The sequence below is a fragment of the Cupressus sempervirens genome, chromosome 6 (genome assembly GCF_028749045.1).
Source record: "Cupressus sempervirens isolate cs-2001-9-10 chromosome 6, ASM2874904v1, whole genome shotgun sequence".
NCBI classification, from domain to species: Eukaryota; Viridiplantae; Streptophyta; class Pinopsida; order Cupressales; family Cupressaceae; genus Cupressus; species Cupressus sempervirens.
In genome coordinates, this window is record NC_143123.1 from 327,447 (window position 1) to 399,535 (window position 72,089).

Sequence of the window (72,089 nt, forward strand, 5' to 3'; positions counted from 1 at the left end):
AAGTTGTAGAAGTGCATTGGAGTATTGCAACAACTAGTTCAGCTATAAAGGATATTGAGGAGATACTGGACAACCATGTTGAAAAATTTCAAGGGACATAAACTATGAAGAGCACCTGGTCAAATGGAAAGGGATGCAAGTAGAAGATTCATCATGGATAGCAAGGGAGGAGGTTAACCATCTTGGTTTTCCTCTGAACACTTGAGACTTGACAAGGTTACTTCTCAAATTACCTTGGGTGTTTGATGTAGGAGCATCTTGGGTGTAAGCGAAATCTTGCATCACCTAAAAATATTTCCTTTTTGTTTCTTGAATAAATGTTGTCTTAGTGCAAAGTTATTTTTTCTTGAGGCTTGCTACTTAGTAAGTTATTCATATGATCTCAAAATGCCCTAATTTTAAAGGGTGATGTTCATCTTAGATATATTAGCCTACCAATTGAGGCTCAATGTCATATCATGAGTATTCATGGATTTATTGCAGATTTTTGGTGTTTTCTTTTGGTATAAAAACTTTAGGCTCACCATTGAAGACCTTGGAGGCCCCAAATGGGCTCTAAAATGGGATAACTAGAGCTTGCGTAAGTTAGGACCTGTAGATCAGAAGCTAAGGATTCCAAAAGTGCTTATAATAGCCAATTAGAGCAATGGTTCACAAGTTATGGTTTTTTGAAATTAGGCCGACCAAAATATCCAAAATAAGTGTAAAAGGTGTATCAAGAAAAATCTATATGTAAATTTTGAGTTAGTCGATCTCATGGGTTAGGTTTTGATTTCTAGAAACTTCTTGGGTGGTGTAAAAATGCCTATTTAATGAATGCCTATACATTGTCTAGGAAAACTCTAGGTAATAGCTCACAACTTTGTGTTGCAAACTATTGTAAGGAAGGTACCTATGTGGGTTTTCATATTGCATTACAAAATGTTGTAATTCCACATTTGCGATGATAATAAGAAGCCCATATTTGTTTTTGTAAATTGTTGTTATTTCTTTGTTTTTGTTACGTGTTTGTGGTATTAAGGGGAGCACCCTTCATCGGGAAGTGTCTATATGTGTAGTCTCATAGGTGGTGTCTCTACATGAGGTCTCAGGGGTTAATATGATCACAGGTGAGTAGTCTCCTCTCTTAATATAGGATCCTTGGTTGCATCATCCATTGTAGGTGTCTCCTTCTGTCTCTCCTAGAGGATCATCCTCCTCCATTGCCTCCATTGGTAATAGTTCTCCATAATCCTCTTCTCCATCATCATCACCATCAACCTTATCCTCAGTTGTTCCTCACTTGGCTCTATAAAAAGGGTCCAGGCCTTTGACATGATAGTTCATTGGAAAGATAGGTCTGACTCCCTAGATATTGTGATATCTGAGGTAGTCTCTTGAGATGCTTTCATCCTCTACAGTAGCATGCATTAAGATATTCACTTCTCCCTCTATATATGTTTCCTCTATATCATCCACTATGGGTTGTGGTATGGCCCCAAGTCTCTATATGGTTTTTTCATGGGAATGTAGAGGCAACTATGGGGGAACATCATGCTAAAGACCAAACTATTGCAGTAACCTATCAAAGTAGCATGGAAAAACTTTGCATCCCTTTTTGATCTCTTGAAATATCCTCTTCTACATTTATTCTAGCATCACATACGATCCTCTCTACGCTAACATGCATCGATATGACCTTCATACTACTATTGTACTCAATATTCAATCTAGCATAATCCTCTAGTATAGTGTGTCTCCAAACATCTATATCTCACCTAGTGGCATGTGTACACTTAAGGTGCCACTTTATCTATCTCCACTATACATACCACCGGTCTAGTGAATGTAATGTGCTCAAAATATAGACCTGTAAGAGTGTGCATACCATTAGACTTTTTCTTTGATATCTTAGATATTTATTGAGCTCTTGGTATAGATGGACAAACATACTTTTAAGTATACTGCTCAGTCTCTCTCCATCCTTTGCACTATATGTGTCAACAATGCAAAAAATGTTGATGCCCTTTCTGTCAAGCCTCACTACATTAGCAATCATGCATAACATGATCTTCCTGGCCAAGTGCATGTAGCCATGTATTATGTTTTCTAGGTTGATCTGATCTCTCTATGCATGAGCATGCCCTCCTCAACCTATGCAATGTCTTTGGTCACTATCTATATCCTCCACACTTTTGCCTTCCAATGATCTCACTATCAACCATTAGATCAATAATCATGAGACCCAGTAGACATTTTCAAGGTTCACTTCCATCTATCCTAATGGTAGATGAAAGACACATGTGTTGTTATGCTACCTCTCCGTCAATTATGAAAGCATCATTCTATGATACCAAAGATGTGGCTAGTGGAAAACCTAATGTAGTCATACATCCTTTATGAGTTGGATATCTAGTGGCTGAAGCATGAGATATTGATCATTAATATATATATCATCACCCTTTTCCCATGGTGCTCTTGGAGTATTGGTGGATCCTACAATCACATATCAATGTATTTCATTAGTACACAATTGCAGGATCTCCCCACTCCACTCTCCTTTGTAGGATCTCCATCCTCATTGCTGCTAATGACTCCTTCCTCAATACCTTCTACTCTCCTTCTTCCTCCTTATTGACAAAAATGCACCAAAAGGTAAATGAGTACTTCATAGTCTATTTTTGAGGTTGCTTTTTGAGATTAATATTAACTTTCGTATCCATGCATTAATACTGATATGTACTCATTTCATCACAACTTGAGCTATGAATCTCTTATTTTCATGATCTCATAAGCATTGGAAACACAATTTAGTGACTTAGCTCTCAAAGTAACTTTTGAAATGTTTTGAAAGCCATTTCTTATCACTATACATTAACTATTCTCAATGGTAAACATGATTCCCTATTTCACCTCCCTAAATAAAATTCAAAATAGGAAGGCTTATAGCTACTCATAGACTTCACAACCATTCTTAGTAAGTCTTATGTTATTTATAATTATGGCTCACATATGTTTTTGTAGGATGTGGTTACTAATATTTTCTTGCAAGATCTATGCATTGTCGATATTCTTCTTTTCGTAAGCATATAGTGTCATATATTGCTAATGTGGGAGCTTAGTATACCATCCTAAATTTGAAGAACGTTAATTTAGTGATTATTTAGCTCCTCTTTAGTGTGTTTTCATTGTACACTTGCACTTTGCATACACTTAGTTCAATCCCCCTCTCTCTTTCCCATGTGTTCAATTAGGGTAGGATCTAACCCATCCTCCTTGATTTCCCTATCTTTCTTATGCACAAATCGAGGTAGGACCTGACTCCTATGTATCCTCATCCCCTTTTCTCACTTTAACCTTATTTGCATGCTTGAATCACTACTTAATGCTTATTTGTCCAACAAATGTTGACTAAACTGCACATTTGTGATCTCGAAGAATTTCCTATGACTGTTACCTTTCGGGATTGTGGTTGAGTCCGACCTCAATTCAAGATATTAATTTCATGGAGTCCAAGGCCTATTTCAAAAAAAAAATTTGATTTTTCTTAGGGTGGTTAGGCATAAACCTACTTCTTAACTTTTTCCTTTAAAAAAAAAATACTACTATATTAAAATTTTAAAATTTCAATTAAGTAGATTTATATTAAAATAAAACTATTTATGAGAAACTACATTCTATTTTTTACAAAATTTGTTGTTACATATTTTTGAAATAAAATTGATAATCTCTTCAATTTTTTTTGCCAAGTTTCCTAACCCTATTTATCTAAATATTTATTGTGTTTTTAAGGGCTTAGTTTGGCCCACCATGATCTTACACGTTAAAATAAGGGATAGGGTTCCAAAAAAGGTACCTAGGTTTAGTTATGGTTAGGATCAAATATTAATCGTGATTTATTTGATAAGAGGTAAATTAGGATTAACCATAATAATATTTGACAGTGACCATAAAGGACCTAAACAAAGCTTTTGACATATTATAAGTTATGAATTAATCATAACCCTATTTTTAAATTTAAACCCATCCTTATCTATAAATCTTGATCTATTTCTAACCCTGACCTTAACCATAACACAAAACATGACTCTACCCTAAACCTTACTCTAACTCCAAATCTATCTTTGACCCTAATCCCAACCCAAAACTTGAATTGTTGTATAAGATTAATTCTACTATTGATTCTAATTCTATCACTTATCCTAATTATACCTCAACCCTAAAACTATCCCTAACCTTAACCCCAACTAGGACTCTTAACCCTCACAATGTGTCTAATTATAACCTTAATCATGATAATAAACCTCAACATTAAACCTAACCCTAAACATAACCTTAACCATAATCTTAATCCTAATTAAAACTGTAACAATAATTTTATCCAAGTGTAACCTTAACCTTAATTAAAAAATCTAAATTTATTCCCAATACTAATAAATAACCCAACTTTAACCTCCAATCTTTATTCTATATCTAACCCCACCCCTAATCTAGATTCTCTCCTAAGTGATCCTAACTGTGATCATAATGATAAGCCCAACTCTTATCAAGATTTTAATTTATTTTATCCCTAACCTTAACTTCAATTTATTCTTGTATTTTATCTAAAAAATATAATACTAAAAATTATCATTTAATTTATTAAATATATGTCTAAAATATATAAAGTATTACATAGATTAAATTACAATATATAAAATATGTCTAAAGACATCCTTGTTAAAACGTTACACTCTAAGAAATGGACAAAAGTAGGCACCTTAACAAGAATATTTCATAAAAACATCATATATAATACATATAAACTAGTATTTATTAAAATATATTAGTGAATGTTATTTTGAATAAATAGTTTTAAAATGAATATATTTAAAAATAAGAAGTTTTCTAGATTCGATTGTGTGTTTTTTTTTACCATCAATGTTTTAGATCATATTACATGATCCATCATTAGGATCAGAAAGAGTAGGATAGTAAAAAACACACACAATTGAATCCAGAAAACTTCTTATTTACAAATGGATTGTGGAAATCCGATGATGTTAAATGAACATATTTTATTTAATATAAATGATAAAACATAATACATACATGAAAATAAATCTATCTTATGTAGATACTATAGTTAAAAAGATAGTAGAATTCATATTGACAGATGAAAAATTGTTACAATTAAAAGATGAGCATAACATTCTACAATCACTTAAATTTATTGCCTATAATATTTTTCTCCTAGCACAATTTTCTCTTTTAGCACTTACACACAATCGGAATCAAAATACTTTACATAAACTCATACATCTCACTTAAATATCATTTAACTAAAAATCAAATAAAGATTCAAATGTAAAATATAAAAATTTACTCCTAATATTTTTGTCATAATGACCCAATTTTACTATGAATTTTTATTATTATATTTTATTGTAAACTCTCTCTCTTTTATATTGGCCAAATTAACATTTAATAGTCAAGTACATATATAAATAATCTTTATTTATTTTCTTTAATCTTAACCGTTCTAATGAAATTTAATTACTAGCACTTGCACCATGTAAAGTGCAAGGGAATATCCAATAGACAACTTTGTAAATGTCAAATTTGGTAATTTTTAAGTTTGTAAATTTTTTTAATCCTTTGGAAATCTTTAGATGATTCAAATAAATAATGTTAATTTTTAATTCTAAAATAATTATCTTGTGTGATCCAAATCTAAACATTGATTCATTGGTCAAAATCTTTCTTGGAGATTTTTTTTATTGATTAGAATTGATTTACTTGTTATTTTTATTTTATGTTGTACCACTTAGAAGGAATTTTTCTTATATAATTAGAATGATTTTTTATTTTGCAATTAATTTGTAACTTACAAATATTTGATTAAGTATCATTTATGTTTGTGATATTTGTTTTGTATACACGTGAGATTAATAAATATTAATTTAGTATGAATGCATTTGTATTAGTATTTTGAATGCAATTTTAAAAGTATGCAATTATCAAGCTCCAAATTCATAGATTAAGAGGTAGAGTGCATATGTCATTCAATCAGAGGAGTTGAATTGGGCATTCATTCTAGTGTGTGTATGTGATTTAATCATCCCCCTTTCGAGAGAGCATATTATGAAATCCATTGTCATAGTAAGCTACATAGTTTGGTCATTCTTAATATCAGATCAAGTAGTGCCTTGTTGTCATAAAGGCATTCATTGGCTCGAGTATGACATTGTCCTAGTTTCCGCAAGGCATTGCTCTACTAGTAGTAAGGCCCCTATAGTTCTGGTAGAGTTACCTTCATTACCTAGTTTTTTCAACCTTTTCGTTTTTAGATAGTTGTCTTGTAGAAATGTAGACATTAAATTGAAAACTATTGTTTTGTGAAGGAATAACCTTTTGATTTGTCACTTAGTATGATTTTGTAGATCAATGACACACTAACTCTTGTAAGTATTTGTTGTGTATTCCCCTAAAGATGCATCGAACAAAGCCCATTCAATTTGATGTAACACATAATTAGCCTACTAAATTGATGTAAGAGTTTGTTAACAATGCCAAACTAAGTCCTATGTCATAAATAATGTCAGAAAGGGTACCTTTTTGGTGTGCAGAATTTGGAGGAGGATTAATTGTAGACATTGTAGAGATAATCCAATGCCCAATTTGAGTATGAAGGCATGGATTTGTGGGTTGTTTCCTTTTTTTTGTAAGTTGTGTCCAAGTTCACCTACATTCAAAACAAATCAATTTAATTATAATTTATTTTTTGAAAAATTTGTAGTAGTCATTTAAGTGCAAAGGACACATACCTTTCTTTTCAAAGACACAAATTGGATCTCCACTATTTCCTTTATTGTTTTTTCACTTTAGTTTGTAAAAGATTTAAATTAGTAGTCGATTAGAAGTATTAACTATTATTTAATAAAAAAGCCAAAATTATACAAGATTGTGAGTATGAATACTACAACAATAGTTTTACATACTTGGTTTACCTTTTTATGGCACTCTTGTCGCTTTCAATGTGTTGCATTTGGAACAAGTGGAATGTTTTAAACATGGTACCATCTTGTTTGGTATCACATTTTTCTAAAGAATACCTTTTTTGCACAAGGGGTTATTGCATTCCTTTTGTCCATTGCCTCACAATTTGTTTTCTCCTGATGATCATTCTAACAAATTTGAACTATTGTATTTGTATATTTTGAGGAGAGATTTATGCGGAGGGGTAATATACCAATTTTTTTCGAGACACCAAGTGTACCTTGTATTTCTCTTTTTCTTGCTTTGTATAGTGGTGAAATGAGAATTTTGGTTAGTTAAGATTGTGTATTGACTTGGTGTGGAGGAGCTTGTAGTTAGTATATTATTAGAAGTAGTCACTATTATGTCATAAAGAATAATATGAAACAATCTTGTCAACACATGTATTGCAGAAGTAATTTTGCATTCACGACTTACCTTTTTTTGAGGGTATTTTTAGGCAAGGTTTTATCTCTGTAGACATGTTGTTTCGAGCATTTACCAGTTTGAAATCTTGTTGAGAAGAGTGTGATGCTTTTATCTGAATGGATTCTATGAATTTTCTTGGAAAGATGAGAAGGTGGTCCCTTGTCATCTGACTTATCCCATATTGTGTATTGTAGATTGGATTAATATAAGAATTTCCTAGCGGAAAGTAGATGTAAGCAATTATCAAACTACTATGAATTGTCTCTCTTATTTTATTTTTATTTCATTTCTTTGCTCATTTTACTTACTACTAACATTAAACATTGCAAAGTGCATATGAAGGTAATTTGTGATGTTGAGAGAAATCCTTAATTTTAGATAATGTGTGGATTCCAAGTTTTCTTTTTTTGTGGATTCAATTATTTTCCCCCCATCTTGGAGGGTAAGATGGATTGTAATTATTACTTCAGATCATTTTTTTAAAGTCACCACATGGCAGGGGGATATAATTTAATTTTTTAACGTGTTAGAGGAAAAAATTAAATTTTACATGATAGGGGAAAATAATTAATTTTTAAAGTCTCTTAGGAGAGATCTCATAAAGACAAATAAGGAAATATGAAACATATTGAAGGGTAAGATCATTTAAAAAAAAAAGTTACCACATGAGGAAAGTATTTTCCTTCAATTTAATTACATTAATGATCATATTGTACTTTGGTAAATTATAAGGAAAAAAAAACCTAAAATGTTGGTACATAAACAATACCATTTTATCAACCCTTACACTTTTGTTTTATCCAATTTTACATGGTGGGGGAAATAATTTAATTTTTTAAGGTGCCAGGGGAAAATAACTAAATTTTACACGGCAGAGGAAAATAATTATTAATTTTTTTAGTGTCTTAGGAGAGATCTCAAAAAGAAAAAAAATTAATTTTTTAGAAGACAACAAATAAGGAAATATGAAAAAATACTACATATATGCTCAGTTATGGTATGGACCAAGTTTGGGGGCCAAATTTTTACACCTGATGTGACGTTTTTGTTGATTTATTAATTAATTTAGAAATCAGAGAAGCAGAAAGTTTTAAATTAATTAATTGATTTATTAATTAATTTAGAAATCAGAGAAGCAGGGTTCTGAAAGTTTTAAATTAATTAATAAATAAAAAAATACTCCCGTCAGGTGCATTCCTTCGGCTATTTAGTCACGGGCAAGTTTGTGTGCCGGGTAATAGGCTGCTATTAAGGAACCTGTCTTTCGGGGGCTTTTAAAAGCTTTGACGAAATTTAAAACAGTCCAACACGAGAATAATAATAAGCGTTCACGGCCAAAATGATGGAGAAAATGCTGCGTAGAGACAAGATTTAAAGGTAAACCGCTTAATACGATGAACAGGGTAGCGGCACAGAAGCAGAAATTTGTCTCCGCCAGCAATACGTTCAACATATTCTCCAAGTAAGTATTCAGAATGAGCGGGACTAGATGCGTGAGCAGACCTTTGCTCAAAACTCCTTCTGCAGCCTTCACATAGCCAAATACTCGTAGTTTGCATTGTTGTTAGTAGCATTTGGTACTTGTCAACAATTAGATACAACTATACTATAATTACAATTAGAATTTGGTGAAAGAGTTGTTCAAATGTATCATTATTATGAAATAAATCTTGTATTCATCGGCAAATTGAAAGATATAAAAATCTTATGCTGTCAGCTGAAACTTATAACATTTAGGTAATTAATTGGCCAGTTCTTCCCATCTACTCAAGCTACTGCCTGACATTGACTTGCACTCTTTCTGCAATTTGCTAGTACGAGACTTACGCTCCCATACTGCATATTTATATAAATTCTGTTGAACAGATTCCATTACTGTCTCAAATTTCTTCGAAATGCAACTTTTTTGTTTTCTTTAGGCAATTGAAAAAACTGTTGAACTACCAATTAATAGGGAATGCATCGATTTGAATTTTAAAGAGAAGAAGAAATAGTGCCAGGTATCCTGATGAAGAAGATGCTGCAAATACTACAAGATCTCCAACTTCTGTGATAGATTATTCTCATGTAGTGACTTCTTATTCTTCAAAGGAGAGTTATCATGAAAAAATATGGAAAACCTGTGAGAGGGAATTTTCGTCCTATAAACGATTTAGGTTCAGTTATCCTCTGACTGAAGTAAATAGAAAGCTACAAAAAGGCCTAAGAACGTGCCAGCAAAAGTAGAGTAAGGCGTTTTCCCTAAAGCTCTGCACATAGTTGTTTTCTTTGACTTTTTGGTTGCTTTGGTTTCTGTTATTATAAACACCATTGCACTTAGGATGGCCATTAAGTAAAGATTCCCCATCATCATTTACGCCAACAGTGAGTTGGCCTCAAACTTTCTCAAATGAGTCCAATACTAATTTGGATAAGCTTCAAGCCAAGTTGTAGAAATTTTCCAGAAATATAGGGAAATGACTAGAGAGGGCTCTAGATTTAGCAGATGAGAAGCTGGCTGGAGAGTTGGAGAAATTAAACTTTGAAATAGAGGTGGCCATCATGGATGAGCAACTGCAAGATGTGGAAGAGTCTATAGAAATAGTTGAAGAAAAGGGTATCCTTGAGGTAACACCGGTCATGGATCTCATCACCAGTGCTTTGAAAGAAAAGGATGAAGTTGGGGACAGGAAGGCTGTGATTAGCGTGGATGGTACCAGCGCTGCAACAAGGAGGATGGTGAATGCAGAGATTGAAAAGAGTTGCGCTGATGGAGTTGCAGGAGTGGATTGTGCGATAGCTAGCATTAGAGGTAAGATTTTAGGTCATTCTGAATGGACCAGGGAATTATATCAGAGTGACCCTTTCTTGGAGGCAAGCTTTCAACACCACTGACTCTAGGACTTACATTTTAGCTGAAGCAATCAGAGTGGAGTATGTTTCAAAGGTAGCTTTTTATTTCTTTTCTCAAACGACATAATATTCTCAGGAGCTGAAGTTTTTCCTCCTAGCAAAGTTTAATATTATAACAAGATCCTGAAATATTTAATCATTTATTTTGCAAAGTTATCTAACTTTATATTTTGTTTATCTGGTTTATCTTACAGTAAATTCATCTTTCTGTTTGGGTATTGCTATTAGGTTAAAGAGATACCCATTTCTTCAAATCCATCATCTGCTTGTAAGCCAGTTCAGCTCACTAGAGTTTGAAGCACCCTGTACTACCATATGATCACATTCAGAGAGACAAGTGTAAATAAGGGCTTGGTTTACAAGCTCCATTAGTCATGTGATATAGTGCTAAAAACTTAAGGTTCTGAATAATGAATGGGTCCCTTTGGTTTGGGCTCAGTTTTTGTCAGGTTTTGTGTCTGGTCCTGATGAACAGTGTTGTTCCCTTCTTCCTGTTCTGTCCCTTGGAGGGATGCTGAAATTATATTACAAGGATTAACGCATAGTTCCCATACTTAGACTAGGCGAGGCCATCTTCACTCGCGACTCGGTAAGGACTCACATATGACTCGCCAATGACTCAGCAAAGAAAAAAATCCTTGAAATTTAGAGATTTTAAGGATTTAAAACTTGTTTCATGCACCCATAAAGAGTGCATTATTTTCTTGAATTTTTAGGATGCCATAATCAATATTGATAAGATCAAATAAGACATCTTTTAGGGTTGTAGGAAGAGGTAAGTTGAAAAAAGCTTTAGTTTTTCTTTTTTCTTTTTCATTTTCAACATTGGCTGCCACCAGTCGAGTCAGGAGGCTCAGACTTGGTGAGTCAGCCACCTGAATCACTGACTTGGTAAGTCAGGCGAGTTACTCGGCCGGTCTGAGTCTTTCATTTGACGTGTCAAGTATGACTCAACTATTGATTCAGATCACTTGCCAAACTCGTGGTGAGTCTGGGTGTTGGCCTTAGCAAGTCAACTAGGCATGATGTCTAATGAAAGGTGATGACTAAAGCTTAGCACCACAAAAGTTCTAAGTGTTGTCATTGATTGGCAACCAGTAAAGGAAGATGGGTTCAAGCACGAACCACCATTGGTAGAAACTCACACCAGTTAGGATAAAGGATGCGACTATGAGGAGTCATGACAAGTAAAAGAAGCTTAGTGAATAGTTAGCCGCGCATCGAGCATGAAAGGTCACCAATGATGTGACATGATGAAAGGATAGTCAGGAAGAGTGATGCAACATGCATCCTGGTTGAAGCAGCTGAAGGATGCATGGACAAAAGCTAGATATAGGCTTGCAAGAAGACAAACAGGCCTACGAAAGCTAGGCACCTACTCATAAGTGTCACGGGTATTTTGTGACCAGCTCATGTACACAATTCAAATTTGAATATGAGTGGGAATTTGAAGTTTGTTTTGGTGCTCGAGATTTAGGAAGTAAAGAGAGACTTCTTACATATTATTCGTGATGATTGAAGTGGATGTTGCAATCTGCAGAGAAGAGGCGAGAGAGAGCCAAACAACAAACAAGCTGTCGAGCATAGTAAGGAAAAGGTGAACCAATTTAGTTCACAGGGTAAGCCAAAGAAAGGAAGAAGATCAGAAAATCTTCAAGAAGTTATCAAGGAGATCTAAGGCAAGATAGTGTTGTTTTTAGATCATTCATTTAGATTGCTTTCTCACCATTGCATCTATTTGTAAGCTCTTAACCAGACAAGCTTCAGTGGTAAGATTTTGGAAATCCTCTCACAAGGTACCTCCTAGGAGTGTTTGTAAATCCTCTTACCAAGTAGCTTTCTCAAGCTTTTGTAATCCTCACAGGTTGTGAACATTCCTAATAGAATGTGTTCTCAAAAGGGACGATTGTAGACTTTAACAGGGAAACATTTATATGCATTAAGAGGCTAGTGGGTATATTACTTCCACCGTGGTTTTCATCCTCTCACCGAGGGTTTCCACATACAAAACTCATGTGTTATTGATGTATGTATTTGTGTGTGAGTTTGCATGCGTTTTACAGTGTTACTTTCATTGTTTTACACTTAGATCATTGGTGTTAAAGTTTATTCAGTTTGGAGTTCAGCTAACTGGTTCGAAAGCTAGTACTGATTCACCCCCCACTGCCTCCCCACCCCCTGTAGACACCTAAATCTGATTATATCACTTAAGTAATCCTATTTAGTCATCTCCTAAGGCATCATTAATTAAGTATTTAATATTTAATTAATCTGTTGTCATCCCCTAGTTAATTAGTTAATTTAATTAACTATAGTCCAATTGATAAAATTAAAAGATCACCCAAAATCAATTTATCAATTAAATCCCTCTTCCCCTATTAAATTGAATAAATCTTCAAATCTATTCAATTTAATTCCATATCCCCATTTTATTAAATAAATCATTTAATAAAATATCTAAAATCCTAAGAGCCTCCCTAAACCCTATCCTAACTCTGAATCCAACCCATTCACACATACTAACCTCACTTAGCCACCTAACTAACCCCCATCAAATCTAAGCCACTTACCCCCTAACCCCCCTCTAATCCAAGCCTAATCCTCTTCTAATCATGTGCACAATCATAAACATGGGTTAAGACTTGCTAACCCAAGCCAAAGTCAACAATCTCATTCTCCCCCCAACCATCTCTATTTATGACCCAACCATCCCCATTTATGGCTCAACCTCCCTCATTACTCCTTCGACCAACCCATATCCTACCCTCTCACATCCAATCACCCTGTGACATGTGTCACCTCCTAATTGGCTTCAAACAAGCACAATCCATGTGCTCCCCTTTGAGTGCATCCTAGCCCTCCGTCACCATCTTGCCATCCTTGCATCTTGACCGTCCATACCTATACCCCTTGGCCTATAAATAGAAGCCTCTCCCTTCACAAACATCATCCACTTTTGAAGCAAACTTATAATGCTATTTTGAGAACCTAAAAACTACCAAAATACTATTATAATGCTGAAATACCTCCATGAATCCATTGTTGAAACTTTGCTTCATCCACTCCATCCATCGATCTAAAACTTGAGCGTACATGTGAGCATACATATCTTAATCAGGGACAAATCCTTCGTATCATGTGTTATGCCATTAGGAGCTTACCATTCTTGGTTTGCTTTCCTTTTGTGGTGATAACCCTTGGTCCTATCTTAAGTGTTAGCTTGCTTAGTATTGTTAATGCTTTCATTTAATAGTTAGTATTCATATTACAACAATAAATTAGGTGATACACCCCCCACCTCTCCTCTCAGTACCGGTCATGGACAACACTGGGAACTTTGGCCTCTTATCTTTTTTTAATCTACTCTTCTCATTTATCTTTTCTGCTGAAGTACTCTCTTAGATATTCTGCATATTTTCCTCTTGAATTAGGCATTCTATTCTAGAAGCAGTCTTACAAGTGTTGATTCCTAATGAATCTTCTTTACAAGAGCATAGTGTCGTATATGATTTAATAAGTGCACCAAAACAATCCAATGTTTATGGGTCAACATAAAAAATGAAAACCAGAAATCTTCATGGACTTGACTTGGAGAGTTGACTAAATGGAAACACTATAGAGAAGAAGATAAATAGGGGGAAATTACATATATTGTCAAACCATGGAAGCCAAGCTCATACACGAGTCCAGATGGAAACTGTTTGAAATCCGCCATCACATCATTCTGGTTTACTTTATGTCGTGTTTCTTGACCTGATGCAAGCATCTGTATTTAGTGAGAAAGTTCATGGTACCTCCTCTTTGCTTCCTTTGAGGATGTTTGCAGGCTTGGTCTCCCTAACATGGATGATCAGTCCAGCATTTTCTGGAACAGAATTCCCTCCATTGTTATTATTACGCTTATGCATAAAATATACTTGTGGTATAAAGGAATAGCATAACATGATACTTACATTCTAGCTATTACCTCTGTGCATTCATTGAAAATACACTATTCACTCTCACCATCAGTATAACTCAAACACTAATGGAAGCAAGGGTAAATAAAATTTGGTTATGAAATAAAAAAATTGAATAACAGAGATTCTATGATTTCTGTTATGTCTATACATCCACTTAGATCATGATTTTCACTATCATCATCCTTGCCTAAACACTCTAGAGGGCTCTATAGGATACCAATAAATGCATCGCATAACCCAGAACCTGCACTATTATTACTGCTACCAAGGATTCACCCAAAATCATTTTTTTAACTATCAAGACACAATCCCAAACACTAATAATTCCATTTTATTGGACAAATGACTGGAGTAAAACACGTTCTGTATATTACTGCTACGACAGGGTCATATTTTATAATCATTGTCCACACTGAAAACACAACTTGAGCTTTATGATTTTTTTGGCGTGATACATAACTCATATTTGCATTTTTATCTATATGAGTGAACAGATTATCATCAACTCACCCATTATTGTTTACCGTATAAATGGGCAACAAAATACATTGTGATTACCAGTAATTTTACACATAACAATATTCACATGCCTTAATGGCATAAATAAATGATATAATCCAGAAAAAGCACTTATCTTCATGTGTAGTAAGTAAATGATATAGTCCAGAAAAAAGCACTTATCTTCATGTGAAGTATGGGAGAAAATGTAAAGAATCACAAGCATGCTAAGAATATGGGAGGAGTGAGATGCACTGCCTGTTCTGTACTGCCAGTGCAACTGGGATTTTTTATCAAATTCCTCTTCTGCCTCCACTTTGAGCCATTGTCTCTCTTCTGCATGTATTTGTAAACCTAATTTACAGAGTCCAGACCCAGAACTATACCAGTCTAGATAGAAAGGGACTTTTATCTTGATGAATATTCAGGTTTAGGGGTATCGACAAGAACACATACAAATTCTTGCAATAAACATTGAAAACAAATACCATGTGGCTTGGGAATTGGTTTTGAACACAACAAATTCAATCAAAACATATTCTACAAGATAATGGCATTCCAGACTGGTTTCTTAATCAGAGAAGCCCAAGATTTTGAAGGTGAGATAGACATTAGCGACACAAAAAAGAAAAAGCGATTACCTAACACTATAGAAATATCTTCCAAATTCAAATCATATTGGGAAACAAAGAGGGAATATTAGCTTGTTAAAATAGATTAATATGGATTAACAACTTCAAAATCTATCGATCTGTATATTCTTGGCTATCAGAAAATGGCAAAGGATGCTCCACCTTTGATGCAGGAGCACCCATGGGACAAAGTTTTGAAGGAGTATATTTCCTTTAGTTTTAATTCAATAAGGTCTATTGGACCATTTATGTGTCACATGTAATCAAATTAAGTCATGTTGTGAGGCTAATAAGCCAATTTTAAATTGTAAAGTCAATTGGATCCTATTGTTCAACAATGATTAAAAGTTGATCGATGTAAAATGATTAAATTAATCCTATTTGATTTGTATTAGGGTCATTTATCATGTTTAAGGTCATATTGTCAAGATAAATGAGAAGTTGTCAATATGTAATAAAATTATAAGATATTGTCATAAAAACGTTGACATTATGTAAAATTGATGTAGAAAGGAACGTGAATGGTCTTGAGGGGTAGATAGCAATTTAAAGAACTTGGAAAGGCATTAAAATACAATGGAGTGGCTGTGATTTACAAAATGTAATGATTGGAGAAATTTGGAGGGGAATAGAAATGAAAAGAAGTTTGTTTTTGTAAGTTTGAAGCTAATTTTTTCCAGAAATGCGACTGTTGTTTTTATTGGTACAACTCATATGAAAAGATACAAACTCACAACTTATATTTTTGGAAAGGTCTTTGAGTTAGATTTAATTTGGTTTTGGTTTGGTTTAATTCCATTGTGGTTTGAAGAAGTTATGGTCGTTTTAGTACAGACTGGTCTGAATCTGGTTTTTGTGTTAGTAGTTTTGGAAAATGTGTAATACCTTTTATTCTACTCATTGGATTGGGCTATAGCATTGCGAAAATGTGTTCAACTCATTCATCTTCACTCCCATAAGCGGAATTTGTTTTAACTATTGATTTGTAAAAGTTATGAGTGATTCTTTAAAAATTTTTGATTCTGTTCTAGATTATTAATTTAGCAAATATAGTTTATTTTGTGAATTCAATTGCCTACTTGCTTCAGATTGGTATCAGAGCTAGAAGATCTTGAGTGTGTGGATAGAGTGTCAAAAGAGGCAATCCACACCAAGAAGTTTGTGGTTGTGTAGGTTGAAAAGATAACTTGGTGTGTATGCCAAAAGCCTAAGGAGATCATAGTAGAGAAACCTAGGTAAGGCAAAAAGGATGGAGATGTCCTATAAAGAGGAAAAGTTATGGGTTGCATGGAAAGCTTATCATGATTGACAAAAGAAGAATAAACAAGAAGAGGAAAGGAAGAGAAAAGAGGAATAAAGAAGAAAGAGAAGAGAGGAAGGAAAAAAGGGAAGAAGAAGAAGAAAAGCAATGTAATGGAGTTAGAAGGGATTAAAAAAGAGTCGGAAAGAATCATAGATGACTACATAGAATGGGTCAGCCAATCATGGTATCTAAAAATTAGAACAAAGATAAAATGGCCTATAAGGAAGATTATTGAAAGAAGGAAACACCAGGCAAAGGTGAAGCATGATTCTATTGTGCAAGTTGAACAAGAAGATGGACAAGCTGAATTTCTGATTGAAGAACCAATTCAAGAACATGATGTTAAAACTCATAATGAGACTTATGATCAAGATATGGATGTGATGGTTGTTGATAAAACTATGAGCGACGATTACACTAAGAGTGTCATGGAAGGATGACACTATAATGCAAGGAGCACCTTGGTTTCATTTAAATTTTTTTTTTTTTAATGTTAAAGCTCAAATATGATTCCAGTTATAAAATGTTTGTAAAACTCTTGTAAATGAAAATGCAATTGTACAATATTGTAAAATGGCAATTTTGCAGTGTTGCACCACATGGATATTATTAGCAGTCATGGTACTTGAAGGGTCATATATTGAATTGTCATGAAGTTGAAGAGTCAATCCATGTAATGTTTTATAAAAGGATGCAAATCGTTTGTGAAAGTAGACAGCAGAGAATAAAAAGGAATGTGAAATTTGAATCCTCTGGCTGTCCTGCAGGGTGGTCAGTATTTCAATTTGGAAAAGTTGGTTTTGTCGAATGGAAGAAATATGATTTTATTTGGTTTTAAATCTGCATTGTTTCCCTTTTGTTCCTGTACTAATTTCAGTTTGTTATCAGGTTTTCATTGAGTTGGAATTGCATTAATCAAATCCTTATTCTCAAATCTGATGCATAAACAATGTCATCGTTCTCACCATATTATGGGCTGCAAATTATAGTCTATGATATCATTAGAATATTAATTTAGCAAATATTGTTTATTTTGTGAATTCAATTGCCTACTTGCTTCAGATTGGTATCAGAGCTAGAAGATCTTGAGTCTGTGGATAGACTGCCAAAAGAGGCAATCCACACCAAGAAGTTTGTGGTTGTGTAGGTTGAAAAGATAACTTGGTGAGTGTATGCCAAAAGCCTAAGGAGATCATAGTAGAGAAACCTAGGTAAGGCAAAAAGGATGGAGAGGTCCTATAAAGAGGAAAAGTTATGGGTTGCATGGAAAGCTGATCATCATTGACAAAAGAAGAATAAACAAGAAGAGGAAAGGAAGAGAAAAGAGGAATAAAGAAGAAAGAGAAGAGAGGAAAGGAAAAAAGGGAAGAAGAAGAAGAAAGCAATATGTAATGGAGTTAGAGGGGATTAAAAAAGAGTCGGAAAGAATCATACATGACTACATGGAATGGGTCAGCCAATCATGGTATCTAAAAATTAGAACAAAGATCAAATGGCCTATAAGGAAGATTATTGAAAGAAGGAAACAAAAGGCAAAGGGGAAGCATGAATCTATTGTGCAAGTTGAACAAGAGGATGGATAAGCTGAATTTCTGTTTGAAGAACCAATTCAAGAACATGATATTAAAACTCATAATGAGATTTATGGTCAAGATATGGATGTGATGGTTGTTGATAAAACTATGAGCAACGATTACACTAAGAGTGTCATGGAAGGATGACACTATGGTGCAAGGAGCACCTTGGTTTCATTTAAATCTTTTATTTATGTTAAGGCTCAAATATGATTCCAGTTGTAAAATGTTTGTAAAACTCTTGTAAATGAAAATGCAATTGTACAATATTGCAAAATGGCAATTTTGCAGTGTTGCACCACATGGATATTATTAGCAGTCATGGTACTTGAAGGGTCATATATTGAATTGTCATGAAGTCGAAGAGTCAATCCATGTAATGTTTTATAAAAGGATGCAAATCGTTTGTGAAAGTAGACAGCAGAGAATAAAAAGGAATGTGAAATTTGAATCCTCTGGCTGTCCTGCAGGGTGGTCAGTATTTCAATTTGGAAAAGTCGGTTTTGTCGAATGGAAGAAATCTGATTTTATTTGGTTTTAAATCTGCATTGTTTCCCTTTTGTTCCCTTTTGTTCCTGTACTAATTTCAGTTTGTTATCAGGTTTTCATTGAGTTGGAATTGCACTAATCAAATCCTTATTCTCAAATCTGATGCATAAACAATGTCATCGTTATCACCATATTATGGGCTGCAAATTATAGTCTATGATATCATTAGAATATGAACCGATTCAAATCTGATTATCTCATATATGTGAATTGGTTATGTGAGAACAGATTTTGCTTATATATTGGGCATAGAAAATTAAAGGTCATCGATGCAAAAATTAGTTCTCATACTTATTATGGCAAGGTTTATATTTCATTTGAAATACAAATGATAGATATTTCTGCCCTATTTATATGTATTGAAATTTACTTGCTATCGGTTTGAATTTGGTTTGAGGAAAAATCTGATTTTGTCCGGCCTTTGAAATGTTTCATAGAATCAATTCCATATTCCCCAAATTCCATATTAATGCAGATTTCATTTTTTTCATAACATAATGTGGTGTGGGTTTATGGCATCGATTTGGACATGAGCACTTGGGTTGATTTAAGATTAGAAAATTCTGATTTTGATAATGTCTTTGGAAACCGATTCAAGATTGTGGGTGAGGAATAATGGTAAGAACTATAATAGCCGACTCAAGAGGGTTTATCATGCCATGGAACTGGGCATTGATTTTTATGCAAACTGGGCAAAGATGACTGTATTGATTCCAATGAATCGGTTATGTACTTCAAAGATTCAAAAGAATGTGAATCGGTAGTATGTATTCACTTTTGTTTGGTAACAGTTTTGTCATTTCTTGGATGGAAATTGTCTTTGATGGTGTCAGCTTTATTAAATTATAATCTGCAACTTATATTCTTGGTATCGGGTATGTAATCCAAGTCACAAGATAATTCCGGACTATTGGTTGTGGTCATTTATTGACTGTGGTTATTGAGGATCTATTGAGTTGTGTTTGGAATCAATTCATATAGGAAAAAATCGGGCCTGCTCTTTGAAACACCAAACAGTGTTAGTAAAGAATGTTCCTGTAGCAATTTGTAATTGGGTAAATTAGTCTCATGATATTGATTTGGATTAAGCAATTGGATATTTGCTTCTTGTCAGTAACAATTTTGTGGTGCTTGGAGTATGCATATTTGATTTATTCTCTCAGATTTGCAGTTGTAGTTTTGGTCTCACTCTTATTTGCATCGAATTGGTATCAGAGCAGGAAGATCTTGAGAGTGTGAGGGATGGAAACTCACACAAGGACCTAGCCTTGTCATTTGGTTATTAGATTCTTGTTATGAAATCTTCTGGTTGCAGGTGCATGTTCACTCGCTGCAAGAGGTGGACATGGAGGTCTACCAAAAAGATCATAGGAGATGGTCGAATATGTTGTCAACAGACTGGGGAGAGAGGCGAGAGGGGATTCCTAGGTGAGGGGCAAAGTTGTTGTGATGTGTGATGTTGCATTTGGAGTGGACTCGTGGATTGCTATAGTGCCTGGGGGACAGCCAACATTAACTCCATTGATGGGAGTCACCAAAAGATTGGGTAGAAGATTGGATGCACATCGTGAGAGAAGCAGAGATGAAGATGAAGAGAAGTTCAAGAGGTAGAGACACAGTATAGCTTGTTTTCTTGCAGGCCATTCCAGTTCATTTCCATGGGACATGGAATTTTTTTGAAAGTCGGGAGTATGGTGCAAGGAGATCCTTGGTTTCATTTAAATTGTTCATTTATATTAAAGCCCAAATATGATTCTAGTAATGAAATGTTTGTAAAACTTTATTAAATGAAAATGTAATTGTGCAATATTGCAAAATGGTAGTTTTGCAATGTTGCACCACATGGATATTATGAACAATCATGGTATTTGAAGGGTCATATATTGAAGAGTCAATCCATGTAATATTTTATAAAAGGATGTGAATCTCCTGTGAAAGTAGACATCAAAGGATAGAAAGAATGTGAAATTTGAATCCTTTGGCTGTCCTGCAGGGTGGTCAATATTTCAATTTTGAAAAGTCAGTTTTGTCGAATGGAAGAAACCTGATTTTATTTAGTTTTAAATCTGCATTGGTACCCTTTTGTTCTTGTATTAATTTTAGTTTGTTATCGAGTTGTCATTGAGTTAAAATTGCATTAGTCAATTCCTTATTCTCAAATTGGATGCATAAACAATGCCATCGTTCTCACCATATTATGGGCTGCAAATTATAATCTATTAGAATATGAACCGATTCAAATCTAATTATTTCATATATGTGGATCGGTTATGTGACAACAGATTTTTCTCAAGAATATTGGGCATAGAAAATTCAAGGTCATCAATTCAAAAATCAGTTTCATGCTTATTATGGCAAGGTTTTTATTTCATTTGAAATACAAATGATAGATATTGCTGCCCTATTTATATGCATTGAAATTTACTTGCTATTGATTTGAACTTGGTTTGAAGAAATATCTGATTTTGTTTGGGCTTTGAAATGTTTCCTTGAAACAATTCCATATTCCCCAAATTCCATATTAATGCAGATTTGCTTTTTTTGCTCATAACATAATGTGGTGGGGGTTTATGGCATCGATTTGGATATGAGCACTTGAGCTGATTTGGGATTAGAAAATTCTGATTCTGATAATGTCTTTGGAAACTGATTCAAGATTGTGGGTGAAGAATAATGGTAAGAACTATAATAGCCGACTCAAGAGGGTTTATCATGCCATGGAATTGGGCATCGATTTTTATACAAATTGGGTAAAGATGACTGTATTGATTTCAATGAATTGGTGTTACATCCCTATTTTTGCTTAAATATAAAATACTCTTTATAGCCATTGAGAACTTCATGTGAAGTGAGTTGATTTGGTTAAACTAGTTAATCATTATGGTTCATGTGAAATGAAAATGCTGGTTATTTGTTATGAATTCATGGAACTTGGAATAATGGTTAATGGTTATGATGTTATGTAAATTGGAAATGGATGGCTAATATATATACTTGCTATAGTAATTTCTGATTTGATTAAATGATGAGAATTATGATATTAACATGACAAATTTCTTTTGTAGGAATGTGATGAAGGGGGGGAAGCATTGCTAGAAAAGGAAAGGGTATGAGGGCACCACCTACCATTGAGCTAACAGGTATGGGTCCTAAACCACCTTGGTCAAGGGTAAAACCGGACTAGCCAAGTAAGAGGATACCAAGTGATCACCATGAGCTAAATTGGTCTACGCATTTAATAAGATGATAAAATGATTCAATGGAACAAAATTGTTACTTAAATATATTGGAAAGAACTTAGAGCTTTGTGTGATACCTGACATGCCTTGATATAACGATACCATGGTACCTACATTTACTTGTACATGTATATACATATATATGTATATATGCGTAAATTCAAATGACATACATGAGTTTTATACACCCACTTAAAAGAAGATGTATACCCAAGATATGTATGCTTAGAATATCACGTATATATACACACACATGCAAGTATAGGTAGATACAGGATGGTATCCTTATACTAACACTTTGAGAGTAAAGTTATTATTTCTAACCTTGGTTATGCCTTAATAATATTATTTCATGTCATCGGCCCTCTTTATTTTTCCAAGCAGCCTATTTTCATTTTCTTTCTTTTTGAAATAGCCACATGTATTATTGGCCTTTTTAGAGGCTCTTGAACGTAACTCATCTTTAGCCACATTTCTTCATCTTTCTCGTAATCGAGCATGCATTTGAGCTGCAAGCCAAAATCTATATTGGCGATTTCATTATTACTAGCAACATTATGCACATCCGTGTTTTTCTTTAGTGGCGGTTTTCATCTACGTTTCCATATTGCCATCTTTGAGATAGTACTCATACCGTTGTATTCAAAATTGCATCCATATTGCCGTTAAGCCATTTGAGTATTGCATAAAATTTGTCGTGATCACCTTGAGTATTGCATTCATATTTCCGTGGTTCATAATTGGATTTATGATCCTCTTGTTGATATACCTATCAAATGTTTTCCATCCATAGCCCCATTGTTCCTCTCTGTAGTTGCTTTCATATCACCTGAGGTTAATAGACTAGAACCAAGGAGCCGTACAGGCATTTCTAACAATTAAAAGTGATCACACCTGCTAGTAGTCTAGGTCGTGCCTTCTTCTAAATATTTTGTGTTTAAAATATGATTGTTGATTCTGAGATTAAGTAAATAGAATAGGCAATTGATAATATCATGTTATGGAGTCAGTTGGACAAGAGTCCAAAATAATATGATAAGTTTGCAAGTTGATTTCCTTATGTGCAAGAAACGTGTTCTGTTTTATTTAATTACGGTACAGAAATGAGTTTTACTTCCAGAAGTTGAATTAAAAAGGAAGAGTACAGTTCACTAATAATCTCATATAGAGGCATTATCCATACGTTATATTAGATAAGGAGGGCATCCTCATTGAAATAAAGATAAGATATATGAAAATATCTCTGTACATTTGTTATGAGCTAGAGTTTAGTGGACAGCCACACCGAGATTCATCTAGGATGACCAATAAGGTCTAGATGAAGGGTGTAGGCTGAAATCAAATGATTATGTGAATAACACCTGCAAGGAAATGGAAGATAATCAATAACACACTAAGCTTAAAATGAGAATGAACAAATGAACAAACCAAGTTAGCTCATGGTGACCAAAATGGTATAATCTTGTTTAGTCAAGCAGTGGTTGATCAAGCACATAGTGTCCATGTAAATCCTTGGCTAGGGTAGGTTTAGTAGCGAGCTTGTTGTTGTGAACACTAGAGGTTAGGGTTGCTATCAGTTGGATAGATGGGCTGATGGGAAGCACTCCATAGCCTAGCTGGTTGCATAGCTGACACTCTAATGCTCAATGGTAGGACAAGAGTCTCGCATGCCTAATCTCAGGTAGGGAGGGCCTTTCTCGGTTGAGATTGTGTGGGGATACTTAAAAGTGCGTGGTTGGGAGGTTAAGCCCTTGACAATGCTTCTCCTCTCCACTAGATGCCAAGACTTGCAAAAGACAGAGATATGATCTGCATTCAAGTTATCTTCTTTTAATGGGTACTTTACTTTTATGTATTTACGTTTTTAGTTGAAGATATGTTGGTTAATATTGTTAAATCACTTACTCTCTTTCAATGGACTAGAATTCAATTAATTTGTTATAATCATTAATCCCTTTCATTTGAATATGTAGAGTAGTACTTATAATTGTTTTTCATGTGAATAGGAAAGGTATTGTTTATTTTGTTTAGAACTAATTGTTTTATTAGTAATTGGAAAAATTAGCTTGTTACAAATGGTATCATAGCTCTGGGTTTGACACTAAAATTTGGGCTCATCATTGTCTTGTTTAGAAAACTGAAAATGTAATGTTAAAAAGGGAAACAAGATGCACACCCAAATTACTCCTTGCAAGAAACCTCGTCATCGAATATTCTTTTTTATGATTGAAAACATGCCAAAATTTGAATACTTCTATTGTACAGTACCTAAGAACGATGAAACTCTAGCCCATGCTTTGCTTCGGATCAAGAAGGAATGGGTCAGGTGGACTTCTTCTAGGAAGACAGTTATGCACAACAAACTTATTCAAACATGGAATGTTAAACAACAAATCCACTTTTGATCTATCATGTACCTTGTATAGGGCAAGAAAAGCCCAAGGAAGGAAACAGATAGGATACCTAGGAATAGGGTGTTCGTTTTCCTTAAGAAAATCTTGATGAAGTATCTCTATGTACCCTCAGAAAAGGGAAATTTTTTTCCAAATAAATATGGTTGTAGTGGCAACAAATCTCTATTTTGTTATTTGAAGAATAATGAGATCAAATGGCATTTTGTATTTAAATTATTTTGAGCAAACAATTGTATCTTCTCTCTTCTTGAGCATATGTATGAAAACATAATATTGATAGAGGAACCAATCGTATATTTTAGAAAACAAATACTATGACAAACAATGGAAACAATTTAGAGAATGAGATGTCCAATGGGACCGTTTCTCAAAATTGCATTCTTGAGAATTCCATTCCTAAAAATCCCACGGACCTGTTGAACCAAGTCTTGTGGGACACTCAAACTAGGATGGAAAATATAGAGAAAAGAACAAATGCTTTGACAACTCAACTTGGGCAAGGACGGGAGGATATTCACTCCTCCCCTCTTCCTAGAACTGAGCAAGAGTTATCTGCTCATAGTGCACATGAAACCAAAGCTCCTCTAACACCATTTGAAAAACAAAAGAGACAGAAAATAGTCAATGATTTGTCTATTGGCATTAAGAAGATTAGAACCCCTAGATTTTCCGGATTTGAATCCGGTGAAGCCTTCGAGGCTTGGTTAACAGAAATGGAACAATATTTTGGGATCAAAAGTTTCTCTGAATCCTCAAAGGTGTTTTGGGGAATTTACCACCTTTCTAGGGAAGTAGCTACTTGGCAAAAACTTGGATTGTTGAGTATGCAAACCAGCCAAAGGCTCAAGTAGATCAATGTTTGTTAGAGGCTCAAGTAGACTTCCCAAATTTCTCTACTGAGGTTAATTTGTATGTAGCACCTCTAGGGTCGTATGATATTATCATGGGAATAAATTGGCCCAGTGAGCACAAGGTGAAGGTAGATTATCTTACAAAGACATTGGAATAGCTAGATGACCACGGAAACCCTGTGAACATTCAAGGAACAATGCATGAAGCAAAATCTCAATAGATTTCAGCTATGCAACTTAAGAGGTGTAGAAAAAGGGGGTGCAAAATCTTTCTTGTAAGGATAGAAGATCTGAACGAACCATTAGAAACCACGTATTAGAATGATTACATTTTTTAAGATTGAGAGATTAGAGAAAAATTGAAAGAGTCCTTCGAAGAAAAGTATCCTAATCTTAAGAATGATGCATTTCCAAAGGAATTACTTGGCTTAGCCCCTTCTAGGGTATTTGGTTTTACCATAGACTTGGTATCTGGGGTAGAATCCATATCAAGAGTGCCATACAAGATGCCCACTTCCAAATTAATGGAATTACAAGTGCAGCTACAAGATTTATTGGATAAGAAAATCATCTGACCTAGTGTCTCACCTTGGGGAGCCCTAGTATTGTTTGTCAAGAAAAAAGATGGAACTATGAGGCTATGCATAGATTATAGAATGCTTAACAAGGTCACCAGTAAGAATAGATATCCATTTCTTAGAAATTGATGATCTATTTGATCAAATGAGAGTAGATCATGTTACCACCAGCTTCAGATTAAAGAAGATATTCTCAAAACTGTTTTCAAGATCGGCGATGGATACTATGAGTTCACAGTTTTACCCTTCGGACTAACTAACGCCCCTGCAACTTTCATAAATCTCATGAATAGTATATTCTAGGATTACTTACACAAGTTTGTGTTGGTTTTTATAGATGATATTCTCATCTATTCCCGAGATGAGGAGGAACACCGAAAACATCTTGAGATAGCTTTGTAGAGATTGTGCGAGCATAAGTTGTATGGGAAGTTATCTAAGTTTTCTTTTTATCAAAAATAAATTTGGTACTTAGGGCATATTATTTTAGCTAAAGGAATAGTAGTAGACCCCGCTAAGATCATACAATAAAAGAGTGGTCCATCCCTAGGAATGTGCCAAAGGTCAGAAGCTTCATAGGTTTAGCAGGTTTTTATAGAAAATTTGTTAGACTTCTCTAGGATAGCACATCCCATCGCTACACTGCAAATGAAAGGGGTAAAGTTTTTCTGGTTTGAAAAATGCCAAGCTGCATTTGAATGCCTAAACGAGAAGCTAACCACATGCAAATACTTAAAAGTGTTAGACCTTGAGGGTCACTTTGTGCAATAATGGATGCATTGGGAGAAGGACTAGGGGGTGTCTTGATGCAAGAAGACCACGTCGTTGCTTATGAATCCTGGAAGTTGAAAATCTATGAACATAATTACACACCACATGACTTAAAGTTAGCAACCATCATCCTCTACAATTGTGGAGACATTATCTGATTGGGAAACCATTTGAGCTCAAATCCGACCATCATGGATTGAAGTACATATTCACCTAGCCTGATCTTAACACTCACCAAAGGAGGTGCTTAGAGTTCTTAGTAGATTATGATTTTGAGATCAATTATATCAAGGGTAAAGAGAATAGAGTAGCTGACGCCTTAAGCTGATGAAGACATATTTTGGCTATGGTAGTAATAAATACTAGTTTTAGGGAGCAAGTAATTCAGTGTTTGCCGAGATGAATTTCATAATGAGGTAAGTCGAGCACTCCTCAGGGATCCTCAAGATATTAGATATGAAGGATACTAACTGGACGAAGATGGGCATCTAAGATATAATGGTAGGATGTACATACGTAAGGACTCAGAGATTTGAAAGTTGATTTTGGGTCCATGTCGCTCCTTATTCAGGGCATGTTGGAGTAACTAAGACAATGGCTGACATGAAACCCTTGTATTTTTGGAAGGGCATGAAGAAGGAAACAATTGAGTATGTGGGAGAATGCCTCAAACTTTAGAGGATTAAGGCTCAACACTCATACCTAGCTGGGTTATTACATCCAAATGAGGTTGTAGAATGGAAATGGCAAATAATCACTATGGATTTCATCCAATGGTTACTTATGACTCGAAATAGACATAATACCATCCTAGTGGTAGTGGATCAATTAACAAAGGTAGCACATTTCATTGCAGGGAGCTTAACAAATGGGGCGCTAGAAATTGCCCATAAGTTTGCGAGAGAGATTTTTAGACTTCATAGGGTTCCAAAAAATATCATATCTAATAGAGATGCTAGGATAACATCTAGATTTTGGCAAACTTTGTTCTTAGCTTTGGGAACAAAACTGAAGATCAGTTCAGCTTACCATCCAGAGACCATGGTTAGATAGAAAGAGGAAACCAAGTATTAGAAGATCTCTTTGGAGTGTATTGCTGGGATCACCAGTATCAATAGGAGATGTACCTCCCTCTGGTTGAATTTGTCTATAACAACTCATACCAGTCTGCTATTAAAATGACACCCTTTGAAGCTTTATATGAGCATAAGTGCAGAACCCCTATAAGTTGGAACATAATCGAGGACCAAATTATTGTCGAGCCTTAGATGCTTCTAGAAATAGAGGAACATGTAGTTAAGATTTGTTAGAGGTCGAAGGAGGAAAATGATTGGCAAAAAAGTTATGCATATGGTAAGAGGATTCCTAGAGAATTTTTAGTGGGGGAAAAGGTTCTCTTGAAGTTTAAACCACACAAAAGTACTATCAAGTTTGGTAGGAATGCCAAATTAGCCCCGAGATATGTGGGACCCTTTGAGGTGTTGGAAGTCATAAATCTTATAGCCTATAGAAGTGCCCTACCTCGAGCCCTTGCCATAATGCATAATGTGTTTCACTTTTCATATCGTATGAAATATACAACCAGCCAAGAACATGTTATTGATTGGAATCTCAGAATATTCAGGGGTGGTGGCAATAGAACCACTCAGAATATTCGAGATGCGTAAGTTGCTTGCATAATCGAGATATCACTCATTGCAAGGTTTGATGGGACCAGTATGCTGAAGAGAATGCCACTTGGGAAGATTATGATGAAATCTTCCATAAATTTCCACATCTTTTTCCGAGAACTTTTAGCTATGGATTGCAATAGATAAATTGTGAATTCAATTTGAACTATGACAATTTCATGTTGACATAAACCTCGTATTTTTAAATATTCTTTTAAATGTTAAATTTCAAAGTTTATTGGGGACAATGAAACACAAGGGGGAGGGTATGTTACATCCCTATTTTTTCTTAAATATAAAACTCTTTATAGCCGTTGAGAACTTCATGTGAAGTGCATTAATTTGGTTAAATTAGTTAATCATTATGGTTTATGTGAAATGGAAGTGTAGGTTATTTGTTATAAATTCATTTAACTTGGAATAATGGTTGATCGTAATCGTTATGATGTTATATGAATTGGAAATGGAGAATACTTGTTATAGTAATTTTTGAATTGATTAAATGATGAGAAATATGTTAATACCATAGTAGATTTCTTTTGCGGAAATGCGATGAAGGTGAGGAAGCATTTCCAGAAAAGGAAAGAATATGAGGGAACCACTTACCATTGAGCTAACAAGTGTGGGTCCTAAACCACCTTGGTCAAGGGAAAAATCAAAGTAGGCAAGGGGATACCATGTGATTACCATGAGCTAAATTGGTTTGCACATTTAATAAAATGATAAAATAATTAAATAGAACAAAATTGTTACATATATATTGGAAGAAACTCAGAGCTTCTTGTGATAACCGACATGTCTTAATATAATGATACAATGGTACCTACATATACTTGTACATTTATATACATATATATGTGTATAAGTGTAAATTCAAATGAGACATACATTTAGCGTATCTGCCCACTTAAAATAAGATGTACACCCAAGATATGTATGCTTAGAATATCGTGTGTATACACACACACACACACACACATGTACATGCATATACAAGTATAGGTAGATATAGGATGGTATCTTTATATTAACATTTTGAGAGTAAAGTTATTATTTCCAACCTTGGCTATGCCTTAATAATATTATTTCATGTCATCGGCCATCTTTATTTTTCCAAGTGGCCTACTTGATATTTTCTTTCTTTTTGAAATAGCCACATGTGCTATTGACCCTTTTAGCGGCTCTTGAACGTGACTCATCTTTAGCCACCTTTAGTCATCTTGCTCGTAACCGACAAACTCTATATTAGCAATTTTGTTATTACCAACAACTTTACACACATTGGTGTTTTTCTTGAGTAACAGTTTTCATCTGCATTTCCATATTGTCGTCTCTGAGATATTACTCATACTGCCGTATTGAGAATTGCATCCATATGGTCGTTAAGCCATTTGAGTATTGCATAAAATCTGTCGTGGTCACCTTAAGTATTGCATTCATATATCTATGGTTCATAACTGGATTTACGATCCTCTTGCTGATATAGCTACTAGCATTTTCCATTCATAGCCCCATTGTTTCTCTCTATGGTTGCTTCCATATCACTTGAGGTTGACACACCACAACCAAGAGCCATACAAGCATTTCCAACAATTGAAGGTGATCATACTTGCCAGTAGTCCAGATCATGCCTTCTTCTGAATATTTTGTGCTTAAAGTATGATTATTGATTCTGAGATTAAGTATGTAGAATAGGCAATTGATAATATTATGTTATGGAGTCAGTCGTACAAGAGTCTAGAATGAAATGATAAGTTTGCAAGTTGATTTCCTGAACTGCAAGAAACTTGTTCTATTTTATTTAATTATTGGACACAAATGAGTTTTACTTTCAGAAGTTGAATTAAAGAGGCAGAGTACAGTTCAGTGCTAATCTAATACAGAGGCATTATCCATATGTTATCTAAGATAAGGAGGGCATCCTCATTGAGATAAAGACAAGATATATGAAAATATCAAGGAACTTTTCTCTATGCATTTGTTATGAGCCAAAGTTTAGTGGACAGTCGCATTGAGATTCATCCAGGATAACTAGTAAGGTCTAGGTGAAGGGTGTAGACTGAAAACAAATGATTATGTGAATAACACCTGCAAGAAAAAGAAAGATGATCAATAACGTACTAAGCTTAAAATGAGATTAAATAGATGAACAAACCGAGTTAGCTCATGGTGACCAAAATGGTATAATCTTGTTGTCAAGTCGAGCAATGGATGATCGGGTACATTGTGTCCATGTAAATCCCTAGTCAGGGTAGGTTTAGTGACATGCTTGCTGCTGTGATCACTAGAGGTCAGGGTTGCTAGAATTTGGATAGATGGGCTGATGGGAAGGACTCCATAGCCTAGCTGGCTGCATAGCCGACACTCTAACACCAGGATGCTCAGTGGTAGAATAGGGGTGTCCCATGCCCAATCCTAGGTAGAGAGGGCCTTTCTCGGTTGAGATTGTTTGGGGATAATTATGGGTCTGCGGTAGGGAGCTTAAGGCCCTGACAATGCTTCTCCTCTCCACCAAATGCCAAGACTTGCACAAGATAGAGATATGATCTGCATTCAAGTTTCTTTTAACAGGTACTTTACTTTTATGTATTTCAGTTGAAGATATGTTAGTTGGTTAATATTGTTAAATCAGTTACTCTCTTTCAATGGACTAGGATTCAGTTAATCTGTTATAACTGTTGATCCCTTTCATTTGAATACATAAAGTAGTTGTTATAACTGTTTTTTGTGTGAATAGGAAAGGTATTGTTTATTTTGTTTATAATTAACTGTTTAATTGGTAATGGGAAATATTAGCTTGTTACAATTGGTTATGTACTCCAAAGATTCAAAAGAATGTGAATCGATAGTATGTATTCACTTCTGTTTGATATCGGTTTTGTCATTTCTTGGACTAAAATTGTATTTGAATGTCGGCTTTATTAAATTAAAATCTGCAATTTATATTCCTTGGTATCGGGTATGTGATCCAAGTCACAAGATAATTCCAGACTATTGGTTGTGGTCATTTATTGACTGTGAGTATTGGGAATCTATTGAGTTGTGTTTGGAATCAGTTCATATAGGAAGGAATCAGGCCTGCTCTTCTAAATAGCAAACCATGTTAGCGAAGAATGTTCCTGTAGCAATTTGTAATTGGATAAATTAGTCTCATGATATTGAATTGGATTAAGCAATTGGATATTTGCGTCTTGTCAGTAACAATTTTGTGGTGCTAGGAGTATTCAGATTTGTTTTATTCTCTGAGATTTGCAGTTGTAGTTTTGGTCTCACTGTTACTCACATTAACCTTCCATTAGTAACCTCAATACCTGCACATATGAACAAGGTTCTCAAAATACAAAATGACTTATAATAGCAAATTTGAAGTGAACAATTAAAATAAGCTAAAAGTTGGATCGCATAAGCCAGCATTTGATAGCATATGCTTCCAACTCCTCCAGAAAACACATGAAAATAGCACGAAAGGACTGAACTTGTTAAGTCGGTGATAATTATGCCCATGACCCTTCTTCCTACCCGCTCTTATAATCACCAATGTAATGGGCACCCTACAACTTATGTATTTATTGCCTTTAAGAGCCAAAAAATTTAGCCAATCAAACCGATGAAAACTCATTTTACATCTGTACTCTGGGTCATAAGAAAATAAAGCAAAGGAAAATGAAAATTGCTGCAATGTCAAAAGAAGCTGCCACAATTACATAAAAGCAGTCAGATTCTGAAAAGATTTCTCTGTACCTGGTGTTATGTGACCAAAAAGCATATCATTGCAGGAAAATAAAAGCATTTTTTCTTTGATCAACTTTAATGAGTCATAGCTACATATACACGATTACTACAACCTGAGTTAAGCCCAACAATTCAATTTCCAATTTCTTAGTTTTCAGCTCCTTACTAGGGGTAAACCAACAGATACAACCACCAATGTTGCTGGAATTCCAAATTTCAAATGACCCCAAAATGAGAGGTGGTATCCAAGAAACTGTGCTCTTCTGGCCTGCTCACAAACAATTAAATTTGCAGCTGAACCTACCAATGTTAAGTTGCCTGCCACAGTGCTAACCCATGCTAAAATGAGCCATGCTTTTCTCACGCTTGCCCCCGAGAGTGCTGCAGATGCTGCCAGTCTACTACCCAACAAAAGCACTGACAGCAAATAAAACAATACTGATGAAAATACTAATCAAATTTGAACAGTGAAAGCATAAACACCTTCAGAATTTTGCTTGAAAGAATTCAACTTATACAGGTTAGTGTCATTGCATGTCATTAACATACACAGTGCACACTATTAAATTGGTTTTTTTCCCTAAAAGAAAGAGAGGAGTATGTCATATGTACAGATAAAAGGAAATATATATGACGATGTTCCATTCAGACTGGACAGAAACAATTCCTACTGAAAACTTTACTGATGTTTAAGAGGGAATATGCGAAAACCAGGGAGCTTGAAAGACATGGAATTAAAAACCATAACTAAAGGACCTATACAATCAACCCTAAAAAAACCCTAAACCTGTAATCCATCTTACCAGAAGTTCTGCTTTTTATATATAGCTTACTGACTCCTGCTGCGATACCCAGAAATGATATCCGAGCCAAAACAAAATCATAAGAGTTCTAGATCTTCAGAAAATGTGTTGCTTTGCATTCACATATTTAGCTTGTGCACCATCCTTTGTTTCTCCCTATGGATTCCTTTTCATCCTAATTTTCTTCATCCTCAAGCCATGCCCTAGAAGTTGACTACTTTCACTATTCATCCTTGAAACTTGTTTCCCATCCTGAAGCCTTGGTCTATTATATACTGCACTGATAGCCAAGTTCTTTAATTATAGATAGTTTTCTATGCAAGATATCACTAGCTTCGTTCATTCATCTACCAAAGAGTGCTTGATACTCCCCCTTTAATACTTCTCTTTCATACCATATTAATTATGAACAATACAAGAAATGGATTTTGACTTGTTTCCAATTTCTCCAGACCCTATCAAATGTTCACTTCCTGAGGTCTTTCTATAATGGAAAGCATTGATTGGACTTCACGTACAATGAGAATTCAGTTGGCAACGAAAAAGTCTAACAAAAATGGGTGCAACTGCAGGGAATTCCTCTGTTGCATTGCATCCTACTGACTAGTATTTGAAACAGCCTCACTCTATGTATGAACCATGTGCAATGTCTCTTTGTAAAAAATGAACCAGAATGAAGGATTTCCTTAATCTCTGATTCAGATTTGCATAAATACGAAAATTGGTCATACCAAAATGACTTCTAAAATCATAACAGACAGAAACCCAGCTTAATGTGACAGATTTCGATTGCTTTTTAACATATTCAAGCATGATTTTAAGTCAAAACGTTTTGTCCAATATATCAGATAACAGCAATGAACATGTACTGCAAATTACAATGAAAAACTCTTCACTCTTGGATGTCCATACTCCAAATACACATGAAACAGCTACATCTTCTCCTGAAACTCATCCAAACTTCTCCTATTTCCTCACAATAGCAAAAAACATGAAATAACATTCCAACATCAGCCAGAACATCAATAAATGCTCTTACAAACAGCTATAAAAAACTGAAACCAATCTTCTAGACTATGCACTCAAAACCTCTACAATTCACCTAAAAACTGCTAGACAGCACTGCAAATGAAAAACACTAAGCTGCAAGACAAGCTCTGAATGAGATTGCCCTTGGAGACCTTAGGAGTCAGGACCACTGTCTTCGAGCCTCAATCTCCTTGGTTTATCAACATTAGAGACTTTTCTTAGTTTTATTAGCCTGGTGAAATACAAAACCAGCTGGTTAGAATGAATAAGATACAATGCTCAGAATATTAAATCTTCTCCAAATATATAGAGGAGGAACCCTTTGCGACCTCCTCTTGGAAAATAAATGAAATTTTATTAACTCCCCTCCAAAAGAGGCTCCCTATGACCATTGAGTTGTCAACAATTGAATTGTCCAAAAAGTCTCTTTCATTTGTAACTGTTGCTTCTTGTTTGAGATTTCTTGCTACATCAGTCCAAAGGAGACACATCCCGACATCCGAAGAGGCCAAATTTAATATTAAGTAATGAGATCTTCACATGGTCCCTCTCAACATAGGCCTCATAATGAGTTCCGATAATCACCTTTGGATTCTTAGCTGAGATCAAACCATAATTCCCACTATGACAATCTGTCATAAAACCTGCCACTGATGCCTTCTGATTTGACTCCATAATAAAAAAATTCAATATGTGTTTTCCCAAATGATGTAAATTGCTTTGGTGCAATGCAAATATTAAATAAATAATCTTTCCTAGTTTTTCTTGTTATCATCAATTCACTATTTTTGGCCAATAGGAACTTACTATATTTAATAAGTGTTTTTTTTAGGGAAAAGGTAAATGTCACCATGTGTAACAACCAGTTTTCCCGGGTCTTAACTAACATATCAAAGAAATACAGTGATTACTTCATATTCATAGGAAGACAATTATATTAGTTATGTTCATGTGAATGAGATTAACGGTTACAATCACTTAAATGGAAATTTCATAACTAAAAATTGAAAACATTATTAATGAATTTACCAAGGAATTTAAAATCTACATACCTTGGAATTCGAAACTGAAATCAATCTAGGGACGCTTCTGCAAAACCTAGGTTAGTTTTCAGATACCACATAAGATCAAATGACAATTACCATCAAATACCACTATATCAATTAGGACATCAATTACTATTGAATCATTTAAGGCATTACATACCACTGTATCAATTAGGGCATCAATTACCATTGGATCATCTAGGGCTTCAAATACCATTGTATCATTTAGGACAATAACATTCGGTTAGGAAAATAAGCTCTTATTCATTATTCAAATAACAGAACCTATCTCTTGCATATAGATATATTCCATGTTCCGTTGGAAGATCAACCGATCTAATTGGTTGCCAATTACATTGACGAGAAGAATTGCTTTCATTAAAGGAAATAACTGAAACGATGATATAAATCAATTAATCTTATCTTCTACTTATATAAACATCATAAAGGTAAAATACCTGTTTCCAACAAACGTTTGAATGCATAGCTTATCTTTGTCTGATGCATGTCTCGACATCTTGTGGAGAGGGGAAACATTGTTAGGAGCTTAACCTCGCAACCACAGACCTTAAACTTATCCCCACACTTTCTCTAACTAGAAAGGCCCTACCTACCCAGAATAGACACAGAACATCTTGTTAGCCATTGAGCATTCTAGTACTTAATCACAACACTCAACTTGGCAATAGAGAATGAATTGGACATGCATGAGCTATTTAAAATGATTCTTTTTAAATGTAATAAGTTTATGAATTTCTTCTGATTCTGATTCCATGTTCTTGAAGATTTCCTCTCACCTCTTCACCCTTTTCCTTGGCCATACAGCCGGGTGAGTCCCAGGTGTTTTAAATCTTAGAGTAATCCAACTCTTTTTCTGAGCCCAGTTGGGGTAAGAATATTGCCATTTTCAGACTATCAATATCAGAGAAAAGATCCTAATGAGCTTGCAAGGAAATACATTTTGATTCGAATACACTTCAACAAAACACAAATGTATGAACATGTGATGCACATTTGGTCTTGACTCAACATAGAGAGATTGGACTATCAAATATCCATTCGATTTGTAATTCAGAAGTAATGTACGGAATTTTCATGACGCATTCTTTTTTGCTGCAAATACGAAAATAGTTTAAGAAAACACAAAGCAATCTGAATATGGAAGGCCAACCACATAACCTGGTCTAAAGATGGAAGACGTGAGCCTTGGCTTGTTTTCAAGTAGCCGGTTCCTTAGACGTGAGCAATTCTGAATGGAAAACTCAAAATAGATATGGACTATGTCTGGTCCGAATCACTTGCAACATACAGAAAAAACGTAACGAGCAGGATTAAAATTGTGGAAGGAAGAATTTGTAGTAATCTAAAAGGAGAAGATGACCACATAACCTGGTCTAATTCAATGGAAACGTGGGTAATCTGAATACAATTTCTAGAATAAATATGAATTACGACCTTCATCAAGGGTAGAAGATGAAAGAAGTAACGTAGAGAAATGTAGAGGTAAATCATGTGGAGAAATATTCATGTCTCTTGCTTGTCTTGGCTTCCAAAATATATAGAGGCAATCGATGTATCAAAGGCTTCCAAGAAGCCGTAACTCTTGAAGAGTTAAAAGATCTGTCTTCTTGAAACACCAATATCATATGCCAAGTAGGAAATAAATGAATATGAAAAAAAAACTTGAAGGTTATAATCAAAAGGATAACTTATGAGCATATTTATTTACTTGCACATAAATATATTTTATTAAGATGACGCCATGTTAAATGTTTATCCAAGGTCTTACCTTTTAAATATGTATATCTAAATACATGTTTCATCTGGAAGATTATTTTATCTTGTACACAATTTAAATGTACGTATTAAATAGATAAAATCTTGTATAAAAATAATACTATGGTGTCACCTTTATTTTTGTATCTATGTGCACGTACATAAGTATGTTTTATAATGAAGAGATGAGAATGTCAACCATAAACCATTAAAGGTATGTACTTTGATTAAAATAAAATGTTTAATGTTTTAAAGATTATCCAATAGCTCATGCATGTCTAATGTGTGTATCCTGTTATGCAATCGCTAGGTCCTCAACCATGGCGATTCACAATTCATACCCATTTGCCGAGTGATGGTGATGTTCCCATGCCCAATTCTTTTTTGACAATGCTTCCACCCCTTTGATGTGCTCCCTATAAGGAAATTCTCTGCAGTTAAATCATATTACTATAACAAGTTATTAATCATAAATAATCATAATGGCCAACCGCCTTTTCAATTCCATGAATTCATGATAAATAGTCAACTAGCATGTTATCTTCATATGAAATTACAATGACTAACCATCTTAATATTTCGCAGGATTACAACAAATATAATCGTCAACTGACTTCATGTGAACCTCAACGGCTATATGAACATTTTAAATTGGGTTGAAAATTGGGATGTAACACCATGACATTGTATGAAAGTTTGTTTTCCAATCTTTCCTTGATAGGAACAAGATTGTGAAACATCGTCTCAACCTTATTAATATCCAACTTAATTTTGATCATTGACCAATCAGCTTTCCTGTCTCAAAGTTTCTTACTAGGAGAACAGGAATCCATGTATCTGAAAATTAGACCTATGATTTTGTGACCACAATGAAATAATCAATGCCAAGAAAGAATATTTGGTGACAACCTTTCCCATTGTGGTATTGCTACCAAGATTTAACTCTGTAGTTTTTGAGCCAAACTCATTGAGTAACAATTCACATGAATCTATCTCTCATGATAATAAATAGAACACTTACCACTCATTGGATCTAGGTGATACTCACAGAGGTAAAGCCCCGAGACTTCCCAGGTCGTCACTCATCCCAGTACTACTCTAGCTTGAGCATGCTTAACTACAGAGTTTCCTCCATGGCTAAACCCACTCTGCTTGCAACCCCATTTGCAAAACCCTCACCAAGTGTTGTGCCTTACAAACCATTCATTAGAAAGCCCTTTCAGCTCGTCAATTGATAAGTAGGAGATATTTCCATAGCAAGTCCAATTGTGATACTGTTATCATGATTTTACTATCTATTTTTTTAGTTAAACTAATTGAGTAGTGATTCACACAAATCCATCTCTCATTAGAATAAATAGAAGACTTAGCACTCATTGGATCTAGGTGATGCTCATAGAGGTGAAGCGCTAGGGCTTTTCGGGAGGTCACCCATCCCAGTACTACTCTAGCTTGAGCCTGCATCACCTAGATCCATCTATTGTAAGGTGGTTTTGGTTTTTCATACATTTTGTTCCCTCTTCTAACCATCTTTTCAATCAAATGATCAAAATTAGGTGCCTTCAGTTAATTAATTTCTTGTAATGGCTCCAAATAAGTTCAATATGTGGAAAGAAGAGCTTTAATGGAAGCAATCATACATATATCAAATTTTACACTAACAACTTTAATGGTCATCCTAGTTAATCTTTAATTTATTACGTAGTTTCTATTTTTTGTCTTTAGTTCATGATTGTTTTTTAGAAACATCATCTTCGTAAATATATATAAGGAGCTTTCATCTCCTCTGGTTAATACAAAAAAATTGATTTACCATAACATGGAATCAAACTAGATTGATGGGTTTTCATAAGATTTGGCCAAATTTTAAAGAAAAAATTGAGCCTCTTCTGTCCTGGAATTTTTTCGAGATTTTTTTTTTTGATTTTTTGAAATAAAAATTGTTTGTAGTATTTTATAAAATTTTGTGGTTCATTGTCAATGACTTTTTTTTGAAAATCGCAAGCTCAGTCGAGGATTTTGATTGCATGGTTTCCTAATTTGAGAAAAAGTCCGTCATTTTAGGTAACATGTATTTGCATGTTCTTACATGTACATTTTGTAAGTTGGATGTACTTGCATGTCACTTACATGTGCAATTTTACAACGCAAAGTATTGTGTTTTTCTCCATGAAGATTTCTTTGATGGGTTTTCATAATTTTTCCCTCTAGAAAATTATGGTTGGGTTTTAATAAAAAATTCTTAAAAGTTATCTTATTGGGTTTTACCCTTTTTTTCCTAAAAAATGAAGCTTTGTATTCTCCAATCAGTGTCTTAGACTCTATTCTCTAGTTTTGATCAATTTTCACCTGAAAAATCATGCTTGGCTTTTCCAAAATTTCTCCTCCAATTGTGGCTTTTGCAGTTTGTTTTCAGTTGTAGTGCTCATTTACAAAAGTTCTTGGTGAATCATCTTGTAGTTTTGCTTTGGGGAATCGTGCTCATCTGCAAAAAGGGTTTGGGGATTTTCCTCAAAATCATGATTTTAGTTTCATCTTGGTGTCTCTAGCTACGGGTTATAATACCTTTGTTACCCAACATTAGATTGGATGGCTTCTTGGTCATTAACATTTTGTAGATCCAGGGAGGGTCTTAGTAGTAGTAGAATGTTCTGAAGAATTTGTGACTAAAAGGCACTAGTTAGACAACGACCATTAAGGGAGGGTATTAGAATACTATAAGGTTTCTTTAATGGTCATTTTAGTTAATCTTTAGTTTGCAACGTAGTTTCTAGTTTTGTCTTTAGTTCATGATTCTTTTTTTAGAAAAATCGTCCTTGTAAATCTATATAAGGAGCTTTCATCTTCTATGTTTAATTCAAAAACATCAATTTACCATAACTTAACTCCAATATCATGCTTGATTGATTGGATTGTGAAATTGAAGCTCGTTGCATCGCCATTCTTCAATTCATGTTTGAGCAACTCCAACAAAAATTGTATGTATTTTGATTTCAAATGAGAATATCGTACAAATCATTTACTTTTTTGAGTGGTTTCCATGGTGTGTTGCACTCTTAAATTATTAAACATGGTAGAAGATTTTCATCAATCCATTAAGCCAAGATTTATGAAGAGAATACAAATGGCACAAAGCTGTAATGATATAGAGGTAGCGAGAGAACAATTCAACTGCCAAAAGGAAAAGCTAAAGAGAGAACCAAAACACTACACAACTAAATTTTGTTAACTCAGAATATTAACACATTAATGGTCCCCTCCTTAATTTAAAGGTTTTGTAGTCAAAAAAAGCATTCGTCAAAAATTCTCAAACTTCTTAAAGCTGGAGTAGTACTAGGACACTCCTCGAGTTGTAACTTGACATATTTCGCATGATGTCGAACCAAATGGAAATGTGTTCACGTGTTCAGTTTAATCATTATAGACAATATACTCAGTCAATTTTATTCCAGATTGATTATCAACAAGAAGTGACGTGGATGAAAAATTAATTAGGGATTCTTTAGAACCATAATATTTCCCTAGTTGCCTTAGAAGCTTCCATATATATTCAGCTTTTGTAGAGGATAGAGTTGGTATTGGGAAACCTACAGTACCATTCTTTTGCATGATATAAATGCTATTATAAGTGATATGCCCAAATCTCATATGCCATAAAAAACTAGGAGATGAAGTACCTTAAATAAGATATACAAAACTCCTAGAAATGGCTAAAGTGCCATGGAGTTTTAATACCTTACCATCTTCACAACCAATAAATGGAACTTGATTATTTGACTACTTCTTAAGAACCATTTGTCCATATTACAACAAAATGGAGTGACCTTGTTGTCAAATCAATACTAGTGGTAATGAATTATGGTGCTTGTGCAACTGGGGAAGATACAAGACATCATGAAGTACAAAATCTGGAAGGCGGCACAACTTGTGTTAAATGATTCTTTTACTGAAAGGCTTGAGACTTGATTTATCTACCAAATTGATTGTACCATAAACACCTTCATGACATTCTTCAAAATAACAATGCCAAAATGTCATATGTTGTGTGGCCTGAGTATCCAACACCCAAACATTATGGCATGAAGCATTGATTGAATTTGGTAAGCACAATCTAATACAAAAAGCACATACTGATCATTATCACTTCCACATTAAAATAGGGCCTTTATCATCATAATGTATTTATCTTTGTGTTTGAAAAAATTATTTATCTTATCCTATGAGATATTGCATTTATGGGCTTCATGACTACCTTTTCTATGACATCCTTTGCAATATGTGGGATTTATCATTTCGATTTTTTTAATCAAAGTATTCTCTTTCATTTGAAGCCTCTTTACCTATATTCATCTAGTGACCTCCACCCCTTCCTCAATCATTGTTACAACTTCTAGAAGAGAAGTTATTAGGTTTGTCTTTTTAACATTTTCACCAATGCAATAAACTTTCCTTCAAAAATCCTTCTCAGGTTCTGCCAACTTTTCAACCAATGAAACAAAAGTGAATCTTCAATTGATTAGTTGCTTGGAGAAATTCCAAACAAGTTGTATGTTTTGAAGTGTTGGGGTTAAGGTGTCTCGACCTTTGAGAGCCCTAGAATTATTTAATTCATTTATTTAATTCCCTATTGAGTATTTTATTCATTATATCCTAACATTAAGTTTCTAAGTTGCTATGTCACTTTATGGAACTTGATTGAGTGTTGGCTTCTGTTGAGATATGATAGCTTCAGAGAGATTATATTGGATACTATTTGCCCATATATGTGAATGTATGTTTTACATACATTCAAACGCATGTACTTGTCATAATAAATCTGCGAATATACTTGAAAACCGACCAGCATAATCATATGGGACTAAAATGAACTTGATACATATATATATTCTTAGCTTGCTTCATATAATAATGATCGGTTAAGGCATATTGCTAATCATATGAGTAATCACTTGCTAGTTAGTATTTACTAACTAATCAAATCCCCTTTTGGATCGGATTAGTTAGTGCATACTAACTAGCAAATGCATTAATGACTTTTCATTTGAATAGTCATGTCCGATCATGGATTGACTATTGAATACAATATATATATATATATATATATATATATATATATATATATATATGCCATCATTGAAAGGAGTATAGATGTTGTAATTGATAAATGTTCTATACCTTCCTAGAGTCTGAAGATGATCATATTTGCATAATTATGTTTATCCTAATATATAAAACTATCCTACCTTAACATGGTATCAGAGCCAAGTTCCTTCTGTAAAGCCTAATCGCTTGAAGGAAGATCTTATGAGCACACATGGAGGACAAATGCTTCTGACACTCACATTACCAGTCTGGCTACAACACTTATTTTATCGGGTGTGAGCCTTATAATTGAAGTACTGGGAAATACACTGCGTAAACACCTTACTCAATCACAAAAGTCAATTAAGACTTCGCAGTAATCAATGATTCGGAGAGGTGAAAGGAATAAATTAAACAACTTGGGGGAGTACTGTAGGAAATGGAGACAGGTGTATGTGGTGGCATTTCATTGATTGGGTCAAAATCATTATATTAGTATCTGTGACTTGGGGCATTCCCATGCGGGAAGTATTCCATGAATGTGACTAAGACTATTGGGTAAGTAAATTTGTGTAGATGTGAATTCTGCAAACATGCAAAATAGCCAATTCTTGTACAAGCATGGTAATGATTATTGGCAGCAGCCAAAGGGATAGAGTTTCTAAAATATGTCAATCTTTCTTGCTGCACCAATATAGTATCAAGAATGATTTCAAGAAGTCAAGGAGTGTCATGTTTATTCTGGATATTATTTATTTACTTATGCCAGATATAACTTAATCTTATTCACTGTGAGCTTCTGTTATTTTGAGTTGTAAACTATATATGCTCCTGATTCCAAACATGATTGGTGTTCAAACTCAAACCATCTGGGATAACTCTGCTGAGAAAAAGAGTTCATCGTGGATGATGTTTCATGTATCAGGTCAACATTCATCCATCTTGGGAACAATGCCAGTTGAATACTCTGCATGTGTCTATCGGATTGGGCTGGAACAATGTGATCCAAAATGTTTCTGTAGATCAGGAGGCAGAGGTCCTATGACTTATCAGTTCAGGCAATAATGTCGAAAGGAGATTGGCTGCACTTACACGAACTGAGGAGGGAATATTTGGATAAAACATCATCTCGATAGTAAAAGATATTTGAACACAATTTGAGAAGACACGATGCAAAATATATATTTTATGAGCAAAGAGTATTAGTTATGAAGCCAGTGATAGTCAATGAGATAATCAGAAAATTGTTAATGTAACAATTAATCATAAATTAATAAAAGGCAGGAGTATTTGTGAAATGACTACAGCTTATTCATTAGTCATCACAAGTGATAAGTCTGTCTTGAAGTAATATGATTTATCTGAGTCCAATACAATTTTAATTATAGATTAGACCTTAAGGAATTCTCCACAAGACTTGCACTGATCGTATTCATTGAGGAGTTCATTGTATGCCTCTTGCATTGGAATATGAAATGTTTGCAATGTAAGACATGATTGGAAACTTCACACCATCTTTATTCTTGAAAGAATCTACATTAGTAGTGATTACAGTTGGCAGGTGATAGTCAGTTGAAGGCATTACAGTTTCCTGCAGGCATTATTAACAAGACACCACAATTTCTTATGTCACTGCAAAATACTTGGAACTGATTCTGCAAAGTTTGGAGAGGCTCAAAAGTCATTAGATGGTGAAACAACAGTGGTGATTCGTATTCCAGCATATTCCAAGTCCATGGATCTGTGGTTCTTGTTTGGTGCATATTTGGTCATTTATGACTCTTTGCTGATTACATGTTCTCTTCAAATAAAAGATGAGTATTCCATGCTTGATAAATGCACATGAACTTTTGTCGTTATGCTATAGAAAATCATTATGCTTCAATTGCATTGGACATTCTCCCTATTGCTTTCAAGATGGACCAAGAAGCATAAGAATAGAAGAACTTGATAATTGCTACAACGAGACTGAGTTGGTAGCTAGAAATGTTTCTTCGAAGAGGGAGAGTTAATATTCAGCAGGAGTCTGATAATCCATTTCAGTACTTAGAGGTCCTTCTATATTTGGTGGCAGTAATAAACACTGCAAGTTGTCATTTCTGAACAACATGAAGATAACAATGTTATATCTCGAGGAGTATAAACACCTAATGAGGTATTGTCACGAGGAACCAGATATATTGAGCTTTGAAAATATTGTGAGCTCCAGTTTGGGACAATTCCATATGCAGAAGTTAAAATTGGAAATTAAATATATCTGAGATTTACCAACAATGTGGGAGACATTGATCACAGGAAGCATGTAGAGGATCTGCCACAATTGATCTTTGAGGAGTTTGATTATATCGCTTTAGAGAGAGCAGGCTGCAATGGAATTTTGAGGGAGTCTGAAAATCCATCATAGAAAATCTTGGATGAGAAGGTCAAGAGGCTGATGCATGTACTTGGAACTTCATATAGAAGCCACATTATTATGAATGTTTGTACCGCCATGCTTAGGGATAAATCCAAAGCTTATTGCATTTACTTATGTTACTATGAAATTAGACAAGTATATTTATGTACAAGAAACTACTACTATGAATAATGTCATGATCAGAACAGAGAGAGTTGCTAAGGAGTAGAACTTCAAGACAAAATATATTATCACAATAGTATGAACGGCTGATATTCTCACCAAGTCAAGTTTGTGCATTTGGAGACTATCTTAAAGTTATGAAGAATGAAGCCCTTGCTAAGGAGTCTTAGCATCAATGATTTATTGAAATTTACTTTATTGAAATGTACTTTATTGAATTCTTCGCTATGTGAGAGAAGCCTAAGGTAGAACCCTAGTTTCACAATCACGGAGAAGTTGTGATCGATCCATCCTCTGATATGGTTCATGATGGATGTCATGTGTGTGACGCCATGACAACACCACGTGAGAGAATCCATGGTGGTTCTGTGTAAACCTTTTGTCATATGTTTGACTGTGAATTTAATGGCCCCCTTGTGTACATTACTGAAAAGTGACGATCTTTCTGATAATGTATCTTTCTGATAATGTACACTTGTATTCAACATTGTAAGATGATGACTTTACTATGTTCACTATCATGACGTATATCACGAAGACTTGATATTCATGGAAATGTCTTGATAGTTAATAGCTCTTGAACTTAATTGATAGATATCATGCTGACTCGATATCGGATTTGTATCAATATGTTCTTTATGAGATAATCATGGTGGATATTATGTGACGTAATATCCATGGACATGCCATGTTGAGTTATGGTAGACATCATGCAATGGGATGTAAGTGCACATACCATAACCAAGATATATGAATATCATGCTGACTTGATGTCAATATACTCCTTGATATCACGAGGTGATATTGAAATTTGTCATACTTGGTATCTCTTGAGCATTTTTATGGATATTAGGAGACATGATTCCTATTGTAGATCATTATATTCTTTATGAGATAATCATGGTGAGATGCCATGATGTATTATGGTAGACATGATGCTAGTGCTCATACCATAACTGGGATATATGAATGTCATGCGACTTAATGTTCATTATACTCCTATATCTCGAGTGAGGTAGTATCTAAATTTGTTGATACTTAGTCATCTTCCCCAGCTAAGAGGGAGTGTTGAGATATGATAGCTTTGATCAGATTATATTGGATACTATTTGCCCATATATGTGAATGTATGTTTTACATACATTCACACGTATGTACTTGTCATAATAAATCTAGGAATATACTTGGAAACCAACTAGCATAATCATGAGACTAAAATGAACTTCATACATACATACATACATACATACATACATACATATATATTCTTATTCTTATCTTGCTTCATATAATAATGATCAGTTAAGGCATATTTGTAATCATATGAGTATTGGTTGGTGCATACTAACTAACAAATGCTTAAATGACTTTTCATTTGAATAGTCATGATTGATCATGGATTGACTGTTGAATACCATATATATATGCCATCATTGAAAGGAGTATAAATATTGTAATTGATTAATGTTCTATACCTTCCTACAATCTGAAGATGATCATACTTGTAGAATTATATTTATCCTCATATATAAAACTATCCTACCTTAACAACTTCCTACATGCAAAGTGCAAACCATGAAATGTGTCAGTTGTGAAATCTCTCAAAAGTGGGTTTGGGTGTCGAGTGTCCTTGTTTTGTGAGATAACTCTTGGCGGTATAATATAAATTTGCTAAGTCGAGGCTAGCAAATCAAGAAGATATAAAATTTGGTAGTTTATATATCGAGAGAACTCCTTCTAGCAAGCATCTTTATGCATGGTGGATACCCAAATATGGTTTTGGCAATCTTCTATATACTATGTGTAGGTTTATAATGTTACTATTATATAAGGATCGGTGGTGGTGGTTTCAAAATTTCTATTTTGCAAAGTGCCACACACATATAAAGTTGATATTTTGGACACCAGTTGTCTACCTAAGTATTGGGGATGGTTTTGGAAACCATGGGTGCCTAACTTTTATGTGTGAGCTCTATAATATTTTGGTGACTTAGTTGTTTTACAAAAACATTTTTTTGCTTATTTATGAGACATTACGTAGTTAGAATTACTCTAGGAATCTTTGTTGTTGTAATTACTTTCGAAAAAGCATATATTATGTACATTGTATTGTGATCCTTGTTACTTATAATACAATTGAGCTTTGTATTTTTGAGCGTGGACATTTTTCAATATAAATTTGGTGTTTATGATTTTGTGTTACCCATGTTTTCAACATAGCCAAAGTGATTTACCCTTTTTTATTTGCTCATTATCCAGTATAGCTTTATAGTTGCATGGTCAGCCTTTCACAACATTTTGAACCAAGCCTCCTCTCTCTCTAGTTCCCTTTATTGTTGATGACTGGCTAGTCATGTTATCTTGAGTCTTGATTGAGTCTAGCACTACCTACAAGAGGCCTACCTAGTTGTGTCGACATATCTCTTGCTTCCGTAACCCAGCCCTCCATTTTAATCTCTTTGCACTTCCTATTTTCCCTGATTTCTCTGTTAGAGAAAAAGGTTAATTTGATTTAATTTATTAAATTACATTTTCTTCCTTCTTAAGATTTCTTCTTTATGCTTTTTTGCATTCACATTTAATAATTAATTAGTAATTATTAAATGACTTCTACTTCTTAGGGCTTCCCTTTTAGGGTTTTGATCTCCTTCATAAGGATTGATCGGTTGTAATTTCATTTATTCTATTTTGCACAATACAATTTTTTTGTTTGTTGAGAAAACTCTTCTCTCTCTGCTTTTATTTTTGCCTTGTAACAGGTTATTTGCATGCAGGATATCCAGGGTCTGTGGATTTGTTTATTATCAAATCTTACATGGTATTAGAGCCTTGCCTATGGCTGTCTGTTCTTGTTTGAAGAAAAAAAAGAACGAGGGTTTGACAAGAAATTTGAGATTTTAAAGTTTTTTGTGTGAAAATCGGGGGGTCTCTGATTTTTGGATCACTTTGAGAAAAAACAGACCTCACCGTTGTGCTTAGAACGTTCAAAAACCCCTAAATCCATATAAGGCACTTAAATTTTTGGGGCAAAAATTCTAGTCCTTTTTTTTGGCATACTAGGTTGTACAGCCTCTGGCACACAGTACAAAGCAATTTTTTTTTAAATCGCAGAAAATAAAATTAAAATAAAAGTTTTGAAGCGTTGCTTTAAAAAAAAACAAAAATTTCATATAAAGTTTTCAAACTTTTCAAACTTTATAAAAACCTTTTTTTTAAAAGTTTGTTTTAATGCATGGAAAAGGACGCACATGTTGATGTCATCATGTCAGAAAGGTACTAATATCTCTGACAGAAAGTGCTGATGCAGGTCTGCAATGTGCAGTGCTGACATCATCTTTTTACTGGCTAAAATTTGACAGCCATTCAACTGTCAAGCATTTGGTTTTCTTTGTCTTCTGGAGGACCTGGTGATTTTTTTGCGATATCTTGAGCATACAAGTGTCTTTTTCGATCTGAAAGAAGCGTTGGAAAGCTGATTCAGAGACGGAGACAATGGTATAGGTATTTTTTGGATTTTTTTCCAGTTTGGTACCTATTTTTATGCTTGAAGTTCGTTGATGTCTGTCATCTTCCAGGGGGTGTAACTTGTTCGTTATAGCTCCGTTTTTCGATCCAGAAAAAGTGCCAGAAAGCTCTTCTTGAGCCCTATTCAAATTCTCTGATATTTTTCATCAGTATTCTTTAAAGGTACATGTGATTTTCAACTGAAGTTTTTTTTTCTCTCTTCTTGTTTACACATTCCTTCTAGTAGCTGGGGTTCGTTTTTTTGTATTGTGGGGGTGTTTTTGTATAATTGTTTCTGTTATTTATAACAATAAACTAGCACTTTTTCAAAAACAATCCAACACCTTTTAAAACAATGGCTAACCTCTTCTTGTGTAGAACTTCTAACCCCTCATAACTATCACACATGGAAGACCTTGATGACACAGCTTCTTCGGTCAAAAGGGTTATAGTCTTTTTTAGATGCAATGCAACTAGTTTGATAGAGGCCTTTTGAGGTCATGCAACACAAGAACAAAATGGCTGAGGCAATAGGATTGATTGCTTTACAGGTATCTGATAGTCTACAGTTTCATCTTGATAGGTGCAATACCCCTGTAGCTATGTGGACCAAGCTTGAAGGCTTGTTTGGTACAGTGAATGAGTTCATGGCACTTCAAATTGAGACAGAGCTTACCTGTCTTGTACCAAATTCTTTTCCTTCCATTGAGGACTTCTTGATGAAGTTCAATCAACAAAGATCTTTATTGCAGGGTTGCGAGAAGACCAAGACTAACACTGAGTGCATTTATCTTATTCTTTCTAAGCTTTGTGGAAACTTTCGGATTTTTGCTTCTACCTTCTATTCCACCAAAGATGCTTTGGGTAACAAATTTTCCATGCCATCCTTTGAGATTTTTTGTGATCATTTGACTCAAGAGCAAGCCAAGCTCTCTCAATTGGATTCTCTCACAAGCTCATAGATTCATGCTTTGGTAGCTCGACCATCTTCAAGGACGGAGGAGAAGAGTCGGAAATCTCATTCTACAGAGTCTCAGATTGATTCTAGCACTCACAGTTCATCTAGGCCACCTCCTCCTAAACGGGGTAAATCAAAGCCATAAAGACCGAAATGTGCTTATTGTAATAAGCCTAATCATGATGAGTCACATTACTATGAGAAGAAGTTAGATGGCTATGCCAAATAGGTTTCATATTTGACAGCTCTCCTTCAGAAGAACAACATTGATATTTCTTCTACTGATAAGTAGGAGATAATTTCCACAGCAAGTCAAATTGTGATATTGCTATCAGGATTTAACTGCGTGATTTTGAGTCGAACACATTGACACATGTTTCATGCGTAGTGATTCAACATGAATCCATCTCTCATGAGAATAAATGGAACACTTAGCACTCATTGGATGTAGGTGATGCTCACAAGGGTGAAGCACCAGGACTTCCTGGGAGGTCACCCATTCCAGTACTACGCCAGCCTGAACGCGCTTAACTATGAAGTTTCCTCCATGGTTAAACCAAAAGCTTGCAACCCCATTTGCAAAACCTTCACCAAGTGTTGTGCCTTATGAACCATTCATTAGAAAGCCCCTTAAGCTCATCAACTGATAAGCAGGAGATAATTTCCACAGCAAGTCAAATTGTGATATTGCTATCAGGATTTAACTCTATGATTTTGAGTCAAACTCATTGACCCATGTTTCATGAGTAGTGATTCAACATGAATCCATCTCTCATGAGAATAAATGGAACACTTACAACTCATTGGATCTAGGTGATGCTCACAGGGGTGAAGCACCGGAACTTCCTGGGAGGTCACCCATCCCAGTACTACTCTAGCTTGAGCGTGCCTAACTACGGAGTCTCCTCCATGGTTAAACCCAAAGCTTGCAACCCCATTTGCAAAACCAACAAGCTTAAGGGGCTTTCTAATGAATGGTTCATAAGGCACAAGACTTGGTGAAGGTTAAACTTTTTCCAAAACTGCCAACTCTAGGACGAATTCATACCTGCATTCATCAAATCAACCATAACTTCCGCAAAACTTAATAGAATTTGATCAAACCAAAACCAAAGAAAGATAAATACCTTTTCGAAAATATAATTTTTAGGTCTGCATCGATTCATATGAATTTGTACCAATAGAAACAAAAGTCGAGTTTTCTAGAAATTTACACAGAAAATTAACATAAAACTTGCAAAACAAAACCTCCTTTCATTTCTATTCTCCTCAAAAAAGTTTCTGACCATTCCAATTTGTAAATCACGACCATTACATGATATTTTAATGTCCTTTCGATTCCTTTGACCTATTGAATACCTCCTATGACCTTACACATTCTCTTTCACATCATCTTTTTCATATTGTCACATTTGATAACAATATTTACTTACATATTTGACAACTTTTGTATTTGCCTACAAATGAATTATAAAACTTATAAAACACCTAATAACATATCAAATATGACATTTTATGAAATTTCACCCTTCCATGGGTTTATTTACATAATTTGACTTTACTAGACAACTAGGACAATCTATTACAAATGACTTTATTTATTCTTGCACATTGACTCAAATGGATTCAATGATTTAAAAAAAAAAAAAAAGTACTTCATCCTCATGTATCCTCTTGTTGTTCCTTCTTGATAGGTGTCTTGTATCAGGTAACTTGAGGTGTTGTCATCAATGCCAAAGAGGGAGATTGTTGGAAGATATAATTCGAACAATTGTTATGTTGTCATTGATGTCAAACTTGTTGGTGAGGCAGTTTGCTAACTGATCTAAAGTGTCATATCTATTTGATTGATGAAGAGGATTTGAAGTTATTCATAACAAAAATATCTAGAGGATAGGCTGAGTTATGAAGAAGAAACTACAAATGGACACTTGATTAGTTGGACTTTGACAATATAGCTTGATTGTTTAAATCATGTTGCAAAAGGAGAAGATAGTAATGCTCAAGCTTTGAAAGAATTTGAATTATATTCCAAGTGATGCTAGTGTCAACCAAGCCACAATAAGTGCCAAGAATAATTAGCGTTGACTGAGCATCAGTATCGACCGAGTGACAGTGTATGTGCTGAGCAAGAAATTTAGTGGCGACCAAGTAACCAGTGATGACCGTGTGTGAGAATAGAGTGTTATTCGAGGAACAATATTTTAACAATTTATGAGAAATCGTAACTTTCAGCCAACTAAGTTGATTTCTTGGAATATGGAAAGTGTTTTGAAAATAAGGATCGATGAGTTGAATCATTTAATACTAGGAGAGGATTAGGTAAATGATTTAAGGAATGGCTTCCAAGAGAAATTTCTAGAAAAGAAGAGGATAAACAAGATGACTATCAAATACATTGTATGTTGTGGATCTGATCATAAACCCTAAGATCTACAGTGATGTTTAAGTGGCAAAAGATCATAATTACCAATTTAAGGAGGTACAAGAGTGAACTTTCAATGAGTGTGCAGAGTGTTGTTGAAAGTTGGAGCAGTTGTTGATGTTATTGACTGGCGAATCTAAGCAAAAGGTTGAGACGATTTGAGAAGAGGTGGAGTGATTGCTTGAAAGGTTGCCAAGCGAATCAGAGACTGAGATGACAATGGAGGTCAGATAGTGAATCGGTTTATGAGCTGAACTGAGATGTGAGTTGTACTTAACAAATTAAACCTGCTGGTATTTGAAATCCTTTAATCAAGATTGACCTAACAGTCATATGTAAATCCTTTAGCAGGGCGACATTCTAATGGAACGCTCTAAAGTCTTCTAACAAGGCCACTCCTAACAGGGTGATTAAATCCTTTAACAAGTTCACATTTAACAGTGTACTTTGTAATCTTTAATAGGGTTGGCTCCTAACATAGCTCACTTCAGAAGAGTGAAAATCAGTGACATGTTGTTAGTGGTTTTTCCTAAATTGGGTTTCCACATTAAATCCTAGTGTCAAACTTGTGTGGATGTTATTTATGGTGTTTTATTGATTAAAGTTTACATTCTGCAAGTTTGTTATATTTAGGACAGTGGACAACTAGTTGATGTTACTAATAGTTGATTGTAGAGACCGAGTTATGGAACAATAAGATCCGAAGTTGTTTTTTCAATTGGTACATATGGACCTTGGATAATTGATTAACCCCCTCCCCCCTTGTTAGATCCCAAATTTTCGTCCTAAACTTTAAAGTGATCATAACCGTTGGTTTAGCAAATTATTTTCATATGAAGTGAGTTAGTTAATTATAGACGTTGCATCAATTTATTTCTTTCCTAATTATGTGAAGTGAGTTAGTTAATTATAGACGTTGCATCAATTTATTTCTTTCCTGATCATGTGAAGTGAGTTAGTTAATTATAGATGTTGCATCAATTTATTTCTTTCCTAATCATGTAAAGTGAGTTTGTTAAATTATATACGTTGTATCAATTGATAATGAGTTATTTTCATGATCATGTGAAATGAGTTAGTTATTATAGACGTTGGTGAAATCTCTAACAGTCACTAGATGATCAACAATGGTTTTTGATTAACAATTAATATATCTTGAATTAATGTCTTGGCGAGAATGTTGTTTGAGTGATCGTAGGAAGAAGACTGAAGAGAGGGGAAGCATTGCTAAATGGGATCATCAGAAGGGGATGGTTGAATGATCCAGTCATCAAAATCGATAGGTTTGACCTAAGACTACCTTGGTGAGGATACTAGGATTTGACAACATGTTGCATTGTGGAACCGCATTAGCTATTAAAGGAACAATATAATAAATAATATAAATTAAACATAATTCATACCTTTAAAGAATTATCAATGAAATTATTATTTAATCATTATTATACACTCTCAAATATGAACATATGTATATAAAAATAAGGTGACACCAATAAATTATAAGTTATAATCTAATGATGCCACTTTATCAATACATACGCATGAACGTACATAAGGATGCATAATAATAATAAAACTCTTTAACTTCTTATTTTTCTTTCCCTCCTCTTCATTCGATTTGTATGGCATTCGAATGGCTTCTTGTAACTGATGGAAGCCAAAGAGCCAAGCTCTTTCTTTTCAATATAGAGTCTCATGATCATATTAGACACAGTCTATTTTTCATTCTCTGCTATTGGTGGCTCACTATTCTCTATGTTTACACATAGAGTGGAGAAACTGGGATTAATTTCTGACCTTATTCACTGTTCTTTCATTTTCCCATATTGCCTTCACGTCTCCCTAGCCACGAGATTCTAAGCAAGGAGCGGAGTCCATTCTTCCTGCCGCGGAGATTTAGAAGCAGACAAAGGTGTCATGTAAGATACCGCTGACCATGTTTTTATTTCCTTTTTCATATTGTCGGGTTTATCATAAGAACCAAGTATAGATACCATTGAACCATGATTGTATTCCTTTCATATTGCTATACCAGTTGTGTATCTTGTTTTGTATAAAATCCATAATACTAATGCCAAATTATTACAGTATGAATTGGGGTAAACATTAGTAGACTTCTAGTTCATAGAACCTGTCTTTTATATCACTGATGTTCCTTTTTCATAAAAGTGTATCAACCATGTACATGGGAGATGAAAATGCAATGATAACCATGAACAACTAATTTTGCTCAAAATTTAATACATTCATTTATACCATACAGATATGAAAATAATATCATGAAACCCAAATCGAGGAATTCACTGGCAATAATGCCATTATAGGTGAAGAGGTGTAAATCAAATATAGTGGATATAAACTCGCGAGCACTTAGGAATCACCGGTATGGTAGCTTGAGAAGGTGAGAAGGTGTAGAGAGTCTGCACAAACAAGAATGGAATCATAATAAATTAATAAAAGACAAAAACTATAATAGCTCATGCATGTTCCAGTTATGAAATATGTTATAAAGTCGAGTTGTGGAGATTGGGTTTACGAACCCAACTTTGAAATCCTTGGCGAGGGTAGAAATAGGCAGATGTGCCAAACATGTGATCTTTGTTGTTTATCCAGATGCTTAACTTATTTTGGAGAATAACTGTTGGGACACTCAAACCACCTGATTACTTAGATGGCTAGACTTATGAACATCCCAAGCCCGATCCCGAGGTAGGGAGGGCCGTTCTATTAAGTTAGGATATGTGGGGATAAGTAATGGTCCGTTGTTGGGAGGTTAAGCTTATGTCAATGCTTCTCCTCTCACCAATGCCGAGGCTTGGACAACGAGTTAAAAGGATTCTTTTGTTAATATTGTATGTTTCTTTTACTTTTAACCCTTAGAAGAATAGATAGATATTTTAATTTCTAATTGGAGAAAACATTTACTTTTATGTTGAATAAGCATTTTAGTTGATATAATTAATCGTTACTTTATTTTTAGATGAAGATGGTATCAGTTAGAAATGGTTTAATTAGCAATACATAATATTCTTTTTGTTTCTCGTGAAATCAGTTGAACATAAAAGCCAATTAGATTGAAAAAGAGTTTCTTTCAGTTATAATCAGTTGGTAGAAATCATTGTCATGTGAAATGGAATCAGTTACTTATAAAATTAGATTATTAGGAAGTTAAAATTGGATATTAAAATTCGTTTGTTAAACCCCTCTTAGTTATTCTAAATATTCTAACGATAGGGTTATGTGCAAAAATCACAATATAGGAAGGAAAGTGCTCCCATTGCTCTAATAAGATGTTGGATTTTAGCCAAGATCAGAAAGGTTGAATTGATAAGTTTCCACAAGTGAACAAAGACAAGCACAATATTATGTCTTTCATATACATTTGAAGAGTGCATAATACAATGATCAACCTTGCATATAAAGACTCTTACATCCCAAATTTTGCCCTAATTTTAATTATGATTATGATCGTTGGTTTAATAAATTATTTTTCTTTTGCTGATCATGTGAAACAAGTTAGTTAATTATATACGTTGTATCGATTGATTATTTCTTTCTTGATCATATGAAACAAGTTAGTTAATTATATACGTTGCATCAATTGAGCTATTAAGAAAACAATATAATAACAACTTAAAATAATCAAAACTAAATATAATTCATGCCTTTTAAGAATTATTGAATCTCTTTTATTTAATCATTATTATAAACTCGTAAATACAAACTTATATAAATAAAAATGAAGTGGCACCAATAAATTATAAATAAATAATCTAATGATGCCACCTCATCAATATACATACAAGAATGTAAATAAGAGCTTACAATAATAATAATAAAAAAGATTTAATCTTTTCATTTTCTCCTTATTTAACTTCTCGCTTTTATTTTTTTCTTTTCAAAATTGAAATTCTTGAAGCACCCGAACAAACTTTTTGGAAACGTATGAAAGCCAAGGAGTCTCGGCTTAACTTTTAAAGGAGTCATGATCGGGTTTGAGAATGTCTCTCTCACATTTGCGTTTACTCCATGATTAATCATTACTCTGAATAGTCTTTCTTTACTGCCAAACATCATTTTATTTATGCAACCAAATCCTCGCAATTACAATCATAGTCATCTGCTGTGAAGCTGATACATCCTCCGCTACAGAAGTGAGGCTGGAAGCCCAACCTACGATTGCAAGAGAACAGGTTACACCTGAACTTGCAAGTTATACTTTTGTTTGGTAATCCTTGGGGACCAATTGTGTAGTATTGCAATGGCAAGTTTATTGCTTAGAAATAGTGATAATATGGAATTGATCTTATCTGAACTTAGCCGAATGCAAATATAATGCATGCGTACTTCCATTCTAGATTTTTATTTCTGCTCTCCCTTTCTGTATCTACATATTCTCCTCAGTCGGTTAGGAATGATTTGTGGAGATAATCTAATATGAAATCTATAAATGTCTGAGGTGTTTATGATACCAATTTCCAAACAGTCTTGAGCTTACAGCCTATTGAAGACTAAGATAAATATGAATGTTGAAAAAATCTATATGATTGCAATACTCATAACATATATAATTCTTGGCTTGAAATCAGAATACTTTGACACCAAGGAATTCATCTGGCATTGAAGCCATAGTATGGGTGAAGAGGTGTAAAATCAAGTCGGAATCATGAGGACACTGAGGAATTCACCTGGCAGAGAGGCCAATGAATGGTGAAGAGGTGTAAACTTAACTTGCAAATAAAATCAAGAAAATAGATTGGAATAAATAATTAAATAGCTCATGCATGTCCTAATAAAGGAACCTGCTGTCAAGTCCAGTGGTGGAGATCGGGTTCACAAACCCAATTTGAAATCCTTGGCCAAGGTAGTTTCAGGCATATGTGCCAATCATGAGATCTTTTTGTTTGTTCATAAGCTTCAGTTATTTAGGAATAACTAATGGGACACTCAAACCACCAGGTAGCTCGGATGGCTGGACTTAAGAACATACCAAGCCCGATCTCGAGGTAGGGAGGGCCGTTCTATTAAGTTAGGATATGTGGGGATAAGTATGGTCCACAGTTGGGAGGTTAAGCCTAAGTCAATGCTTCTCCTCTCACCAATGCCGAGGCTTGTACAACATGGCAAAGGGATTTCTCCATTGTTTCTATATGTTTTTCTTTTGCACTTTTACCTTTAAATTCATAGCAGACTAAATAGATAGTTGTTACTTTACTTTCAACTGAACATGTTATCAGTTAGAATGAATATATTAGTTGATAAAGAAGATAGTTGTTACTTTACTTTCAGCTGAACATGTTATCAGTTAGAATGATTAAAATGTTAGCAATGTACTCAATTATTTATTTCATTACAGCAGTCAAATATATTATGCAAAAAGAATAGGAAGTGGTTACTTCTTTCTAGTTATAATTAGTTAATGGAAGTCTTTGTCATGTGAAATGGAATCAGTTATTTGTAAATTTTGTGTTTACAACTGGTTAGGAAAATTCGTTTGTTTCAAAGACAAGGATGAGGAAGTAAGCTCACTTAAAAAGTGTGTGAGCAAGTGGCAAATATGCATGCACTAGGTGTCTCAAGTGATGAGGACATGTCTCAACTACATGACTTGAGACAAGAACATCAAAAATCTCGAGTAAACTTAAGCTACATGTGAATAGGTCAATCTTTCAAAGACTCAGTTAACTAGGAGCATAATGACTCTATTTACATGAACATTATATTCATGGGTTGTTTCCCCTACGGAGTGGAATTCATTTTACACTAAAATGTGGGGTTTCTCTAACTTGTCTCCAATTGTCATCCCTATTCTAATACCCAAAAACTTGAGGTATCATATAATTAAATGAGTCAAAAAATATAAAAATTAACAAATCCACATTCATATACACAGTAACCCACCTGTATCTTCATCTCAAAACGGAAGAAAACAACAAATATTGCTTCTGTAGATTGAGGGAGTCATACATGAAGCAAAGTTAAACAAACAGCATTACTACTTGCAGGTGGGAATAACTAGAGATATTACGCACTAGTGGAAGCTTGAAACACAATAGGCATTTCGTTTGTCAAGTGCAAATGATTGTAATCAAGCATGAATCGAAAGAATTTACCTGTAGGCACATTCGAGGCTACGTTTGAAAGAACAATTATGACCGCTGAAAGAGTCACCAATCCAAGTACATTATTAATATGTGCATGAGGCTCAACCGCATCCCACAGTGCACTGGGTATGCCTGTCTTGTTGAATCCTTCTACCGTGATAAACATACCCGAGAAGAACACTAAAAGAGAATAAGAGACCTGCTCCAGAAGAAGGGAATTTCATAAAATTAGTCTAGAAAAATTACTAGCAGATATCCTTTGATTTGGACATGATTAAATTTTATGAGTTGCCATTCAAGTAACAATTCAATACAATATCCTATAAATCTAATTCTTGGCATCATAGCCATTTAAATGAAATTTATGAACTAGATATTCAAGAGGAACATGAATTTGCAAGTCAAGGTTTTCAGTGTTTACTGTACAATATATATGATTGTGAAGCTGGCTTAGTTGCTTAAACCTTTGTAAGGACAAAATGAACAATGGCATATTCTGTTATATTGTCAGGACACCCAGGTGTGGTTTCCTTTAAGGAGGGACAGAAAATTATGAACATTTAGTGGACATGTGAAACTCTTAATTGCTGTTAGTGCGATGGTGGGCAACTTGTTAAAATACATATTTATTCTTGTACAAAGAACTGATATATTGTCTTCGTAAAGATGGTGTTGGCGATCATGAAACAAGCATAAACAAATCAGTTGGGGAAACCATGAACCGGCAGGGTAGCTACTGACACATTCATTCTTGAACAATGACAAAGTTCAAATTCAAAGCTTAATCATTTTATCATGAAAACTTGGATTAGCAAATTGTTATACCTTCTCAAGGGAGGGACGAGCATCTGTGAAATCAAGAACTACAAGGGCAATAGCTGCAGTTATAGCAGTCCATGACATATTGAGGCCACATATCAGGGCAGCTAGCATTCCAACGGTCACTAAATAAACACAGGTTTTCCATGCAATGTTTTTCCATTTATTACGGAGAGCTTCCTTCCCTGCAAGTACCTCAGCCAGTGCAATTTCTCTTACATTGTTGCCATTTGCAATTGGTTGGGGGTTCACTTTCAATGACCGCCTTGCTGAAACTCCTTCATGATGTCCTTCAGAACTCGCAGAGTCATCCCTTACCTCTGTCGTAGTGCTTTCAAGTCGCTGCAACAAGTAGAATGTGTGGTGGATCTTTCATACTTATACTGCAGTATTGACTAATTATAAAGGAAACTTTGAATTTGCAATCAAACCTGTATATTTGGCAAATAACTTTATGCACATTTCAAAAGAAATACCTGAACAATTTTTTCTATAGAAAATTGCCAATTGGTGAAAAATAGTCAATACCTGCACGTCATTATTATTTCTCTCACAAACAATTTCAGAACTCCCAACCTCTGAAGGGTTTAGACCATCAACTGCGGAGTCCACATGAGATAACATTGTAGGGGAAAATCTATGAGAGTTAACATCCTCTTCGCTAACCTCAACTTCAGCTACAGCTTCTTCATCTTTCTCCGAATTAAGTAGCTTCCAATAAAACACCAACAGTATCAGAGTATTCACCAACACTCCTACAAGCATGGAGGGCAGAAGTCCCACCACAAATTTACCGAAAGAAATTTTACTCTGTAATGCAATTACCTGTAGTAAACCAAACCAGCTTGAAATTAAAATACATATTAGGAAAAATATAGAAAACAGAAGCAACTTTGTTGTACTGCAATCATCTGTTGTTTCCGAAGAGTATACACTCAAAATATTACATATTGGGAAGAGTATAAAAAATACGGTAGTAATGCTGTACAGGCCATAAAGCATTATCAAATTCCACAAATCTCCGTTACCTTAATTACCATTTTAGAATTAAGAAGGAAGGAGCTCAATCATAGCTTCACATTTTCCAGATCTTTTTTGTTGATTAAAACAAGAATGCTGTAATAAGTAATTTTATGTATAGAATTTTCAGTTTCATAATGCATATAATTTGTATAAGATCGAATGAGCTAAGGAGCTCCACAACGATGATGCAAAATTCACAACCTTCGCTGAAGGCATTGTACGATGACATAGTTAGTCGGGTGCGTTTGATTTTGAGGACTCGGGACAATTAACAAGTTACGTAGTTTTGATTGTGAGCAAAATTGTATTGATAAGTTGGGGATACTTTCCACAGCAAGTCAAATTTTGATATTGCTAAGTTTTCGAGTTAAACTATACAGTTGAATCTTGATAGCAACGAAACTGTATTGGTTTATGCCCCCTGAGCTTCACTACTAAATGCAACGACTGCCCAAGTAGAGTACTAGAACATTTATGCTGGTAAGATTCACGAAGATAACTTGATAAAAACTAACTAGGAACTATGTAATTGAATCAAGAACATCATATTTTTGCACTATCATAAATCATATAAATCGTTACCAAATTCTGGGGATTGCCAATTGGAGTTGCAGCAGAGCCAATATTAGCACTGGATGCTAGAGCCAACAAAAAGGGCTGGGGTGGCAGATTGTGCTGTCTACATAGCTTCAGTACAAATTCGGTGAGCACGACACAACATGTGTCATTTGTAAAAAGAGCACTTGTAATTGCTGTAATAAAGGAAACTCTACACAATAAATCTCTGCCTCCTCTGCTACGCCATGAGAGGAGATGTCCCAAATACTTGAACATATCTGCCCTTTCCAAATAAACACTGACGACCATTGTGCCGAAGAGGAGACCGAGTATTGGAAGATCAACAGCTGCATATGCCTGATCAGGTGAGAGCACTTGAAATATGACCATAAGCAATGCTCCGAGCACCGAGCCTGCTGTTCTCCCAATTGGAAGAAAGGGCACTGCAGGAAACACAGCTAATATCCAAAATACTACAAACCCAATACATCCTAACACTACTTTGGGGGTTGAAGCCATCGCCATGCCTCTCTGAACTTGGAGTTATCTATCCTACCTTACTATGAAATAGTGCCTAGTCAACGTGTTGTTTCTCCAACTTAAAGTCACGTGGACGTGAAACTTCGACGTGGTGGTTTACCTTATTTATATTTGTTCACGAAAGGATAACTAATATTTTTTTATGGATTTTTGTGGATTGACATTTATTACCATTTACTTTTATTTTTAAAATCATCAATGGCAGGTTTATTAGTCCAGCCTATTTATAGGCTGAGACTTATGTTTTCACCTGATTTTAGGCTATTAGTTTGCCTTAAAAGCTGTGCCTTTGCAAAATATTAAACATGATTTCCAATGTTTGAAGTGTCTTTTTTTTTTTTTTTTGAATTTCTTGAAAAGTATTTCTTTTTTCTTATTGGTTGACCCTATTTTTGCTAGGGGTTTAATTAATTTTTCATTCTGAAAATTAGAAAAAAATTGTCTAATCAACTAAAAGTTTTTTTTAAAAGTAAATTTAAGTCTCCATATCTCTAGACTTTCTCTTTATATATTATATGCTATATAATATATATAACTAGTAGTATGGAGAAAGGAAAGGACTAAGAATTAAATTATAAAATTTATTATAGAAGTTAATTAAATTTTATAAATGTTATTAAATTTTATTATACACTTTATTTTATATAATAATTTTTTTGAAATATATATATATATATATATATAATCTCTAATCTCCTTCATTATTATAATTTTAAAATGAGATTTAAGTTTAGCATTCAAATTAGTTTTACAAGTAAAGTTAGAGTTTAGTATGGGAATTCAATTAAGATTAGATTTACTATTACGTTAGGTTAGGGTCAATAATAGAATTGCATTTAGAGATAAGCACCACAATATTTACCCATTTAATGTTTATATTGAAAAAAAAGTTTGAGTAATTTTTTATTTTAGGAGATAGTAATGAAATACATATTATTTAAATAGATTGATAGTAAATACGCTAGAATAAATTCATAAATTATGAAGAAAATTTGAAGTCATCATATAAATGAAATTATTTAAGTCAATTGATTTAAAATAATATTGTACCTATTGATTTAAAATAAAAAATATATGTTCAAACAACACTTTCCTCTAATTTTCTCTAATTTTCTATTTCATTATTCTATGTTCTTATATTATAAAAGAATTAAATTTTATTTTAAAACTTATAAAATTAATTTACTTGATTTACTCTTTAATAATTATTAGTTTATATTACTTTATTTTAATTTTTTTCTTATAATTATTTACAATCATTTACTTATGCCAATGTTTGTTCAATCTATTCAAACAATATTTATTTTTTTACTATTAGGTTGGACTCTTGCTGTAACACAGCTCTTGTTAGGATTTGATTTCGGATGGTCTTCTTAAAAATCTTAAAAAAATCTTAGAATGTTAAAATTATATAGTTAGAGAGTACTTTTATTTTTAAAATTATCAATGGCATATTTAGGATTTGATTTATGATAGTCTTCTTAAAAATCTTTTAACTTAAACAATAGTTTAGGATTTTTATTTATTTTTAAATATAGAATGTTGAAATTATATAATTGGAGAGTATTAAGTATATTTAGTCTAACTTCTCTTCTATCATTCTTGATAGATTAATTAGTTTTGGAAAAATTAGTTGGTATGTTGTAGTTTACAATTTTCTTAAATATATTGTTAGAAATAGAATCTTTAAGGCTCCATGACAATTCATAAAAAGACAAGCCCTAAAAATATTTTATGAAAAAAGAATCATTCAAAGAAGCACACAATTTATAAATAAAATAAATGATAAAGACATTTCATTTTATATTTGAGAATTTTTTTAAAGATAAAAATTGAATTTATTAGTAATAAAATAAAATAATAATAAGTCTTTTTTAATGTTGTATATTGTATAAACAAGTATTTTAAATTTAATAGGAAAAGTCTAAATCAAAATGTCATACATTGAAGTATCATATTTTTTTCTCCTAGATTTATTGTAGGAAAAATAAACAAAAATGTCATATATCAAAGTATTATATAATTATTTTACTGGAATATTTTATTTTTAGGTGTCTTCTATTTGTTTGTGATGGAACTTATAATATTTGAAAGATTTTGCTCAACCTCTCCAATATGTATGATTTGTAATAGTGAAAGGTATAAGAGATAGATCATTAGAAATTTTTATATTGTTTCAATATAAACTAAATAAAAATCATGAGAGATAATCATATTGTTCTTCTAACCTTTGTGGTTTTATGAATTTTGTTTGTTAGTACAAAGTGTGGAGGAATGACTAGAATGTACTCCATAATAATTCAAACTTACATTAGATGAAAATTATAAAAGGATATAATGGATTTTATGCATGGACATCAAAGATTTTATGTGTATGTGTGGGTGTACTTCAAACTTATCATTATCATGAATCTAGACTATAAATATAGATAAATGAACACAGAGGTAAAAAATAATTGCACAATTGTACAACATAAACACAACACTTCATATACCCAAGGAAACACCAATCAAATTGATAACACTCACTTTATTTTCAATGAAGTATAACTAAAAGAGGGAAAGAAATGGAGATGAAGGAAATAACAAGTGAAAGTTCATGATGAAGTGAAAAAATAAAAAGAAGGAAAATAGGTAATAAAAAAGAAGTAAAAGAAATATTAAGAGGTATATAAAGAGAAAGAAAGAGATAAAAAATTAGAGAAAATTAAAACAAGTGGATGAATGAAAGAAATAGACATGGAAAGTCATGCTGTATAATGGAAGGTGTAAGAGATAAATAATTGTGAATTTGTATGCTGTCTTTATATAAACTAAATAAATAACGAGAGATCCTCATATTGTTCTTATGACATGTTTTTATATAAATTATGTTTGTTCAAAATCAAGTGTACAAGAATGACTAGAATGCAGTCCATAATAATTGAAACACACGCACACACGCACGCACCACACCCGCACGCACGCACGCGCGCGCGCACACACACACACACACACACACACACACACACACACACACACACACACACACACACACACACACACACACACACACACACACACACAAGATGTGAAATCACAAGAAGATATATAGAGTTTCTGTAGAGATCAAAGTGTGTGTGGGGGTGGGTGTGGGTCTGTGCATTTGCACACATGTATACATGTATATCTGTATACATACATCCATGTACACATATGTAGGAGGTAATCTTTGTTTATATCAAATTTATTGCAAACTTATAATCACCATATAAATGTAGAACACAATCGTAGATTAACAAATGAGGAGGTGAAAATTTTTGCACTTGGAGTACACATTATAGTTCATATACCCTTGGAAATGCCAACAACAAATCAATACTTGGACTTTCTCTTTTATCAACGAATTAACTAAAATACCAAAAGAAATGGAGATAAAGGAAACAAGAAGAGAAAAGTCATAATGAACTAAAAGAAAGAAGATGCGCAACAAAGAGTGAAAGATAGATGAAAGAGAAAATGAGAAAGAAAAAAGGCACAAAAAGGAATAAAAGAAAGAAAAAATTAAGAATTAATTAAAGAGGTAGAAAGATGGAGAAAGAGATAGTAAAAATGAAAGTTACTAGAGGATGGCTTCTACAAAAAAATTATAGAGATAATTGTACTGAGGAATTTCTCTTCCATTTGGTTTGTGGAAGATGATAGGAATTGGCTTTTTCAGAATTGTTTTTTCAAAATTTGGATTTGAATTTTTTTTGCATTTTTTCCAAAATTGGCAAAATGGAATTAGAATAGGAGAATTCTAATTTTGTCTCAAAACTAGGTTTTCTGACTTCCTACTCTCAAGTAGAAATTGAAAATCAAAACCTGGTTATGTTTTTCGAGGAGTGTAAAAATAATAGGTTGGACTACTTTTTGGAGCTTGCTTGCAACTCCAAGCTTATGCATAAAAATGTGTCTTCCCACTCATCTTGGGAGTAAAACAAACAGTTCAAGTAGAATCCCAAAAATAGAAATGAAGATTTGCAAAACCTTGATTTGGCTAAATTGAGATTTGTAGAAATCTCGATTTCTATGGTTCTACAAACCAAATAGACTTACTGGCAACAAAATCTTTAAGGAAATTGACTTTGCCTCTCAATTTAACATAGATTTGGCATTAAAATTGTATTAGTCCTTATATGATAACATTTTATAATGTATATGTGCATGCTTTATCCATGCTTTCATATGAACATTTAAAACTTCTCAATACATTTTAATTTTCCCCGTTTCTATATAGATGTACCCTAGCAATCCCCAAGTTTGACTTGGAAAAGTAGTGTCTTAAAAAAGTGTTTATATGCCCCATGGGTAACCTTTGTTATAAATACAGAGAAAATGAAGACAAGTGGATGAATGAAAGGAATAGACATGAAAAGGTAAAAATAAAGTAAGGGAGAAAGACTGTAAAAGGAAAAAAGAGAAATAGTGATCTGGAGGAATTTTAAATAACTAAATGAAAGAGAGTTGGAGGGGGGAGGCGGGGCGGGAAGGGGGGCGGGGGGAGAGGAAGAGGTTTGAAAAATCATTGTCTTGGCAAAGTAGTCTACATCCCTTGCCCCAAAAACTTCGGGTAACCTTGGTTCAAAATGTAGGGAAATGAAAACAAGTGGATGAATGAAAGAAATAGACATGAAAAGGTAAAATTTAAAAAAAGGGGAGAAAGATTAAAAAGGGGAAAAAGAAAGAAAATAATCTAAGAGGGCTTGTAAATAAAGAAATAAAAGAGAATGGTTGAGGAAGGGAAATAATGTAGAGGTGTGTGTGTGTGTGTGTGTGTGTGTGTGTGACCAACATCCCTTCGAAAAGAAATGGACAGTCCACATAATGTTTATTACCAAATAAAATTATCAAAACTACGAAAACTATTAAAAATTGTTTTGATTTTTATGTCTACGTGTAGAAGTCATAAATTTCAGCATATAGCTAAAAAATGTACGTTGCTTACATTGTTGGAAATATAATCAAATTATCTATCTCCCATTTTCAACAATCATGTATGTTGGAAGCTTTTATGACCTAGAAACACCCCAAAGATCTCCAAAAATGCCAATTATTAGAACATAGAAAATACCAAAAATTTGGATTTTGATATTTTCCCATTTTTGCTTTTGCAAGCTTCATCTAAATCATCATGGACCATGTTTTGATTATTCCTCCTCCCTTGAGAGGCAATGGGCCCCATGGCATCCACACTCTGTAGTAGATGTGGAAAATGAATATGAATTTGTTCACATGTAAGCCACTTCCCTTGATGAGAAAACGGACTTGCTTGCACCACATGATATAGGTAAATAGTCAAGTTCTTCATAAATTCATCCACAACTTGAATAGTTTGGAGTGGATTAGTCACTTTTGGATTTAATTATGTATGATTGATCTCCTAAGCAACATCTGTAATGTCTAGTAATGGAGGAAAGTAAGGCTTCAAAAGTTCAACATTGAAGACTAGGTGAATACTCAAGAATGGTGGCAAATAAAGTTCAAATACATTTTCACCAACTTGTTTGATAATCTGGTATGGACCATAATGAAGGGGACAAAGCTTTTGGTGAGGTCCTGGCAATCTCTCCTTTTGAAAATGCAACCATACCTTATCTTGAACCTAATAATTATGAGGAGTCTGATGTTCATCATGCCTTTGTTTATACTTCTTATTGATTTGCTCCAAAATTTCATGAACCTATTGTTGCAAAATGTTGAGTTCTGTTAATGAACTTCATTGCTTTTTCCTTCTCCTTATCCAAGTATGGTGTCAAATTAGGCTATATAGTTGGAATAGAAATGTTTATTGGTGCCAATGATTGATGTCTAAGAAAAAATTCAAAGGGGCCATAGCCAATTGAACTGTGAATTGACCTGTTGTAGCTATGTTGTATGTAGGGAAGACTTTCCCCATGTACGAGGATGTTTTGAGTGATACATACACAATATTTGAATGATCATGCGATTGACAGCGTCAGTTTGACCATCTATTTAAGGATGGAATGCAGTGGACTTTGTTAGTTTTGTGTCCATTATTGCCCATAATGAAGACCAAAATTAACTGTGAAAATGACTATCCCTATCTGAAATAGTATTGCTTGGTAGACCAAAATGAACCCAAAAATGGTCAAAGAAGAGCTTTGCGGTGCCTTCTATAGAAATTGCCTTTCTATAGGCTACCAAGATTGCCAGTTTTTAAAATCTATCTACTACAACATATATACAATCTTGCCTTTGTCTAGTGGTAGGAAGGCTAGACATGAAATCCATAGAAATTGAATGCCAAAGCTTTTTTGGAATAGGAAGTGGTAGATATAAACCATACTTATGATTTACATGATTTGCAATGGTACATGTTGTACATGCTTGAATGTAAGCAATCACATCATTTTTCATTCTTGGCCAATAAAAATATCTTTGAAGTCTAGCAGTAGTTTTACCTATTCCAAAATGTATTGCAACCTTGTTGTAGTGAGCTTCCATTATTAATTTCTCGTGTTCTGCCTTAGGTATACATATTTGGCCAATGTGGTAAAGCATTCCATCTTGCAAATAAAAATCATTCACTTGTTTACCTTCTAAAAGTTGAGTATAAACATTGACAAATTTATTATCATGTTCATATAGCTGAGTCCAATTTTTCATTTGGTACCCACATGATTCTAACACCATACTTGTTTATGCAATTGGGGATCTACTTAAGCAATATGCTACCTTATTGGTGCTTCCCTTCTTATGGTGAATCTTGAGATGAAATTGATGAAGATAGGCTGACCACCTTTGGTGTCTATTATTCTACAATTTCCCTTGTGTTTACAAAAATTGAAGGGGTTTGTTATATATATGGATGATAGTTTCCTTGCCTAGAATATGATGCGTCCATTGTTTGCAAGCTTGAACAATGCATATAATTCCTTATCATAGGTGGGATACCTACGTACTGTATCAGAGAATGTTTCACTATGGTAGGCAACCAGATGTCCATGTTGCATGAGGACTGCTCCTAGCGCATATTCTAATGCATCAGCTTGTATTTCAAAAGACTGTTGTAAATCAAGAAGAGATAAAATTGGTGCAGAGCATAACCTCTGTTTTAACTCCTCAAATGTTTGTTGATGAAAGCTTGTCCATTTGAATTTTGCTTGAATTCCTCCTCGTAATGAGTGATTTAGAGGCTAAGACAAATGTTAGAACCCAAGCATAAATTTGTGATAAAAGTTAGCCAACCCCAAGAAGCTATGCAAATCAGTGAGATTCCTTGGAGAAGGCCAATCTTTAATTACTTTTATCTTTTCGAGATAAACATGAACACCCTTGCTATCAATAATATAGACCAAATATTTAATACTCTGCATTCCAAAAGAGCATTTTCCCTTGTTACCATAGAGTCCATGGTCTTGCAAGTTAGAAAATACTTGTTCCACATGTTGCAGATGCTCTTCTCCTTCTGCTCTCGGTGTCGTGAGCTAAATGAAGGCACTACCAGGGCTCGAACACAGGCAGGAGGGCACAAGACACGAGGGCACCAGAGCACTACCAACTCGAATGCAGGCATATGCTGAAGACCCAGAGCTTTCAGAGTAACACAAGAGGGCACTACCAGATCGATCTGCAACCCATGAGGGAATTTTCTCTGCTATTTGGATCTTATTGTGATTGCACAGGAAGTGTTTGGCAGAGGTACCGTTCTTTAGTTTTGGTTTTTCTAATCCGCGTCTTCATTTGGAGATCCTCCTTTTGGGTGATCGCTAGGGCATCAAGCTACTATTTCACCTTTCCAACAGTAAACCCACAACACAATAGCCGCAAACCCTTGAAGGTATCTTGGTGCTTCACACACATTCTAGATCGATCTGCAACCCGTGGGGGAATTTTCTCTACCACTGGATCTTATCGTGATTGCACGGGAAGTGTTTGACAGAATGTCGAACTTTTATCTATATTGATTTTGGGTAGATTTAAACACAAAATGGCAAACCTTGGTTTGTCCACTTTGAACTTCCAACTTGACCCAATCACTGTCCAACAACTACGTGACTGCATGAAGAAAATAGAGAGTGACAACGTAGCCCTAAAGGACATTGTTGTTGACACATCTTCACTCTCTCTTAAGCTTTGTGACAGGGTGGTCAAGTTAGAAGCCGACAACATCATATTGAGAGATTAGATTGGGAACTTGATGGCATAACTCACAAATCTCAAACAGTCAACTGAATCGAATATCAAACATTTCGCAGATACCTTCATCTCCAAAACAACAATGCTGAAATCCAATATTGAGGCAGTTATAGAACAACTTGTTGCACTAGATAAAATCAAGGATCAACATACTGAAATGGTTGCAAAAAAGGAACAGAAGGTGAAATCATGGGCTTCAATTTGTATCAATATTGATACTACTACTCTGAGACTGAGCATAGACAAGATTGTTCAAGGTAAGATTGATGACGAGAGAGTGCGGTGAGCACGTGAGCTCAACTTGCGCGTTTAGGGTCTTTCACCCACTTTTTACCCTGCTGTTGCTGGGCATGCCTTTCTCTCTAAGAAACTTGGCATCTCAGACATCACCTTGGATAGATGCTGGTTTGGTACGAGGGACATCCTTTTTATCAGATTCTTCTCCTTTCTGGATAGGCTTTGTGCCCTTAGAGCGAAGAGAAAGTTGTTCTCTCTCCCCTCAAAAATTTTTCTGGATGAAGATCTTACTAAGGCACAAGTTGTAGAACTTAAACAGGCTTGGGGTATTGTGGCAGAGGCTAGACGTGCTGGAAAATGGGCTATTATTCAAAATCTTAAGGCAGTGGTCCGTGATTCTCCTCCTGCTGGTTGGGTAGAGAGGACAACCTCCAAATCGACGTGATGATTTCGACAACAGTCTGACAAGAAGAGATCTTCTTCTCTTCTTGTCAACTATTGGAATAGTAATGGCTCTTTATGGTCATTACCTAGTCTTTTTCAAGATGTGGTGGGGTCTTCAAATATTTTGGCCGTTACTAAGACTCACGAGAGCCCTATGCATCCTCTTCCAAGTTATCATGGTTATCAGTGGTTGTCAGTGTGTAGGGATGAGGTTCAGACGTCTGGTGGGGTCCGTGGGTCTGGGGGTGTTGCTTGTTTGGTTCAAGATGATATTTTTAGGGTTACGTCGGTTGTTCACTCTGATGCCTTTGCTAGATTTATGTGGGTCCGGATTGGTCGGCAGAAATATAGACAAAGAGATATTTTTATTACTGTTTGTTATTTTCCTCCGACCTCTTCTCCCTATGCTATTCATGACTCGGAGGATGGGGATCCCTATTTTGACTTTCAGGAGAGTATTTCGCAGTTTGAGGCTTTAGGAGATATTGTTATTCTTGGTGATTTCAATGCTCATACCAAGGATCATCAGATCCCTTTACATGATCGTGGCTCTGATTCAAACTGCATTTATGAGTTAGATCTAACTACTATGGGCCTGCAGCGCACTTCAGAGGATGTTCTTGGGCCGTTCTCTGTTTATGGTCTCCACCTCCTCTAGCTTTGTGAGTCTTTTGGGTTGTTGATCCTGAATGGTTTATCCTTCCTTCCTGGATCATACCTCTTTACCTGCTGGCCGCACTGTGGTGGTGCGAGTGTTGTTGACTATGTCATTTCCTCTCCTTTCATTTCTTCCATTCACAATTTCACCATTTTGCGTCTTCCGCTAGCCGATCATGCTCTTCTTAGCATTTCTATTTGTGTTTCACCCCATCCTTCCCCACCCTTGCTTTGCCTGACTAACTCGCTTTCATTACCTTGAGAGTGATGGTGAGCTCTTTACTTATCACCTTAGGCATCTTTTGTCACCCACTAGTTTTGATGACTCACTAGCTGCCTCAAACATGTTTGATTTGTTTGCCTTTGCCATATGGGATTCTGCTCTCCTTTCTATTCCCCACCGTTCCCCTCTCTCTCTCTCTCACAACTAACCGTCAAAATAGCTATCCTATGAATAAATGGTTTGATGTTGACTGCAAAGTTTTCCATCGCTTTGTTCGTGTTGCCTTTAAGGCTCAGTCTCCTTCCTTTACCCATCTGCGTGTTTCTTATCTGCGTTTTCTTCGTCATAAGAAACATTCCTTTGCCTCTTTTCAATGCAGAACCCTTTGCTCCACGCTTATCCAAAATCCCTAGATCTTCTGGCGTACCCTTTTCCCTTGTTGCTCCCCCCCATCTTCCACTCTCGACTATCATTCTCTGACCTCCCATATTACGACGCTTTATGACATTCCTGGGTAGCCTCCTCTCTACTCCACTCCACCTCCCCATTGCCATTTGTTCACCTGTTCTAGCATTATGAAGGCCATCAGATCTTTGAGATGTAGCAGAGTAGCTGATGAAGAGGGTTTTCAAGCAGAACTTTTCAAACTTGGTGCTTCAGTTCTTCGATCTTACCTTCCTACACTCTTTAATAGAGTGGTTTGCACTGGGTTTCCTGATTCCTGGTCTAGACATGTTGTTTACCCTATTCACAAGTTTGGGCCTATTTTTGATCTAGGAAATTACATAACTATTATGATTGGTCATACTTTTGCCAAACTTTATGCCACTGCTCTAAACACCATGTTATCCATTGAGCTTGATAGACGAGGATGTAGGGCGAGAGGTCAGGCTGGCTTTCGGGCAAACTACTAGACTGTGGATCATGTTTTCACACTGCAGGCTATCATTGAGGAGGCTAGACACCACTCTCAGAAGGTCTATTTTTGTTTTGTGGACTTTCGTAAGGCTTTTGATTTTGTTCCTAGGTTGGCTTTATTTCAGCGGCTTCAGGAGATTGGAATTTCAGATATGTTATAGACTGCTATTTTGAGACTTTATGAGAAGGTTACTAGTAGGCTCAGAACTCCGGAGGGCTTTTCTAATCCGATTCAGAGCACCATTGGCGTGAAGCAGGGTTGTCCTCTTTCCCCTACACTATTTGGCTTGTATATTGATGAGTTGGAGGATTTCCTTATGAAATTCTCTCAACTAGGAGATGGGTGTTATTTACATCAGGTTCTGATCTCTATTCTCCTCTTTGTTGATGATGTCATTCTCTTGGCCTCTTCTCCCGATAGCTTATAGAGACTTCTTGATAGTCTTGCTTCTTTCTGTACTCAGCGACAACTTGTGGTCAATTTATCTAAGACAGGGGTTATGGTCTTTAACTGTTTAAAGACCTCTCATCTCCATTTCTTCTTCCAAGGGAAGGAGGTTGAGATTACTCCCTCTTACATGTATCTTGGTGTGAAGTTCTCAAGACCATGTTTCAGTTTGAGACCTGCTATTCAGTCTAGAGTCAGTAAGGGTATGGGCTCCCTGGCTTTGCTAGAGAGACAATGCTTTAGGCATCATTTTTAGGATATTTCGTCCAAGTTGTCCCTTTTTGACTTCTTGGTTCGTCCGACAGTCCTCTATGGTTCTGTGGTTTGGGGACCTTCTCTTATTGCTTCTGATTGGGCTTCTATTGAGTGGGTCTAGACACTGTTGTTGCGTCGTATCATTAGGTGTCACAAATTCACCTCTCACAACATTGTTTTAGTAGAGTTTGGTGCTCATCCTCTCAAACTTGCCGTTATTTTTGACTTGATTTGGTTTCTTCATTGGCTTCGTGGTTTTATGGAGACAGGTGCTGATCGACATAGATACTCTTTTTTGGCATATTGTTCTTCGGTGGAGATTATGAGATCTGACACTTCTGCTAGATCAAGATGCTGGTATGCTTAGGCTACCTCTTTGTTGGGTTCG

The 72,089-nt window shown here is 34.6% G+C and overlaps 2 protein-coding genes across 4 annotated transcripts; one reads left to right on the top strand and one right to left on the bottom strand.

The window, feature by feature from the left end:
- The first annotated feature begins 9,944 nt into the window (after window positions 1-9,944).
- On the top strand, window positions 9,945-10,372 carry LOC149550662 (uncharacterized). The gene has a single exon (XM_089786216.1). It carries the CDS (start codon window positions 9,967-9,969, stop codon window positions 10,297-10,299), a length of 333 nt encoding a protein of 110 aa, XP_089642342.1. The 5' UTR covers window positions 9,945-9,966; the 3' UTR covers window positions 10,300-10,372.
- A 3,359-nt stretch (window positions 10,373-13,731) lies between these two features.
- Window positions 13,732-60,412, bottom strand: LOC149550663 (Divalent ion symporter). 3 transcript variants are annotated; one of them, XM_089786215.1, is made up of 5 exons: window positions 59,820-60,378; window positions 58,743-59,039; window positions 58,221-58,556; window positions 57,405-57,594; window positions 13,732-14,182 (listed from the first exon to the last, which is right to left on the bottom strand). In XM_089786215.1, the coding sequence occupies exons 1-5, from the start codon at window positions 60,318-60,320 to the stop codon at window positions 14,103-14,105; spliced, it is 1,404 nt and encodes a 467-aa protein (XP_089642341.1). In that variant the 5' UTR covers window positions 60,321-60,378; the 3' UTR covers window positions 13,732-14,102. The 3 variants fall into 3 exon arrangements, with proteins under 3 accessions (XP_089642341.1, XP_089642338.1, XP_089642340.1); XM_089786212.1 differs by lacking the exon at window positions 13,732-14,182 and adding an exon at window positions 32,129-32,507 and having other exon boundaries at window positions 59,820-60,412; XM_089786214.1 differs by lacking the exon at window positions 13,732-14,182 and adding an exon at window positions 32,129-32,507 and having other exon boundaries at window positions 58,743-58,925.
- Between the last annotated feature and the right edge of the window lie 11,677 nt (window positions 60,413-72,089).

Coding starts and splice junctions, on each gene's coding strand:
- LOC149550662 (XM_089786216.1), top strand. CDS start 9,967: ATGGATGAGCAACTGCAAGATGTGGAAGAGTCTATAGAAATAGTTGAA.
- LOC149550663 (XM_089786212.1), bottom strand. CDS start 60,320: ATGGCGATGGCTTCAACCCCCAAAGTAGTGTTAGGATGTATTGGGTTT. Junction 57,595..58,220: donor CTCGTCCCTCCCTTGAGAAG/GTATAACAATTT, acceptor CTTCTGGAGCAG/GTCTCTTATTCTCTTTTAGT. Junction 32,508..57,404: donor AGCCTCGAATGTGCCTACAG/GTAAATTCTTTC, acceptor ATTTGCTGTCAG/TGCTTTTGTTGGGTAGTAGA.